Source organism: Trifolium pratense, linkage group LG7 (genome assembly GCF_020283565.1).
Source record: "Trifolium pratense cultivar HEN17-A07 linkage group LG7, ARS_RC_1.1, whole genome shotgun sequence".
Lineage (NCBI taxonomy): Eukaryota > Viridiplantae > Streptophyta > Magnoliopsida > Fabales > Fabaceae > Trifolium > Trifolium pratense.
The window spans coordinates 35,103,807-35,154,778 of record NC_060065.1 but is presented as its reverse complement, the minus strand read 5'-3'; the positions used below and the strand labels follow the sequence as shown (position 1 = coordinate 35,154,778).

The 50,972-nt window shown below is 33.2% G+C and overlaps 4 protein-coding genes and 1 pseudogene across 5 annotated transcripts; 2 read left to right on the top strand and 3 right to left on the bottom strand.

The window, feature by feature from the left end:
• The first annotated feature begins 1,902 nt into the window (after positions 1-1,902).
• Positions 1,903-14,178, top strand: LOC123896331 (annotated as a pseudogene).
• Positions 14,179-14,565: 387 nt separating this feature from the next.
• LOC123898150 (cytochrome P450 710A11-like) lies at positions 14,566-17,370 on the bottom strand. Its single transcript, XM_045949042.1, has one exon. The coding sequence runs from the start codon at positions 16,650-16,652 to the stop codon at positions 15,051-15,053; it is 1,602 nt and encodes a 533-aa protein (XP_045804998.1). The 5' UTR covers positions 16,653-17,370; the 3' UTR covers positions 14,566-15,050.
• A 9,426-nt stretch (positions 17,371-26,796) lies between these two features.
• LOC123896330 lies at positions 26,797-28,421 on the top strand. The gene is made up of 2 exons (XM_045946733.1): positions 26,797-27,004; positions 28,081-28,421. The coding sequence occupies exons 1-2, from the start codon at positions 26,797-26,799 to the stop codon at positions 28,419-28,421; spliced, it is 549 nt and encodes a 182-aa protein (XP_045802689.1).
• A 4,998-nt stretch (positions 28,422-33,419) lies between these two features.
• On the bottom strand, positions 33,420-49,173 carry LOC123897877 (40S ribosomal protein S14). 2 transcript variants are annotated; one of them, XM_045948674.1, is made up of 7 exons: positions 49,131-49,173; positions 35,111-35,146; positions 34,902-35,024; positions 34,734-34,779; positions 34,319-34,404; positions 33,980-34,109; positions 33,420-33,686 (listed from the first exon to the last, which is right to left on the bottom strand). In XM_045948674.1, exons 2-7 carry the CDS (start codon positions 35,111-35,113, stop codon positions 33,619-33,621), a joined length of 456 nt encoding a protein of 151 aa, XP_045804630.1. In that variant the 5' UTR covers positions 35,114-35,146; positions 49,131-49,173; the 3' UTR covers positions 33,420-33,618. The 2 variants fall into 2 exon arrangements, with proteins under 2 accessions (XP_045804630.1, XP_045804629.1); XM_045948673.1 differs by lacking the exon at positions 49,131-49,173 and having other exon boundaries at positions 35,111-35,253.
• LOC123897879 (40S ribosomal protein S14) lies at positions 41,930-49,203 on the bottom strand. The gene is made up of 6 exons (XM_045948675.1): positions 49,098-49,203; positions 48,895-49,017; positions 48,749-48,794; positions 43,052-43,137; positions 42,832-42,961; positions 41,930-42,131 (listed from the first exon to the last, which is right to left on the bottom strand). Exons 1-6 carry the CDS (start codon positions 49,098-49,100, stop codon positions 42,064-42,066), a joined length of 456 nt encoding a protein of 151 aa, XP_045804631.1. The 5' UTR covers positions 49,101-49,203; the 3' UTR covers positions 41,930-42,063.
• Between the last annotated feature and the right edge of the window lie 1,769 nt (positions 49,204-50,972).

Below are 50,972 nucleotides of genomic sequence, written 5' to 3'. Positions count from 1 at the left end.
ATAGCGTAATATGAATTGAATAGTATATAAGAGTTGACTTAGATTAAATATTCATATTTATAATGAGTTTAATTTATATGCACCGTCAGTGCAAAGTTATTTTGCACATTCGTCCAATAATATAACGACACATCATGTATGGTAATTAAAAACACATAATGTGTCACATTCATTAAGTGATGTGGCAACGTGTCATTGGATGTATGTGTAAAAAACTTTTACACCGACGGTGCACAACAATTAAACTCATTTATAATATCACAAGAATCTATTTCACAAGCTATAGTAGTTCAGTTGGTAGCTATTAGAGATAGTATTGTATGAGTTGAGGTTCAACCATCAAATTAGTTCTTGACTCTGTAAGACACTCTCAAATAGGTTCATGATTTTATGAATATTTTAAAAAAAAATTTAACACATATCAAAAATTTAACACATAAAAAAAAAATATTTTAAAAAATTTTATGAATATTTTAAAAAATTTTTTTACACATAGTAGTCCTTCAAATGTTCGTTAAGACACTTTCAAAATAGGTCTATAATTTTATAAATATTTTAAGAAAATCTTAAAGTTTGTTGAATTTTATGCATATTAGTCTTTCGAAAAAATATATTAATGATTAAATTGAGAATAAATGGATAAATTTAAGGACTAAATTGATGGTGGCTTCTAGGATGAGGGAGCCATTAAGTCCCTCACTGGTGAAGCACTAAAATAATATCATTAGATCTAACTAATGGTTTAGATTTGATAGAAATTAAAATAAGAACTCCTACCCATATTTACACACAATCCTAACTCTATCTCTTCCCACATATGCATCATCGTCCACTCACAAAATCTGCAAAAAATTGTTTTTCTCTACAAGCGACGCATACAACATCAATCAAAATTGTCTCCTTGTGTTGGGCAAGCTTCTTAGAAACAACCGCCCCCCTGTTGTTTTTTTTCTAATTATTCAAAAAAGAAACAAAAAACATGTTTGTTCTTTGCAAAGTTTTCATTGTTGTACCAAAGGTGCACTACCTAGATTCAAAAGTTCAAACTTAGTTCAAAAAAATTGATAGAATAAAAAGACATCAACTACACACTTAGAAAATTCAAAGTTATAATACAGTGATTCTTTTTTCCATGTTCTTTGTTATTGATTTTGTTAATAAGGTGTTTAAATGATGAAATTCAAAGACCATTATTCTTTGCATTAAAGTTAGTTTTTATCATAAAATCTAAACTGCCAATTGAGTCACACCATAGAAAATAGAAAGTAATTTTGTAACAAGTTCTTTTACGATATTTGTAACAAGTTGGTCACCATTTAATATAATTTTAAGCGTAGTTAGTAATCACTAATGTTCAGGCGGTGGTGGAGAGATAAAGGAACGGTGAACGAAAACGTGCAGGAAAGGGAGAAAATGAGATATGTGAGGATGAGAAATTAATCGTGTGTGGTGATGAATTGTTAGATCAAGTAGGCCTATTCAATCTAATGGTTAAAATAAGTGGTACAAGACTTAATAGATCCCCCGTTCTAGAATCCTCTCTAAATTGATAATAAATTTAAAAATATAAAGACTTAATAGTAAATGGTTAAACACATGGATCAATTTCACACTTTCATATTTGGCTTGTTAAAAAAATAAATAAATCACAGTTTCATAAAGTAATAGATCTTTTTAACCAAATAATTGAGCTCAAGTGATCAATGAACTTCATCAAAAGACGAATCATTCAGAAAAACCCGAAAAAGTAATAGTTTTTTTTTTTTTTTTTTTTTTTTTTTTACTAAATCTTTTTACATATTTCTAAAGTCTGTCTGAGATTCGTTCAAAAATAAAATGTGCGCCAACACTTCGTTCTAGCCGAGTGAACCAAAAGTGAAAAACACCAATGTCTCTTCTGAAATGCTACAACTCCTCCATGTTTTTCGCCACTCGTCTCGAACCGCCGTTTTCCCGGATTACCCGGCCACTGTCTTCAGAAAAAAGAAGTTCCCTCCCTTTCGCGCCGTCTCATCCTCCTCCCAGCCATTGACGCCGGAGAACAATTCCTTCTCCAGTGAGAGTTTCAGTTCAAAGAGTTCGCCTGAGATATTTCTGCACAATACAATGAGTAAAAAGAAACAACTTTTCAAACCCAAAGTGGAATCGAAAGTGGGAATGTACGTTTGTGGAGTCACTGCTTATGATCTTAGCCATATTGGTCATGCTCGTGTTTATGTCAATTTTGATCTTCTTTACAGGTCTCAACTTTCCCTAATCAAATTTTTTATTTATTTTTTAATTGTGATTTTTGAAACCAGTTTGATTAATAGTCTCTAATTGTGATTTTGAACAATTAGGCAGATATTTTAAGCATTTGGGATTTGAAGTTTGTTATGTTCGAAATTTTACTGATGTAGATGACAAGGTCAGTGTGTATTTATTTACTTTCTTCTTCTTGCTATGTATTTTTCCAATGACTTTGATTTTATATAACTTTGTGAGCTTATGTGAATTGCTATAATGGGGGCACTTTGCTTTGTAGTTTAGTAAAACATTTCCAGCTTATTACTTGGCCTCTATTTAAATGACTTCTTTTAACTATGATTAGGTTAAGCCTTTCACTTTTTGAAAATACAGTATTAAAGTTTAAATATGATATTAGTCCCTATAGATAAAACATTTTTTGGTTTTAGTCCCTGTAAGAATTTTTGTTTGGTTTTATTCCTATAAATAAAAAAATGATTTTTTTAGTCTCTAACACCGCCTTATTGGGCCATGTTGCGTGATTATATTGGGCCACATACGATGTTAGGGACTAAAAGCAATAATTTTTGAATTTGCACCGACTAAACCCAAACAAAAAACTTACAAGGACTAACATCCTATTTAAACCAAATATCAATTGTAACATAGTTGTAGAAACAAAAATCTAATATGCAATTTTTGGGGTTAGCTACTTAATGTTGCTTTACACTGAGTGGAAGAGGAGGGGAATGAGGTTCTAGGACAATCCTTGATGAGTTCAAGTTAATGGTTAATGATGTATCTTGAAGATGCCACTATTTTTCATGCTTAATGGCTCTTTATATTTTTTTTTTTTAAGAAACTCCATTATTTTTGTGAGTCTCTGTTATTCTCTTTTTTTTTTTCTTCTTAAGTTCTCTAGTACCCCTACCCCAAACTTAAGATGTTGCTAATTCCATAAGCAACCCCAAACTTAAAACGATGTCATGACAAGGAAATTTAAAGCTTCTACCTAACTCCAAAGAGGGCAAACAGATAAAAAAAATTCATGTCTAAAAGGCTTATAATTGGGTTAGTCACCGAAAGAAAAGGGAAATATTTTAGGCTCAAAGTGGTTTAGCAACGGATAAATAATAAACAGGGTAGCTTGAAAAGGCTCAGAGTACCAAATAAATGTGCCTCTATGTGTGAAAATGTAAAACCAATCAACAATAAAGAATAGTCGCAAGTTCTAGAAAATATACTAAGCATGGATACACTCATAAGATGTGAAAGAAAAAGGGTATACCGTGAAATTTATTTGGCTCAATATGCTCACCAGCTGAGGTATCTGAAAGTTGAACTAGTACACCGTGCAAAACTCCATCTTTCCTATTCGTCTCTTTGTCTCTTGAACCATCGCGCTTTCATGAGCATTCACACGTCAGTTATTCTTTTATGTGCAAGCCTAAGAGATTCTCATCATGCAAATTCAGGTGTTAACACACTGACAATTCTGAAAAGACATAAAAACATTCAACTTGATAATAAACAAAGTAACATAAGGATGAAACATAGGGGATTGTCACTAGACGACATTCATGACTGACTCTTTTTTTTTTTTTTTTAAAAAAAAAAATTAAAGACTGAAAAAAATAAAAACATATCTGATGGGTTGCCTCCCATTAAGCGCTTATTTACAGTCATTAGCTTGACTCATCACCAATCGTTAGGGTGGCATATATGACAAAAAGAACACATCATCCTTCTTCTTCCTCTTGTTTGGTAGGAATTCCATGAACTTGACATAAAGAGTCAAGTGCTCCCATCCTCTAACAGCCAAGCCTTGGTAATATGTGCTCTTCCACTTTAGAGAAGAATAATGCTCCTTTTTCAAGTGACATTTCTTTTTACTTTCCATTGGTGGAGACTCACATGTCGCATAGAGATCAACATTCTTCACTCTTGAATGCTCTTTCATGTCATTATTTTTGTTTTTCGAATTTTCTTCTTCTACCACAATGGCATGATGTTTCATCTCCATCTCAACCAACTTCTTCTCACACTCATTTGCTTTATCCATGAGATTATCACATTGCACTTCAAATCTATCACAGAGAACTTGATTGGACCTCCAGAATTCATCCAGAATACTTTCGAGTTGTGAATTGTAATTAATCATGATCACTTGTGGCTCTTCATCTTTACTACAAGGTTTCTTATTATATTCGCAATCATGATTTTGATCACAATAAACACACCTCTCCTTTAGCTTCTTTATATCTATCTCCCTATATTTTTCTTCAAGTCTTGCTCTCAATAATTGATAACGAAGAATGCCTATTTCTTCACTATCAATCAATACATTCTCATACCATATTCCTGTCATTACTACAAAACTCAAGGAAACTTTTCAGTAGCAAAGCACAATAAAATAAACATGAAGGGTAAAAGTTATTTTTTTTTTTATATACAAAATAAAATAAAAATAACAGAAAATAATAAATAAAAATCCTATATACAATAAATTGTTTAGTCAAAATTAATCAACAATCCCCGGCAACGGCGCCAAAAACTTGATGACAAAATTAGCAAGTGTACTAATTTATCGTTAAGTAATAAATTAAATTCGTATCCACAGGGATTGTTTCAATCTCGACAAGACAATTGTATCGTACTTAGGAATGTAAATGCAGGGGGATTTGCTAAACAAAGTTGGTTTATAAAACAATTAAAATTAAAAGTGATGATTGCAAACGATTAAAGAGATGATTAGAATTTTCGATTCACTTCCTCTTCATGATTTGGTAAATGCGGTCCTAAGCTACCTTTTCACTCTTATTGTCACGATGAATTAACTAAATAGTTCAGACCAGTGTTAATGACTAAGAACCCTTTTCCATAAAAATAATTTCCTAATGTCTTAGGTCAATTCAAATTCATAGAAAGATTTATGCTCGTTAATTCTCCTTATCATAGTACAATAATCCGATATCTCTAAAACGACTATTGACCAAATAGTTATTTCAGATTCAGGTTTCAAAAGTTATGGTTAGTAATCATTCGATCCCTAAATTCAATTCATAAATTCGTCAATTCATAAAAAGCATTAAGCGCAGAAATAACTGAATAACAATAATACTAAAAAGGTCCCAAGGATCCTCAACAATTTACATGATTCAAATCAATTCAAGGAAGATCATCTATTAATTCTAACCAATAGAGACTTAGTTACTCATAACTAAATTAATAAGCAACATGAGTAAAGAAGAAAAGAAATAAACCAGGAGGCTATGTGTTGTACCACTGCCGTCAATCACTTCCGCCCCTTTTCCTCAAGTCTGCGTTTTTTCAATCTATCCGCCTCCTCCTAGGTTAAGAGCTAAGATCCTATTTATATGCTTTTTGAAGAGAAAATCACGTGCCACTAAGAACATGTCAAGCAGCCCTATACCATGTTGACACGTCATTATTCAAGGAAGAACATAAAGTTGATGACGTCATCTTTCACACACGCTGATGTCACAATATGGAAAGTGGCAAATTGCGCCACTATTGAGTATCACTGGTGTCGCGAAAAATACAGGGACTCAGGCATATTTGCCTCATTGAATCTTTTCTAAGTGGTTTTCTCTTTTGCTCTTTTGTCTTCCAACTCTTTGATATATCAATTTCTTCATATAATCATCTCTTTGACCATGAAATTACTATTAAAAATTAACTAAACTACTATAAAATTGCAATTAAAATTAACAAATAACTGACTGTCATCATATCTGAATCCTGTCTGTGTAGAAATGAGCTTATTCCCTTTCACAGTCTATGCCATTTCTTGTCCCTTGACCCATCCAGTTTGTTATTCTATAAAGTATAAAATATAAATAGTACTTTTAATCATTTTAGAGTTTGGTTGGACTGTAAGAATTTTTGTGAATTTTGATTATATCCTTTTATTGAAAGTTCAAAGTACCCACTACTTTTTAATTGCTATTACAGGATCTTAGTATGCAATTTTCAAATTATGTAGATAATTGCTAGATCAAAGGAGTTGGGAGAAGATCCAATCAGTTGAGTCGACGCTATTGTGAATTGTTTGCCTCCAACCGTGGAACCAAAAGTGTATGAGCATATGCCCCAAATCATTCATATGATTTAGAAGGTACGATTGTCATTCGTTTTACTATGGCATTGTTAGAACTATGAACAATGAATGGATGAATGTAAATGAACAAATTGTGAGAGAGAATGAGAGAAAGGGGGTAACTTTATTAATGATCAATTGGAATTGTTTTTACAATGTGTAGGCATGGTTTTATATACAACCATTTAGTTAGAATCATCTAACTATAGTTACTTGTTAACTAAGTAACTAACTCAACCAACTAATCCTACTCATCTCTAACTAACTTTTGTTACTTGTTACACAAGTAACAACTTTTGCAACAACTAACTAACTACTTTCTTAACTAACTTTGAATTATTCTCAATACACCCCTTTAATTCAAAGTCTCAAGGCTTTGAACATTCATCATTCTTCTTAAATCCTTGAATCTATCAATCTTCAATGGATTAGTGAGCACATCTGCCATTTGTTTCTCTGTGTTGCAGTAGGTCATTTTGATCTTCCCCTTTGTAACTTGATCTCTCAAAAAATGAAACTTTGTTTCTATATGTTTGCTTCTTCCATGAGCTATAGGGTTTTTGGCCAGATTAATGGCTGATTTGTTGTCAACCATTAGCTCTACTTCCTGTTCAATATCAATCTTCATTTCCTGCAGTAATGCTAGCAACCAAATTCCTTGGCAAGCAGCATTGCAGGCAGAAATGTATTCTGCTTCACATGTGGATAAGGCAACTACACTTTGCTTTTTTGAGCTCCATGAGATTGGACAATTGAACAATGTGAAGATGTATCCCATTGTGCTTCTTCTTTCAACTTTATCACCTGACCAGTCAGAGTCACAATAACCAACAAGCTTCTTTTGGTTCTCATCTGTTTTGGTGTACAAAACACCATAGTCAATTGTGCCCTGTAGGTATCTTAGGATTCTCTTCACTGCTTGCATATGTGACAGTTTAGGTGATTGCATAAATCTGCTAACAATCCCTACACTATGACATATATCTGGCCTTGAATTGCAAGCATATCTAAGGCTTCCTACCATCTGTTTATAGTGAGTACTATTCACAGATTTGCCTTCATCATCAACATTCAAATTTGATGCAGTTTCCATTGGAGTGTTAGCTGGATTACAATCCATCATGTTGAATCTCTTTAGTATATCTGAAGCATACTTCCTCTGATGTATCAGCATACCACTACTTGTCTTAGTGAATTCCAGCCCAAGAAAATATTTCAAACCTCCTAAATTGGTCATGTCAAATTCTGAGCTTAGCAGACTTGTCAGCTTCTTAACTTCATCTTTACTACTGCCAGTTATTAGTAAGTCATCAACATATAGACACACTATACAAAGTATATTCTGTGATGTACCTTTGACATAGATTCCATGTTCACCAGTGCATTTTGAGTATCCATTTTTGCTAAGAAACTCATCTATTCTTATGTTCCAAGCTCTTGGTGCTTGTTTTAGGCCATACAATGCTTTGTTCAGCTTCAACACATGATCTTCCTTTCCTTTAACTATGAAACCCTGAGGTTGTTCAATATATACTTCCTCCTCAAGTTTGCCATTGAGAAATGCAGACTTGACATCCAATTGAACAAATTCCCAGTCAAAGTGATTTGCAATAGCAACAACTAGTCTCACAGTTTCAATCCTTGCCACAGGTGCATAGATTTCAGTAAAGTCAATACCTTGTTTCTGTAGGAATCCTTTGGCAACCAATCGTGCTTTGTACTTTGCTATAGTGCCATCAGGTAGGTATTTCAATTTGTATATCCATTTGACTGCTATAGGCCTCTTGTTTGCAGGCAGATGGACCAAGTTCCATGTGTTGTTCTTTTCAATTGAGGCTATTTCTTCCTCCATTGCTCCCCTCCATTCTTCATATTTTGTTGCTTGTTGATATGTCAAGGGCTCAATGTCTACATATAATGCAAAATGCACTATATCACCATCTGGTGTGATCATGTCATCTGGGATTGTTTCATACCCTTGCAAATTTCTGTTTGGAATACCTCCTCTTTCTGATCTTCTTAGCACAACTGGTTCATTTGCAGTTGTTGGAGGTGTTAGCATAGTGTTTTCTTCAATTGCTTCTTCATCAAGTAACTGAAATGGAACATACTTTTTATCTTGTGCTGTATTTCCATTCCAATCCCAGCTCTTATCTTCTTAAAAAGTGACATCTCTACTGCTGGTTACCTTTTTTGTGATTGGATTGTAGAGTTTATAGGCACCTGCAGTGTGATATCCTATCATGATCATCATTTCACTTTTACCATCAAGTTTCTTCCTCTTTTGATCTGGTATGTGTCTGTGACAAAGACATCCAAATACCCTAAGATGCTTCACTGATGGTGTGTGACCTGACCAAATTGCTTCTGGTACCTTATCCATTTGCTTTGTAGGACATCTATTCAGAACATAGCAGGCTGTAACTACAGCTTCACCCCAAAAGCTGTGAGGTAGATTCTTTTCTCTTAACATGCATCTGGTCATGTTCATGATAGTTCTATTCCTCCTTTCAGCCATTCCATTGTGTTGAGGAGTGTATGGAGCTATTATTTCATGTTGAATTCCATTTTCTGAACAAAATGTCTTGAATTCATTTGAGGTGTATTCACCACCACCATCACTTCTTAGAATTTTAATCTTCTTTTCTGATTGCTTTTCAACTAGAGGTGGGAATAGGCTAGGCCGAGCTAGGCTTTGCCAAGCCTGGGCCTGGCCTGTCGAAAAATCTAAGGCCTGAGCCTGGCCTGTGGCCTATCATAGGCCTAATTTTTAGGCCTGAGCCTGGTCTTTTGAAAGCCTGATGTGGCCCGTTGGCCTGTTTAAAAGCCTATTTCATATGAACATATTTAAATAAATAATTATATTTTTTTAAATATACTTATGAACGAATAAACCAATGTTCCTTTTGATATTTAACATGATATTTTAGAAATTTTGACTATATATGTCATCATATTTTAATTCTAGTTTATAATAATACATTTATATATGTTAAAAACGAATGTAGATTAATAAATTTAAACTACTTAAAAAGTTAATAGATTTATAATTTAACCAAAGTACAAATTTTAATATATAAATTATAATCTTAGTAAAAATATCATTCATATTAAGTTAAATAGGCCGGCCTAATAGGCCTCAAAGGCTTTTTTAATGGCCTGCGGCCTGGCCTTTTTAGCTAAATAGGCTTATAAAAAAGTCTTGGCCTGCTCTATTTAAAGAAATAGGCTGGCCTGGCCTGAGCCTGTGTAGGCTGGGCCTTAAGGCCCGGTAGGCCGGCCTGGCCTGTTCCCACCTCTATTTTCAACTAACATTTTTAATGCCTTAAAATTCTGAAGCACTTCATCTTTGCTCTTCATTAAGTGAATCCACATCATTCTGCTGAATTCATCAATGAATGATACAAAGTACTTGTTTCCTCCTAAAGATAGTGTGTCAAATGGACCACATACATCTGTATATACTACATTGAGTACCTGCTTAGCTCTCATTGCAATATCCTTGACAAAAGACTTTCTTGCTTGCTTGCCTATCAAGCAATGCTGACATATATCTCTAGGGATCTTAATTGCAGGTAATCCATTGACCAGTTCATTGTTTTGCAGATAACTCAAGCTTTTAAAGTTGAGATGACCATACCTCAGATGCCATAACCAAGCTTGGTCATTGATCTTTATTGTAGCCAGACATTGAGATTGATTTGCAGTCAAGGTGACTTGGAATGTTCTATTTTGAGATAGAGGGGCTCTCAGAATAGTGTTGTTCTGAGAATCATATACTTCCATGATGTTGTTCTCCATATGCATAATGAATCCCTTCTCTAGTAACTGTCCCGTACTTAGTAAATTTGTTTTCATGTCTGGTATATATAGAACACCAGTGATGATGGCTTGATTTCCTTTTTTGCCTTTGATCAACACATCACCTACTCCTTCAGCTGGAATTGTTCTATTGTCTGCAAACCTTATTTTAGTTTTTGATGAACTGTTGAAGTTGAATAGCCAATCTCTATGGCTTGTCATGTGATTGCTGCAGCCTGTGTCAAGATACCAATGTTCTTGATCATCTTCAATATCTGTAATGGTTGCCATGTACAGTGTTGGATCAACCTCTTAGTCACTATCTTCCTGAGCAATGTGTGCTTCAGCCTTATTCTTTCCTCCATACCTTGGAACCTTCTTGCCTCTGCAATCTTTTGCAAAGTGACCAAACTTCTGGCAATTATAGCACTGTATAGTCTTCAAATTGAACTTCCCTTTCTTATCTTGATTTGATGTAGTGCCTTGTGATGAAGATTCAGCTTGATCATTGTTTTTCTTTGAGTTATCTTGTGAATTATTGTTCTTCTTGGACTTATCTTTCCCCTTCCATTTGCCATTGCCTTTCTTTTCTGCATGAGCTTGCAATGCTTGATCAGTGGCCCTATCTTTTGTTCTTTCCATGATTCTTTGTTCATGAGATTCCAGTGTACATTGTAATTCATCCAATGTCAATGTTGACAAATCTTTGGTTTCCATTATTGCAACAGTGATATAATCAATCTTAGGAGATAAAGTTCTCATAACCTTACCAACAATGGTTTGATTGTCACAAGTATCACCACAACTCCTCATCTGATTTGTGATGTTTGTGATCTTGTTAAAGTAATCTGCAATGCTTTCATTGTTTTCCATCTGCAGCAGTTCAAATTTCCTTTTCCAAGTTTGTAATCTAACCTGCTTCAGCTTCTCATTCCCTGAGTGTGCTTTCTCAAGAATGTCCCAACATTCCTTAGCTGATGTTGCATTCTCAATCTTCTGGAAATTCACCAAATCAACACATTGATGAATGAAGAACATTGCTTTGAAATCTTTCTTCTTCAATGCACGATGTGCATTCCTCTGATTGTCTGTTGCATCTGCTGCTAATTCAGTGATAGCAGTTTCAACCACATCTTGTACTTCTTGAAACCCAAATATCACTTTCATTTGCTTATTCCATCGATCTCAATTGCTTGCATCAAGAATTGGCAATTTCCCACCAAAACTGTTGCTAAGTGTTTCTAGTTGGCTTGCCATCTTCTTCCTGAGTTAATTGATCAAATTGCAGTGAATCTTGATCAATTCTTTAATGCCACGAACCTTGAGGCTCTAGATACCAGTTTGTTAGAACTATGAACAATGAATGGATGAATGTAAATGAACAAATTGTGAGAGAGAATGAGAGAAAGGGGGTAACTTTATTAATGATCAATTGGAATTGTTTTTACAATGTGTAGGCATGGTTTTATATACAACCATTTAGTTAGAATCATCTAACTATAGTTACTTGTTAACTAAGTAACTAACTCAACCAACTAATCCTACTCATCTCTAACTAACTTTTGTTACTTGTTACACAAGTAACAACTTTTGTAACAACTAACTAACTACTTTCTTAACTAACTTTGAATTATTCTCAATAGGCATTAAAATGAATATCAGAAGATTGGCAAATTTTACATTGTTGTTTTGTATTCCATTTCTAAGAAAGCTTACATGCACATGCTATTGATTTGTGAAATCTCATCATAGTGTATGATCAAGCTCTTTTGTTAATCAGATTCAGAAAATACAGTATTCATTCATTGTTAATCAGCTAAATACTTGTTGACAGATTCTTAATAATGGGTATGCCTACAATGTTGATGCGGATATATACTTTAATGTAGAAAATTTTCCAGAATATTGGAAATTATCTAGTCGGGGTCTAGAAGATAATCGTGCTGGTGAGAGGGTTGCTGTTGACTCAAGGAAGAAAAATCCTGCTGATTTTGCTCTTTGGAAGGTATAGTAAAATTGTTGATAGATGATAGTAGTGCAGACATGTTACATATGTTGACCTCGTTATATATTTCAAAATAAATAGATGATAGTCCAATGGTCTCAGGGGTAGGGCGAGATCATGCAAAGTTATTAGACAACCCAGTAAGAGGAATTTAGAAGCAAATGTTCTATCTCTAAACTTGTTACATGACAGTAAATATGTTGGTGTCTAATCCATTCAGCCAAGATTTTAAATTGTGGTTGCAATCCTTGATATTGTAGAGAATTTCAGTTAAATGTGTCCACGGCCTCAATCGATGTTGTGTTGGAGAAACTGAAAAAAAACCTTGATGGCTTGATGTTGTGACCCAAATTGCTGCCGCGGATATTTTTAAAAATCTTGCATGTAGCCGAACCAATCCAGTGGTTAGCTAAAGGTTAGTTATTGTTGAAGGGAAATATTTGTACAAAATTTCCGCATAACCTTTGTATTGTGGAAGTTTCACATGACAATCCATTTGCCTATAAGTTGTATCTAATTATTGTTTTTGGATTGATTTTGAATGAGGTAAAGTTTAAAAAAGGATAATTTTCAGGAATGCACTATTTGGTAATAATAATGTTGGTATATTAAACTTCAAATTTTTATTATACTTACATATCTACCAATCCATCTTGGTTCATGTTGAAGTGATAGGGTTTTAGATAAAGAATGAGGGAAAAGGGAGAAATAAAGTTTTTGAGTTGTCATGGATTTGTGCTATTGATAAAAATGATACAAAGGACTAAGCACCACCTTTATTTATACTAATAATATACTAGGTTCCTAGTTATCCTTGCAGGGGAAAAAAACAACAATTTCAAGTAGAATCGCTCGCAGCTTTGAAGAAAAGCATTGGGGATGTCCTTACTGTTTTAGGTCTTATGCCTTCAAGTTACTATGAGGTACTATGTCTTAATTTTTGTGCACTTAACAAAGATCCCATCAAGGGCGGAAGTTATTTGCTGTAATTTTTAAGGTGTTTAATTGTTATTATTGAACTATAAATAATTTTTTTATGGGATACATTTTCTTCGCATAGGTTAATTTCTGCTTTTTCCTGTATGATGTTTCTGATCTATTTTCCAGATTTCCACTCCTGAGTTGAGGATTGACTCAGCTATTCGTCACCCTACCAATTTTTCCAAATTTCTATTTAATACTGGTGTTGCACTGTTGTGAGTTTAAATTGAGTTTTATATGTCATTTTTTGTGTACCCCTGCATTTTTTTTTTTTTACTTTTTACCATTGGATTCAACATCAAGATTCATCCAACATTTGGTATTACTGTCACCTGTCTGAAGTTCTTGGAAAGTGGTTATTTGTTTTAGAATTATATTAAAACACAACTAGCATGCAAAGTCTTTGTATAATATATGGACCGTTACGGAAATGTATTTTCATGTGGATAGTTGTCTCCCTAAATACTTTGTGCGTGTGACATAGCTCATACATATCGCTGTGCCAAATGCCTTATATTTATTGTAATATGTAAACAATGTCATACTGCAGGTTTTGCAGCAGCTTAAGGAGAAAGCTCTGAAGCATGCAAACGTGACAGAAGACGAAATCTTGCAAAAGATTGAAGAACGAGCTACGGTTAGAATACAGAAGAAGTATGCCAAATCCGACGCCATAAGGAAAGATTTGGCTGTTGTTGGCATTGCTCTTATGGATAGTCCAAATGAAACAACTTGGAGGCCTAGCATTACTCTTCCGCTTCAAGAGCAGCTCTAGTCAAAATAAGCATCAGTTGTCCAATGTTTTCAAAGCAAAATCAAAATGTGAAAGTTATAGTTCTGGTATAAGGAAATGACTCTTCCACCCTTATATCCTCGATGCCTTAAAAGATGTGAATTACAGTATAATTTTTGTTTTCATAAAAAATGTCAGCAGGTTAGTATTGTTGTCTTGGTGGTCACTATTAAATTAATTAATTTTTTTTTTTAACATATGAAGCCTTTTGTAGAATATTCATAATTAACTCCAATGAAATGACAAGTTAGTATTTGCACCATGTCATAATCGTTTTCTTCATGTATTATGTCAAAAATGCATTTAAATTTTGTTTTATCTTAACATTTATATTAAAAAGCCCCTCTATATATACATTATGATATCCATTATTTTCCACAATATTATATTCATCCATGGCTTTAGGTTTCGACACGTGAACTATTTTACCAATCATATTAATGATATTGTTAAAGATAGTACAAAGTATTACAATTGATGTCTTAATCAACAATCATATGTCCAAAATACTTCTTCCTCATGATAATCTATTTGGTTTACCCACTAACAAATTAAGTAATACTCCAAGACAATCACACATGGTTAAATTATCATTCTCATAAAGAAAAATCTTTTAGAATGATAAGCACCATCCAAAAGTTGAAAAGAGTCATCTCAATAAATTTGGACTCTCATTTTATTTAAATGTCAATAAAACACCCAAATCCAATCATCCACCCACCATTCAAATACACATAAATTACAAGAATAATAAATTTCAAATTCAAACCCCACCAAATAAAAAATAAAATAAAAAGGTCAACACATAATCCATCATTTGCGACGGCTACACAATAAAAATAATAAAAAAGAGTGAAAGTCGATTTTGAACCTTCACAAATTTCTTACAAGTCAATTCATTCTCTAACCAACAAAAAAAATTAAAATTAGCCTCGAATGTTTCCATATTAGAGACAGAATAGTCTCTCTGTTACAACGAATACGAGACTAGTTTGTCGCCTGAATGAATACATCATAAACTAATTTGAATTTTATTTTTATGATGATGATTAAATTGACTAGGCAGAAATGTGTGACGATCAAAATGGATCTTCAATAATCAACAAACAACAAGGACATTACAGTCATTTACCAAGCCCCTGAACACCAGGAAAGGAAGGGTACCTTGTGCAACGCTTAGACAGAAAAACCCTACAATCATCCTTAGGACAAATAGTGGGAACATAAACAATTTCATCACAGCCGTCCATTCTATCTCTCTTGAAATCAATCAACGATGTAAACATAGCAATGAACAGAACAAGGTGATTCAATGCATACCTCTGGCCCACACATTGGTGGGGCCCAGCTCCAAATGCTAGAAAATTTCTCTTAAATATTTGATCCTCTTGTCTTTCTTCTGAAAACCGGTCTGGATCGAACCGGTCCGGTTCAGTAAAACCTTGAAACGATGATTCAAAAGCCGACGGAAAAACGATCGCACCTTTCGGAATCGTGTAATTTTCCGTTAACGGAAAATTCTCCGCCGCAATATGCGGCACCAGAGTCGCCGGCGGTCTGTATCTAATAACCTCACGCGCCACCGCTTGCGTGTACTTCATTTCTCTTAACTGCTCAGCCGTTATAAGTTTGTCCGACTCCGGCAACCAGATTCCGGCGACTTCCTCCCTGACTTTGGCAAGAACCTCCGGATGTGAATCAAGCAGCGCCACCGCCCATAGCAGCGATGAAGTTGAAGCGTCCTGTGCTGCGAAGAGGAAATCAAAGAGATAACCGCCGATTTCAGCGTTGGTGGAAAACGGCGCCGCCGTGACTCCGTTGAGCTTTGATTCTTCAATCTCTCTTATCGTATCCTGCATCCAGAAATCAATGAGACACGACGGTTCTTCTTCACCTTTCTCCATCTTCGCCTTACTCATCGCCGTGCAATTAGCTAGGGTTCCGGCGAGACGGTCAACGGCGAGTCTCGCGTTACGAAACGCTGTTCCAGGAAAGTCAAAAGGAAGCTTCATCAAACCAACGTTGAATAGAAAGTAATCATGCTCAAATCTCTCTCGGGCTTTCAGGCCCAAATACGGGCCCACGAAAACTGTCTGAGAGGTTTCTAAATTCATGTCACGAGCCAAAACACGTATTGAAATAGACTCACGGGCCTGGGCTTGGGCTTTATCAACCCATGATTTAAGATGTTTGAGAATAATAATCTGCTGCAGCGAGGTGTAGGTGGAAAGCGCTTTAGGCGTAAAATTTGGAGCAATCCGACGGCGGAGATTCTTGTGTTCTTGGCCCATCATGTAAATAAGATTATGTTCACCAAAGAGTTTCTTACCAAATGGGTGGCCCACGAGATGAAAAGCGTTGGGCTTAACATTTGAGAAAATCTTATGTGAAAGTTCTGTGTCTCTAATAAAGACTATGAAGTTTCCAATGATGTAGTTAGCTGAAAAGCCCAAAGGAGTTGATTTGGCTAAAGTTGATTGAAGGTCCCAAAATTTTGTTGGGTCACGTACCAATGGGATTGCGTTTCCTATGAAAGGAAGAACAAAAGATGGGCCTGCTATGAAACTTTTTTTTGTGAGGTATGAGATCTGTTCAAGGAGGAGAAGGAAAAGGAAGAAGCATATTATGTATGGGATTAATTGGGTTATAGACAAAGATTTTGTTGTTATTGATGATAATATGGATTTGATGAGATTAGTAGTAGTAATAGTAGTAGTAGTATTCATGATATGAAATTATGAATATGATTTTGTGTTTAAGCTTTTTTGGGTTATGACTTAGGAGGGAAGGAGGGATAGTTTTGCAATGCAAGAAGAAGAGGTTGAATTTAAAAACCAAAAGCCAAGTGTTGTGATGTAATGTGAGGAGAGAATAAAATAGGTGGGAAAACTCAAAATGGGTTATGTAAGGTCAAAATTGGTGGTGAGTGTGATGAAGTTGAAATTGATTATTGACAAGTCAAAATTGAGTTTTGATTCAGGTGATAGAGTTGTAGGTGTGTAAGGTGGTAGAGTCAGAAGTAGTGACCAGAAAAAGAAATGTTGGGTTAGCCAAACAAGGTATTGAAGGAGTAAATTGAGAAGAGAGGACGGCGAGGATTGGGGAGAAGAGGTGGTGGGTGGGTGGGTCTATGGATTAAGGGGTAGGGTTGAATTCCAGCTAGGTAAAGACAGGCCATGACGTGGGAGACATCGTTTAGAGTTAGGACAACAACATAAGACATAAGACATTTTACATTTATCATTTCAATTTCACTTTTCCATTTCAATTGTGTCCCTCTTGTCTAACTTATTGTAGCATTAGTGTTTCAAATTTTTTTCATGGACCACATAGATGGTGGTAGTTGTATATTTTGGATAATTTTTTATTGGGTCTTGCTAACGAGTGTCCTCGAGACACTCTTTAAGCATTTCATTTAAAGAAATTTTTTATTCAAAAAGTTAAATATTACAATTTTCAATGCGTTGACTTTACGCATTCCGATAAAAATTCTATAAAAAACTTACTATTTAAGGGCTTGAGTGTCCCAGAGACACTATTTAGCATTTGCCTTTTTTATTTAACATAAAATTTAAGATTGAAATTTGATCATCGGGCGGTTTTAAGCATGTTGATTGCATGATTGTATAAGGTTTTAACTTTACTGAATTCAGATTCTAAATATGTGACCACGGATCAGGGTTGTGTATAGTCAAAACATCACTGCAATCATGCAGTCGGACATCATTAGTCGTCCAATCAAGATCGGACTGTCTTGATTTTTTTAAGCACAAATTTTTAGAATTCTTAAATAAAAATAAGATCAACTTTTCAAACTGTTCAATTAAGATTAGACGATTATAAATGTGGTGACCGCATGACTGCACAGAGAAAGCCACCGCAACTAATCCAATTCCATGTGACCACTTATTGCTTGAAAACTCTTGTCATTGCTGTATACTTTATGTTGTAGCTTGTCTCTCTCGGTTGGCTGTTGTTAGTTTTCTCGTTGGTCTTTTCTGTTATGTTACCTTGCTGCCTGCCACCTATTATAAAATTCACTTCCATACAAATCACTTATGCATTTTTATATTCTTATCTTTGGAAAATACATTTATATTTTTTTATCGTAAAGTGTTTCACATTGATATCTTCAAAGGAAAATGCTTTTATAAGTAAAGACAATTTTTATTGAGTAACATCAGTACATATTAAGGATTCTACAAATAGTAATTATAAGTTGTTTCGTAGAGTCGAGTTAGACGATCAACTCAAATTTCTAATACAATTTTTTTATCTTTAATACAAATTTTAGCTTTAATACAAATTTTTAGTAATTATAAGTTGTTACGCATAATTTTAATACAAATTTTTTATCTTTAATACAATAATATGTTAGCTTTTCCCATTTTTAATTTATTAGTTATTTTATAGAGTCGAGTAAAATTAGACGGTCTCAACTCAAATTTATGTAATTTTCTGTAAAAAAATAAAAATGAAAATTATCCACATAAAATTATGATAATATTCCAATAAGATTTGAGAAATTGTATCCATTCAATTGTGTCTTTTGCTTGTCACCTCACCTCCCCAAAATTGAGCAATAATAGCTATCTTCCTTTTGGAAAATTCCAATTACGAAACATACAAGTTATGAGATTGGGATCCTCTCCAATTTTCCCTCATATTTTTTCTCTTTTTGCTTAATCTGATGGTTGATATATGAAGGAAGAGAGAAAATCAATCAACATCAACCAATGGATTAAACAAAAGGAGAGAAAACATGAGAGAAAATTGGAGATGATCAAAATTGCAAGTTATGTTATTTTTTACGTAGGATTTGCTTCGGTCAAGTTAATCTAGAATTCCTCGTGGTTAGTTAAAATTCAAAATCTTATACGGTACAGATACGTTCATATTTGGTCAGAATTATAGTAAACCATGGTAATTCTAAAAAAAATATACTCATGAATTGTGATTCTAACTAACTTTTTTTTTGATCAAGTGATTCTAACTAACTTAATTACTAATCTATAATGATTAAAATTAGTGACCAGTGTGTAGAGCAACGAGCTACTAAGAATGAAATTAGTGAAGTACTGTATTTGCATATAGTTTGATGTTCAAGTTAATATAAGTACGTGGAGTGAGAGATTTTAGTGTAAAAATTGTGTACCTACCTTCTTAGGAATTAATATATAGGTCTGGCACATAGTCTTTTTTTTTTTCATTTTTTTTTTCACCACCAGTATCCGGTCCACTTGACTATCTAATCTAGTTCGGGACTAGTTCTGACATTAATGGTTTCGGCCCATCTCAATCGCAGTTACGGATAATTGAATCATAGTTCTTTATATCTAGAGCTGTCAAAGGGGCTGGCTTGATCTGGCCCGGGGGGCCCGAACATTTAAAGGGTCTAGCCTGGCCCGATCCGTCATGTCCGACCCGATAAGCAAAAGCCTAAATGGCCCGATGGGGCGGCCCGTTTTTTTTTGGTACAATTTTTTTAAAATGTATGAATCACACACAAATTAGTATCCATAAAAAAAAGTAGGTGTCACGATTTCACAAGATAATAAATACTACAAAATATCCACGCAAAAGTCAAGAAATAATAAATTTACAAAGTGCGCCCTCAAAGCTAATAAATTTCAAGCTTACATCACAAACTAAACTTTTAACCTAACAATTCAAAATACATAAAACAATAGAGGATTCGTTTGGGTTTAGTCAAAATTATATGATAAACTATAACTTGAATTAATTCTACGTATATTTGTCTTTAAATAGGCTTACAATAGAAAAATAAATGTTAAAAAGATAATAACTAACTTATTTTAAATTTATGATCTTTTAAATTTAAAAGATAATTATCTTAATAATAACAAACTTAAGGGGGCAAAATATCTTTTTGTTTCAAAATCAAAATTTCAGTTTGTTTTTTTTTTTTTAACTTTATTTTTTTAATTCTCTAAGGGGCTGGCCCAAAAGCCCATGGGTCGCCCATGAAAAGTATGGTTCAATAAGGCCCGACCCGATATTTTTGAAGCCCGATCCGTTTAAATATATAGGGTTAATGGGTCGGTCCGATAGCCCGACCCATTTTGATAGCTCTATTTATATCAAGTCAAACGTAAATCACCTATGAATCAACTAACAATTTGTGACGCATAGTCTTTTCTCATTGATGAGGAGACGGTTCTGAATTGCCTCATCAATAATTAGATTGAATCAAGGTCATTAATGGTGTATTTGATTTGAGGGAAAGAAGGAAGAAAGAAAAACACAAAAACCAATTAATAAACTTGAACTAAAATTTGCCCAAATTCATTCCCTTATTTTGACCTAACCGAATATTCAATTATTTTTTCTACTTTCAACATACTGTAGTCCTTTGAACAAAAGTATGAGCATGGAGTATTCTTCATGAAGTTTGAAGGAAAGTCCACCTTTTCCATTTGGAATATTTCATTCCTATCATAATCTTTTTTATTTCGTGTAGGAATATATTATTTATACTAATCGAATCAACTGTCAATGTAGTTTCAAATTGGATAAGACTTGAAATTTACCCCCCAACAAAAAAACTTGAAATTCTAAATCGTGTACGATTTATACTTTTTAAAGCGCACCATTTTTTCCCTTGTCTATGACTTTTATTTCTTTCGGCAAGAAATCTTTATCTTAAAAAAAAGGTCAAAGGTTCCTTCCATAATCAAACAACAAAACAAACCGATGCAAAAACAAAACACTTCATTTTATTAGGAAAAAACAACTTGTTGATGGGTATGATTTTTGAGAAATTTTTCAACACCACGTACAAAAGATGCATGGATATTTGTTTCTAATGTGAAACTACTATTTTTAGCTTCCTTTAGCAAGAAATATATTGCAATTTTAATAATTTGGCTTAATTGTACTTTTAATCCTCTATTTTATTAAATTTATGGAAATAGTCCTCTCATATTTTAAAATTGAAATTTTTGGTCTTTCTTTTCACATTTGTTGCAATTTTAGTCCTAATTAACTCGTGTTATTTTCCCTAAATTTAATGATTTTTTATGTCATAAAAACTGAATTTTGGTCTCAAATTTGATATTTTATCGTTACATTCAATGTTGGCGACATATATATATATGAGAGCTTCTATGGTGCAGTCCCTATTTGGACTGTTTTGGTGCAGTTCATTTTTTTACCAATAGAATTCAATTTAATTCTCACATCAGCGCAAGTCCATGGTGAGTCTTTATTTTAATAAACTTTTGTTTTTACATATGAATCCTCCATCAAGTGAAAAATACAAATCAAAAACAATTTTTATTTGAATTTAAAATCATTTACAAACATAAAAGATACAAATCCTATTTGAACAAATTAAAAATAAAAATGAAATTGAAGACCCCAAATCCCCACTTGTTCTTTGTCGTGTTTCTCGTCCTCCATGTTCTCTGTCCTCTATGTTCTTATTCTTCTTCTTCTTAATCTTCGTCATCCATAGTCTTATTCTGCCCTCTCTCATAAACAAATGTTGAGAAGCTCGAATTACCTGGTTTGCAACATCTATGTTATCCTTGTACCTCCCTCATTCCAAATTTTGTTTATTGTAATGAGATATATTCTACAGCATGCTTCACAAACTGTGTCAATGAAACTGTTTCTCATGATGGTGCACTCTCGTCAAAATATGACCAACAAAATAAGTGATGGAACCTGCCAAACAACACTAGTTGTGAACCAAATGAATTTCTATGCATAATTTAGTCTTAAAAAAACGATGATTTTGTGATGTTGTTTTTTTATTTAATTTTATAGCTGTAATTTTGTTTTAATTGATTTACAGTCACAATTAAAAATAATTTAAATATTGGGGTAATTTTGTAACTTTTAACATGTTTGAGACTTAGTTGAAATATTAATAGATGTAAAGATACATGATAAGTATCATATATGTTGTTTGTACCATATAATTCAAAGTTAGTCAACACTGCATTCTCATTGGCCAGATTAAAAATGTACCAAAACGGACCGACTAAGAAATGCACTATAGAATTCTCCTATATATATATATATATATATATATATATATATATATATATATATATATATATATATATATATATATATATATATATATATATATATATACCCTAATTATGGCAATACTTCCTAAAATATAACATCAAAATGCACATGGAAGGCAGATACCCTAATCAATTCAACGTGTAGTATAGGCCTAATTGAAAACAATAGATTTGATTTTCTTTTTGAAATTTCTTTACTTTTTAACAACAAATTATTAAATTTTGTCAACAAAAAAAAACAAATTATTAAATAATATTTTGTCTTATATTTATTATTTCCTAATATATATTAGTATATTACTTTAACTTTTTTAAGATGTCTAGATAAGTTTTTTTAGACCAGTTTGGCTTTTCATATTAATTTTTAACCCAAAATATATAGGGTGAACCAGTGGTCCATCAAAGACTTTATTAAAAAAATAATAATTTAAATTGTCCAATCATTTTGTTAAAAATATAACCGGTGAACTCTACGTGTCTACAAAATCTTATATTAAACTATTATCAACCGATTATTTAAACTTTTCTTCATCATCTTTCATCTCCTTCACTTTCTTTATCATATTTATAACAAACAAGCCTAGAAAAAAATAATATAAATAAGCTCAAATATTTTATCTTTTTTTTACAATTGAGTTGTAGATCGAACTCATGACATCTAATTCAAATCTCTTATTACTAGACCAAACTTAGTAGCTTAAACAAATCCAAATTCTAAATTCATTTAATTATATGTATATTCGTACACACAAACTTATTTAATGTCTAATCTGAACGACGCCGGATATCTTCGATAGCTTTTTTAAAAAAAACATACTTTATTGTGATGTTTCACTACAAATATGTTAAATTTACTTTATTAATTAAAGTCGCTTATACAGGACTGACAAAAGCTCTCGTATCCAAGACATACTAATTTACCATTAAATAGACCTTTTGAGTTTAGTCCTACATTTCAACCATGGTTGAATTAATTGAAGAAATTATCCAAAAGTCTTGTGAAATTTATATCTTATCAGTATTTTAAAAGACTGATCACGTAGCGTAGGTGGACATGATCATAGATATATCTATACAGATAGGGAGAACAACTCATCCAATTATATTCAAATAAGAGATATTGAACCGTAAGCAAGTTATTTTATTTATATAATAGAAATTATATTTAACTATTATTATTTTTAATTGCATGTGTATCATTTTTTTTTAAATATGATTTTAGTTCGTCTATGCATGTGAATACAAGTAAATTACAAGCATAATTATAAAAAAAAAAAAAAATTAGTTCTTCTAAATAGAGTTTTATTTTTATTTTTATTACAAGTAAAATTATTTTTGTTTTAACTTAGTCCTAACCTCAGGAGACGGCGGTTGTTTATTTGGGAGGAGAAATTGTTAGAAGAGTGTTGTGCTTTGTTTCATAACATTGATTTGTAGAATAATGCTTCTGACAGGTGGATTATGTGATTCATAATATTAAATTACAGGTGTGGTGGTGATTTAAAACAAGCTTCAAAATTTTTTATTGTTCTTTTTAAATGTGAGATATGAATCCCTTAATTTGTTTAGGGGGCAACATGGCGTGTTTCTCTTAAGGTACTGTCTCTTTTCTTTTGTTGGGTGTTCTCGTTGTAATTTGACTTTTGTCTAACATCTTCATTGTGCACACCTTATACTAATGAAGAGTGTCTTTTAATTTAATACATGTGGCTCTTTAGTTGATTAAAAAAAGCCAGCTTATTGAGCTACGTGGCACAATTATAATAAGCTATGTGGCACTGGCACAATTATAATATTGGGTCATGTATCATGTTATGAACTAAATAAATACAACAAATTTAAAATTAATAGAGATTAAACTCAAACTAAAATCATATTTAAATCTTTTTTCTCAAGGATATGAATATGTTTCACAAATATGAAAATTTTATCTGGACTATCAAGTAGCTTATGTTTTAGATATTAGATGGTTAATTTGTTTCACATTCTATGTAAGGGTAATGCCACAGTTGATTGTTTGATTAAGAAAGGGTGTCATCTATCCTCTTAGCGGATGTCATGAAAGTTGAATTTTTTCGACCAGTTAAGGTTTCTTCTTCATTTTTTTTTTTTTTTGGTTTTTTGTTTGTAACAAAAAAAAAAATTAGAATGAGACATATTGAGTAGACAAAAAAAAGAATTAGTTGGCGTCGATATGTATATACATCAATTTTTTAAAACCTAAATAAATAAAGGCAAACAATTATTTAACTAACCACCAAACCATCATTCTTGCAATTCAAATGACATACTCAAATTTTGGTCAAAAAATGACATACTCAAATTAATGAGTACTAATAAGAAATTTGAAGTCAAATTGAAATAATTGTAACAAATAATTTGTTATGACAACTTGGAATGGACTGTGAAATACAGAGCAATAGCTTGTGTAGTTGTGTTTGAACATCACAAAACTTGTCATGTGATTTATCTTATGTTCTCTACACAATTAACCCCACAATTTAGGTCATAAACATCGATATTATACATAAAAACTAATTATTGAAGCTTGGAGCAATAATAGATTTCTAAAAACACAAGTATCATCATCACATACCTCAAAAAAAGTATCATTGTTCTCTTATTTAGAATCGCCATCCATTGAAATGCTGAATATAGAGATTCCTTGCTTAGAACCGCTATTAATTGAAAGTGAGATTTTTGAAAGAAAATTGCTTATGGCATATGATACAATCAAGCTTTACGCCACTTAATTTAAATATTTGATAATAATTCAAAGATTAGGTTAGAATAAAACAAATAGATCATATTATTAATTGTAATATCATAAAAATATTGTCCTTTGTGAGCTTGACTCAGATGGTATAGACATCATATGCAAGGGTCGAGTTCAAACTTCAAACACTCTACTTATTCAATTTAAGGGTAAAATTCCTAGTCACTAACTACTTAACCAAAAAAAAATATCATAAAAATATTATACACAAGTAGCGGGATGATTATAGCGGAAAGGACTAGGCTCTTATATCATGGTGAGCCAAGTTTAGAATTTCAGTGAGATGTTCGTGTATCTAGTGTTTGACTAATTCTACACAAATGTATAGGAAACGAAAAAAAATATATGATGTTTTCTCTTCCGACCCCGTGTTTCTTTTATATCTCCTGAATTTTCAATTTTGTCCTTGCAAAAAACTTCGGTTTTTAAAAATGTCTTGAGATTTTGGATGGAAATGTGAGATCTCTCTTACATTGACAGTTGAAATCCAACGATTACTTACTTTGCAAGCAACCCACTTGATTATTATTTTATTCACATTCAAAGCAAAGTTGACAAATATTCATTGAGAGGGGCAAAGCAACTTTTGCTAAATTACGTTGAAATTCAAGATTTAAGGTAAGAATTTACTCCTTAATTTCCTTGGTCAGAGAAAGAAAAAAAACATAATCCTTTCCTGAACTGAAACCACCAATAGATAATTCATTCTTATATTCGGTCAAAGTGATGCAATAGAATCTTTGAGTTCAACCTTTAAAACTTCTTTAGGGGATGTATCATGTATGTAATCAAATATGTCATGTTAGTACCATGTACTAATAGAAACATCTAAATCCAAAGACATAAAACAAAAATCTTAATAGTATAAACACCAAAAGTGAAACTAATTTAGTAGCAAATTTTGCATTCTTTTATTTGGTCAATCTTCAAAGTTATGCAACATAATCTTCAAGGGGCTGTGTATACGCAATCCAATATGTTCTATTACCCATGTCAATTACCATACAATTCATTTAGTCACGGAAAAAAAAAATCAATTCCAATGGTACAAAATAAAAAATTGTTTAAACAACAATTACTAGAGTTTTAGTCACATAAAAAAAAGCTACTGGAGTTGATTTCGATTCGTCAAAAAATAAGAGTTGTTTCTTAACTTAACACCCAACTTTTTTTTTGGTTGCATGTAGAAAAGAGGAAGAAAAAAAAAAGCAAAAACACCACGAGAGACTATTTTCAAGTAAAAATTACACCACAAGCACCCTCAAATAGAGGCCTAGCAAGAGTTCTTGGAGGTGTAGAGGTCATCACCAAAAGGAGCATTCGCAACGGAACTAATTGAATTGATATAAAAACCATCATTCTAATAACAGTCTTAAGTAGGGATTACAATGGATATTAATAAATATGAATAAGATTAGTCAATTTCATCGCATTGGATGAATATGATAAGTATTTGTTGATCGATTTTAAATTCTACTTATTTGATTTACAAAAGATATTTGATAGAACAACACAAAACAGAATAATACTCGACAAACTTTCAAAGACAAATTAATTTTAAAATAATTTGTACTCGAGATAAAAAGTTATCATGTTGTGCGACGAAAAACGCCATCCCAAATCAATTTGTTTCTTTTATAGTGCTTAACTATCTTCTATATGCCAAATAAATCATTTATGTTGATGAAAATGTATAAGTACTCCTATATCATTAAATTTAAAATTTGAATATTAAACAAATTATACAAAATGAATTTTGTTTATTTTCATGTATTAAATACAACTGCAATACAAATTCTAGAGCTTTTTTTTCCAAAGGTGTGCCCCGCAGAAAAAGGGACAAGATAACTAATCTCTCCTCCATCCGCAATACAAATTCTTTAGGTAATTATCTTGGTTTCCCTATGGTTACCCGAAGAGTCAAGAAAGCTGATTTTGCCTTTATCATTGATAAATTAAATAGTTTATAGGTTGGCTTCATGGAAAAATAAGCTACTCTCTAAGTCTGGTCGGGTCATATTAGCGAAGTCGGTGATGAATTTGATTCCTACTTACTATATGCAAATTAGTTGGATCCCTTCATCTATTTGCTCTCAAATTGACATGATGACTAGAAAATTCATATGGAAGGGCAACTCCAACAAAGGGATTCATTTAGTTGGGTGGAATGTGGTCACTCAATCTAAGGAAGATGGCGGCCTTGGTGTACGTCTTGCAAGAGAAGCAAACACAACAATGTTGGGTAAATTGGTTTGGGATTTGCAATAACAATCTGATAAGCCTTGGGTTCACATGCTTCAAGACAAGTATCTACACAATAGGCCTCTTCTCAATAGCAAAAGGAAATTTGGATCCCCTGTTTGGAATTCAATATCTAAGGCTAAGTTAGCCCTCCTTGGCGGGTTTTATTACAGGATTGGTGATGGGAACTCCTCTTTTTGGTACACTCCTTGAATTTCTAGGGATCCTCTATGCAAATCATTAGATTATGTGGCAATTCAGGATAGTCAGTTACGCCTGAAGGATGTATTTTTTAATGATTCTTGGCACTTAAATCAGCTTTACACTCCTTTAACGACTGACATGAAGAATCTTATCTCAAATTTTCATCTTATCTTGAACGATGGTGTACCAGATTGTTTTACTTGGAATGGTAGTCTGGATGGTGTTTATACTGCATCTTCTAGTTAATAAGTCTTGGAAGTGGATTTGGAATCTTCGAGCACCGGAAAAAATTAAATTTTTTATATGGTGTATTTGTCATAATTCCATTCCTACTCTTGATATGTTGCATCACCAACATCTAGCCCAAGATAATATTTGTTCCAGATGTTTAGCAAATGTAGAAACTACTCTGCATTGCCTTAGAGATTGTCCAGATGCTGGTCGTATTTGGGATGCTATTGGCATTCGAAATGGTGATTTCTATAGTCAAATGAATCTTTGATCTTTGGCTGAATAGTAATGTGAAAGGTTCACGTGCTCATTTATTTGTATTAGCGTTGTGGTGGAATTGGAGAGCGAGGAATATTATCTGTGTTGGTAAAGAAAGCATCAATTTGTACAAAATTATGTTAGAAGTGCATAAACTTGCTGGTATTATTCATTCTTGTTTTCCTGGTTCAATTCAGACTAATGATTCCATGAGATAGATTTCATGGAACCCTTCTCGACAGGAGGGATATGTTTTAAATGTGGATGTTAGTTGTTTGGGTGCCTCAGGCAGAACCGATTTTGGAGGTATAATCTGTAGAAACAATGGTAGCTGAATCATTGGTTTTAGCGGCTACTTGGGTTTAAAGGACAATACTTTTGCAGAACTTATGGCAATTTACCATGACCTGAAGATTGCGAGAGACTTGGATTTTTCGAGCATCTTGTGTTACTCAGATTCCCAAATAGTCTTGGATCTTATTTTGAAGGGACATAACATCTATCACTGCTACGTTGCTGTTATTACTAACATTCAGGATATGCTGAAGTTGAATTGGGACGTTACTCTATCTCATTCTCTCCGGGAAGGAAACTGCAGTGCTGATTGGCTTGCTAAGTTGGGTTCGACGAATGATGCCAAGATAAAATTTTGGGAGCCCCCTCCAGAAGCTTTAAAAAGCATTCTTCTGTCTGATGCTTTAAGGATGCTTCACCCTAGAGTTTAGTTTTTTTTTTTTCTTATCTTTTTTCTTTTTAGCCAATGTACAAAAAAAAATACATTAGCAATAAAAAAAAATGTATTAAAGATGACTCTAGAAGTCATACATGCATATTGTATAATAAAATATTACTCCCTCCATCCCAAATTATAAGGAAAAAAACTTTTTTTTTGTCCCAAATTATAATGAAAAAACCATTTTCAAGAATTTTTTTCCTTAATCTCATAAAATTAAATGCAAATTGCATTTAATTTTATCTCTCTCCCCTTTTCTCAATAAACAACAACCAATAAGAATTATTTTTACATCTTCTCATACAACTTATTCTAAATAAAACTCACAAAAACATATTTGAAATTATCATATTTTACTTTTTTTTCTTAATAAGTGTGATTTTTGTTTTTTTTTCCTTACAATTTGGGACGGAGGGAATATATATGTCGGAAATACTAAATGACCGTAAATTCTAATATTTATTGCATTTATATACTATTATCTATATGTTATTTGGAAAGAAAATAATTCTCATATTTTTCAAAATAAAAAATTGTCTCAGATGCAACTATTGAATAAAATTAAAGTAAAGGTTGTTTTTTTTTGACGGAAAACTTAAGTAAAGGTTAAGAAACCATCTTATCTTAAACCACTAATAATCCTTTCCATTTTGAATTTTTTACATTCCCTACATTACTGTATAGTTTTGGAAATATAAGTGCAAAAATATAATATAAAATGAGTCAAAAAATAATTTATACCTCAAAATATTAAAAAAACTTTGATAATGAAAGAAATAAAAATCATAGAAAATGGAGAGATCCTTTCTTAACTTCTAGTAGTATAAAATTAAGCATTTTTATGTGATCAGACTTTTTTAACATCTTGTACTAAAAAACTAAAACTTAAAAGTGCAAAAAATTAAACAATAGTTATTTTTTTTATGACGCAATAGTTGTTATTTTATAAATCTTGTTTTTTGTTTACAACGGAGCAGATAATCGAATCTAGAACCTCATGCATACTATACTACCCAAACCCCTCATCACTGGACCAAACCTATGAATTATTTCGCTCTATTCATTATACTTTAGATAAAATTATATTATAATATATTAAATTTGGTTCTAGTTTCTTGTTTGTTGTCCTCATCAGTCAAATAAAACAAACCATTTCTATAGCAATAAACAATCAAAAGATTTAGTAGCTTTTTAAAAATCTTGTGATTTGTTATAATGTTACTATAATATTTATCTTTGATAATAGTAATGCAAACATGTTTACATATGTCGACCTCATTATATATTTAAAAATAAATAGACGATTATAAAATCCTTATAAATCATATTTTGGTTTGAATGCTAGTTGGATTTTCAATGATGTTCTGCAGTCTACAAAGCCAGGGGAGCCATTTTGGGAAAGTCCTTCTAGTACTATTTTTAGATTTTGAAAATAGAGGTTTCACAAAGAAATGATACAATCACCTTCAACTTTTTGGACAGAATCAATCAAAGAAAAAGATAGCAAGAATGAGAGTTTGCATAAAGAATTAATGTCTTCTTACAGCTTTTTCGACTATTGTAGATGATAATGGTATTCATATGGAGAAAATATAATTTCTCAAGAACACACTAAAAAAATAAGGAAGATATTTATGAATGTACCGTTGTTTGTTACGAGATTCAAAGAATTAGAGTTTAGGATACTGCCGCTGAAAAGCTTGCGAAAGAAGAGCAAAGCTTGGTTGTTTTCAATATATATTATATACTGAACCCTAAAATATATAATGGGTTTTGTTATTGTTTGGGCCAAACTGAATGGACTTTAGGATTAGTTTATAAGTATATTTGCACCCACCATTTTACTAACATAAACGCTCTGTTGATAAAAAAAATATTTAGTTAATTGGTTTAGAATTTTTTTTGGGGTCAAGTAGTCTAGTAGTTGGAAAATCCACCTTAAAGGTGAATAGGTGGAGTGTCCTGGGTTCGAACCCGGGCTCCTGCACATATAGTGCGATGTCCCTACCAATTGAGCTAAACTCACGGGACAATTGGTTTAGACTTCTGATCATAAGTAAAAAAGGAAAAGTATTTTGAAAAAAAATAAATGCATAGTTAGAGTATATAAAAGAGAAAATAAACAATATAAATCTTTTAAATAGCTTAGTGTAAGTTGAGTTTTGATATTTTTAGCAACCACTTATTTAAAACAGTGCAATTATGGTCAATAAACTACCTGGAAAAAATAATTACAGTAACAAACTTAACGTGGTTCATTAAATAAAATAGTCTCGATACAAGATGGATATAATTGTGACTAGAAAAAGAAAATGATGTTTTTTTTTTAAACAAACACAATCAACTCATTTCATTCATAATAAAAGGTTCAATACAACGAGGAATACTATTAAAATATGTGTGACTAGACCAAGACATGGCCGCCCTAGCTAAAGTGTGAGCCGCCATATTTGCTTTTCGCTGAACTTGATCTCAAAGTTCGCATTATAGTGTAACAACAGCTTAATTGATGAGATAATAGAGCTTAATTCTTATATGCCGTGACAATTAGAGTGTATGGCATCTACCACTATTTTGGAGTCGCTCTCAAATACAATATTGGACCACCCTCTAGAGTTGCCTTCACAGACAGCTTCCAAAATGGCCAAAGCTTCACTTTCCGCGACAATAAGTTTCTGAGGACTGCTGTTTGTGCCTGCAGCAACAAAAGATCCATTCGCGTCCTGATACACCAAGCCCAGCTCGTGTGATTTGATAGTTGTGACAAGCTCGCATCAATGTTACATTTCCACCATCCAGACTGAGGCCTCTGCCATCGAATCTGATCTGTGGAGCGCGACACCACCTGCCCTTCAGTTGTTACTGCTACTGGTATGCGTGTCTGTGCAGAAGCAGCCACTGTGCTGCTGTTATGCTGTTGCATCCTATTGACAGCTTGCCATTCTCTTGTCATGTGAACCGCTCTCAACGCAACGTCCTTCGCTGAGTCTTTGATTCCGTTCCACACCCAATTATTTCTATTTTGCCAAATACACCATGCAATCGTCACAATCGTACTGGCGACATCACCCGACTCATTACTGCATATGTCAAACAAAACAGTCTTTACATTATTAAACTCATGTAGTCTAGGTTCAATAATCCCTCTCATTCCGGCGTCGTTCCACACTTGACGACTGTCACTACAACCAAATAAGACATGCCAATCATCCTCTTCGTTATTAACGCATAAAGGGCATTCACTTGGGCACGGCATATACCTTTCCTTAAGCCGAATTCGAGTTGGCAAGCAACCACGACATATTCTCCACAGTAAGTGTTTTGTTTTTGGAGGTGCAGATATGCGCCAAAGGGAGCTCCACTCGCCATCTACCTGCATATGATCCACTGCCTTACTCTTGATGTAGTGTTTGTAACCGGATTTCACTGTGTACTTGCCATGGTTCTCATATATCCATACCAGCTTGTCTTCCTCAACTTCTGCAAAAAGAGGTGTTCTAATAATGCTAGCAGCCACTGTTTCATGAAAAAGTGAGTTAATTTTGTGAATATCCCACTCTTTCACTCCCTGTAGTAACAGATTGTGGACATATAAGTCATATATACATTGAACTAGGATAAAGCCCGTTCTTCGCACGGGTGGTCAATCTCAGGGCAACCATTATTCAAACAAAGTCATCCATTACTATCTGTGCATCACTTTCAAATATAACACGTTCCATGTTCATACTTATAGCAGCCTGCATTGCTTCTAACAAGGCTAGTGCTTCAGCTTCAATGATAGAATGAGTTCCATGATTCCATGCTGTACCTGCACGCACAAACATCCCGGCTTCATCTCTGATGCACCAGCCACGGGTTATTGTTCCGCTCTGATTGTGAAACCCGGCGTCCACACTGCAATTTAACCCCCCATCCCGGCTATCTCTATTTCATGCTATACCTGTAGGCATGAAATAGAGAACTGTAATTTGAACCCCGATCATACCGTTCGACCTAACAATTTTGACATGTATGTCAATTGAGCTAGAAATTTTTTTATTTTATTTTTAAAAATTACCCATTTTTAAAATAATAGTTTTTTTTTTGTTTACTCATAGAATTGAACCCATGACCTATAACATACTACCTAAACCCCTCACCAATAGATCAAACCTAGTGGCTTAATTGAGCTAGAAATAGGCTACAACCATTCTTTCCAAAAGGTGGAAACATCTCTGGCATTCAGTTACCACTCTGAGAATCGACTCGGAGATTGAAAATCTAAATTCCAATAATGACTTTACCAATTTCGTAAACTCCATTTCTTTCTCCCGACATCCTGCATTACCCATAAAAACTTTCCACCTTCTGATTAGCCATCATAACTATGTCAAAGAAGAGCTTGACTTTGACATAGTTATCACAATAAACACTTGTTTTTCATTTATCACAACATCCATGTCCTTTGTCATTTCTTGAAACAGCTTCTTTGCAATTTTTAAGTATTCCTAAGTTGCTCATAAAATTAATTGTTTTTTTTATAAGCAGCTCAAAAAACCAATTGGGATAATACATATCACACAATCCACAACGGAGCCAGGTGAGGAAAATGAGGATATTTTGGTGGGAGAGTAAAGAGTCTAAAACTATATTATTGAAGCAACCGGTCGAAGTTAATTTTAATTATTAATAATAATTTTTTTTTGAGTAAATTATTAATAATAAATTAAAATAAAAGATAAAGTAGAAAACTAGATAGAAATATCCATCTTTTTTGTTTGAGTACAAAGAACACTCTTGTTCTGCCATTCAGGCAGGCTCAGTCTGGTGCTTACAATCCTAAACTTCATTTTCCATGAAAACATTTTTCATTTCAATTAAAAAAAAAATTGCACAACACAATTTGAGGAACATCGTTATAAAAATGTAACGTTTTAACATCATGTTCGATACTATTCCATGTTAAAATAGACCAAATAACAATATAAAAATATTATGCGCAGCCCAGTTCCAAGAGAAACAACAAAGGAAACATTGATATGGCAGATGAAATGAGAAACATATCAAACCATGGAGCAACATTCAAAATCAGTAGTCTTTCTAAATCGATGTCCAAATCAACTAATTCTTGATGTTGAAATCAAAAAATGCCACAATTCTGTTTGGCATGGAAAGTAAAAGATACAACTCCATACAACATAAGGAATCTAGAGCCTTCTACCCCTTCTACCACTCTTTCTACGGGTGCTGTCGGAAGGAATAGGAGTGACATCCTCTGAAAAATCCAGACACAAATTAATTACATTAGAAAGTAACACAACAATGAAAAAAAACTACAATAATCCAACTTGGTGTCTGCAGTAAATAAGACGAAGATCAAGTCAAGGCTTTGTCAAAAAGGCAAACATCAGTTTACAAGTTACAACAAAGAGTCTCGAATTAGCAACCAAATATGATCACTTGCACATTGCATCATTCCTAACTTTTTCAATTATATTATAAAAGGTCTGTTGAAGCTAAAAAGATGTGCTGATTATGTACCAATAAGTATTAAGAGAATTCAAATACCTATACGGCCAATTTTCATTCCTGAACGAGCAAGGGCACGGAGAGCAGCTTGAGCACCAGGGCCAGGTGTTTTGGTCTTGTTTCCACCAGTAGCACGGAGCTTGATGTGAAGTGCAGTAATACCGAGCTCCTGTTCCAAAATGACTTGAATCAGTACAATCAACTTCACAGAAACAAAAATAATACTTACTAAACCAAAGTCAAAACATTAACATCCAAATCCCAACTCAGAAACAATTAAACAGTGTAAATAGGTTTCAAATCCCACCAAAAAAATTAAGCATTTTCAATATGAAAATATAATCAAAAAAACTATATGTCAAAGAGATATCCTATGACCTTGCATCTTGTAGCAACATCTTGGGCTGCAAGCATAGCAGCATAGGGTGATGACTCATCTCTGTCAGCTTTAACCTTCATTCCGCCTAAAAGAAAAAGAAAAAAAAAACAACATGAGAAACAACATCAACAAATTTACTACATACACTAAAACACAATTCCAAACCAAAAAACAATTCAAACAGGACAAAAAATCTTAATAATAATAACTAGTCAAAAATGAAGCATTCAAAGTTCCGATCAAGAATCTCTAATAAACATAAACATATACACATATACATATAAATATGCATTTACACATACATATACATATAATTAAATTCATTCAGTAAAATTCAATTCAATTCAATTAATAATAATAATCAGAAAATAATTAAACAGGTGATGAAATTCGACGAAAAAGATCAATACATACCAGTGATGCGAACAAGGGTTTCCCTTCCAGACAAATCAGTGACATGCTACAATATAAAAACAATCAAATCATCAAAATCTAAATTCTAACAAAAAACAATAATAATTCAAACAAAAAATTAATAATAATAATAATAATAATAATAATAATAATAATAATAATACTAACAATGAAGGTATCGTTGAAAGAAGCAAAAATGCGAGCAACACCGAAAACATGTTCACCATCCTTAACAGCTGGACCTAAAGTCACTGTCTCTTCCTTTGGCTCCCTAACCTTTCTCTTCGAAGACTGAAATAGAAAAAACAAATCATCATCATCATCATCATCGAATTACAAAGAACAACGAATATGAATGAATCTATCTATGAATTTACCATGATGAAAATGCAGTTCGAGATTCGAAGAAGAAGCTAGTTACGGTTTTGAATAGTGATGCTTGTGAAAAAGAAAGAGGCGCAAAGCTTGTTGTTTGTGTACACTGAAACCCTAAAATGAAATAGGGTTTTATGTGGGCCGAACTGAAATGACTTACTTGGGGCCTAAAGCCCTAGCATCACCTGCTTTGGGCTTGGGCCAGCCCTGGTTTACGATGGTACTATTGCTATTTGTACTCTTTAAAAATTATTTTTATTATTGTAATCTTTTTAGAATTTAATTTATTTATTTATTTGACACAGTGATTTAATTTTCATACACATTATACATATGCATTCAATAAAATCATGACAGGGATATTTTGAATCTATATTTTAGAAATTATGAACAACATTGTATATAACTAAGTCCCCATATAGGGCTGTTTGTTTTAAATTTAAAAAAAAATGGATTTTTTCTTTGTATTTTTTAAATAGATTTTCTAAAATCATTTTTTAAAATATTACAAGTTTTTTTATATTCGTTTTTTCTAAATTTAAACACTAATTTTGACATCGTATAACATAAACACACATTATTGAAAATCAAAACATAGTCAAAATCACAAATTTTTCAAAAAGTTGTATTTCAAAAATGATTTTTATGGAAAATATATTTGAAATAACTTTTAAGTGATTTTTTAAAATTTTGATATTCAAAAAAAAAAAATTAATGGAAAATTCACTATTTTGCAGCTACCAATTGAGTTGTATTTATATGACGTATTATATGAGTGTTTACTTCAATTAAAATAGGTTGTGTTTTTTTATAGACAAATATTTATATTTATTTTGTACAACTTGAACTTTAGACTCTTAATTTATGTTGTTATTGTCAATGTAAGCCACGATAATGTGGGTTGTCGAAGTATTAGCGATCCATTGCCATTGTATACTGATGCGATCCAAAATGGTCAAGATCAGAACTGTCGACCAATATTCAACTTGTGTTCTGGTGTTCACCACACACCGCATTAAAACGATGAAGGGGAAGTTAATAGAACTGAAGTTCAATACAATTCTCAAGAACCTTTATCCATAGTAGCTGAATCTAAGCATTCCAATGGACGGTCACAAAACTTGAAATTCCGTCTCCATAGTCACTAAGTGCATTGACTAGAAGAGGCAACAATGGTTTCTTTCACTTATAAAAATGCTATCAAATATTCTAAATATTGTCTGTTGTTTAAACAGTCACTGGTCCAAGGGTTCAGAGCTATCAAACTCTTGGCCTCTTCATACTGCAGCCGGGGCACTTGTATTTACCATGAAACCATTTCTCGCACATATCACAACAGATCCAAAATTCATTAGTGCCATAATTATCAGCATAAGCACCACAGGTTGCATCTTGTTCATCATCATCTTTGGGTGGTGCCGACATCTTCACACCCTTGGCCTGAGGCTTAGACTGGCGAGACTGTTAAAAGGAAGCATTCAATCCGGAAAACACAGGTGAATTTCTATGCACAGCAGTGATAGAAACATTAAATAAGAATATGAAATGGAAAACTATACCTTTCCACTTGATTTGTATTTGCTATTGCTACCATTGTTGTGACCAGTTGGCTGGTCCTTCGATTGCTTAGCATTTCATGTTGCAAGCTCAAAGATAGTTGGCAGATCATTTATCATCTGAAAAAGCCTTTTCCTGTAAATATCCATTGGAACTAAAATTAGAAAAACTCCTAAATATAATTGCACATTGTTGAGGACTCCCTAAGAAATATGGCTTTTTCATTTTTCTTTTCTGATCTGCCCTACCCCAATTATATTGCAAAATAAATATTATATGCCCCAATCCTTTAGTTTACACCAATGGGAGACACAAGTATGTATCTGAAAGATGACGGGTTCAAGCTGCGGAATTGATTTCTTGCAAATGCAAGATAAGGCTGCCAATAATAGACCTATAATGAGTCATTGAGTCCAATCTGAGTCCAATCCTTTCTTGGTAACATTCAAAATACTACATAATCCATACTAGATATGTTTCAGTTATACCACTAATTCAACATCTAAAAGCAGATATATACCAATAGAGAATGCATTATTTCTGTTAAACTATTCGAAGAAAAAAAGGAGGCTAGGGTTTTCCATTATAATGAACCAAAAAGTCATATAGAACAATAGATACAATAAAAATATATAAACTAGTAATTATGAAAGACTAAACTACTCATACAATAATAATATAATTATTATCTAACATCTCCCCTCAAACTCACGATGTGTTAACATGAAGCATCGAGAGTTTGTCAATTAAGAAACAAAAACGCTTAGTATAATGCGTCTTCGTGAACAAATCAGCAATCTGCAAGGAGGGAGAAATAAACGGCAGAGTAATGGTACCATGTTGAAGATGGTGACGTGTGAAATGACAATCAATCTCAATGTGTTTGGTACGTTCATGAAATACATAGTTGTGCGCAATTTGAATGACACTCTTGTTATCACAGTACATAGGGGTTGGTTCAGAAAGAGGCACACCCATATCACAAAGTAACCAACGCAACCAAACTATTTCAGTAGTGGTAGATGTCATAGCACGATACCCAGCTTCTGTAGAAGAGCGGGAAACGATGTCTTGTTTCTTACTCTTCCAAGAGATGAGAGAATCTCCAAGAAAAATACAAAAGCATGTGGTAGACTTACGGTCAGTAGGATTACCAGCCCAATCAGCATCAGAGTAAGCACGTAACTCTAAGGAAGAGGATGACGGAAACAAAAGACTCTGAAATTGAGTTCCCCGAAGATAACGGAGAATACGAAGCACGGCTGCCCAATGTATTGTAGTGGGAGAAACAACAAACTGACTAACGACATGCACTGCATAAGCAATATCAGGTCTAGTAATAGTAAGGTAGACCAAGCTTCCAACCAAAGTACGGTACAAAGTAGGATCCGGTAGAGGAATCCCATCAGAGTGAACATATTTCACATTCAACTCTAAAGGATCATCTACTGCTCGAGTATCAGAGAGACGAGCTTGCTCAAGAATGTTTGCAATGTACTTGGATTGAGATAAGAGATAACCCTTAGGAGAATAGACAACCTCAATCCCTAAGAAGTAGCGAAGAGGGCCTAAATCCTTCATCTCAAATCTTTTAGCTAACTCTAATTTCAACTCATTAATTCCATCAACATCATCGCATGTAATAATCATATCATCAACATATAAAGAGAGTATAATACGACCATGATAAATTGTCCTAACAAATAAAGCAGAATCGTGATCACTAGAGCAGAATCCAAGAGATCTAATCACAGTAGAGAACTTCTCATATCAAGCTCTTGGAGCTTGTTTCAAACCATATAGAGCTTTTTTTAACTTACATACTTCACCCTGATTATGAGAAACACCTGATGGAGGTACCATATAAACTTCCTCCTGAAGATCACCATTTAAAAATGCATTTTTAACATCCATTTGAGAAATATCCCACTGACGAAAATAGCAATAAGAGTGCGAATAGTGGTCATTTTGGCCACAGGAACAAATGTTTCGTCATAATGAAACTTGTATATTTCATAAAACCACACTCTTTTCACCTCATAAGCTATATTGCCTTACTTATATTAGTAACCAAAAAAAAAAGAGTATGTGTATGACTCCTAATCACTCTAAATTATCCTATTTTCAAGCCACATATTCCATAACTAACTGACAAACCTAAACCTTTGTCAAATCCTAACTAATAGAATAAGTGAAAGTTTGCCAAATCCTAACTAATCACTCTATTGCTTGAAAGGCTGTGATTGGAAAAAATTAACATAGATCTCACCATGCAAAGACATAAAATAGGAACATCAGTACAGAAAATAAGAAAACCAAGCTGAAATAGGTCCAATATTTGTTTAACATAATTTTATTGATCATGTTTATTAGTCAATTTTGCTGCAAAGCTTATAAAACCATGTTTGTAGCTATAAACACATTGAATCATGTACTCCTAAATTAGTGCATCAGGAATATTAATCCAATCTTAATTTGTTTATCTCTTTTTTTACAATCATATAACCTTCACTTGTTAGGCTCTTCCTTTAGAATGAAACATACCTTCATTACAAATTAGATTGAAAAGACTAAACAAGCATAATAATCATTGAATTAGAAAAACTGAAATAAAAGAATAAATAAGTTAAAGGACGACCTTCTTAGCCAAATTGAAAATTTTCTCAATCTTTTCATCAATAGATTGTTCTTTATATTTCAGTTCAATGTGAGGCTCCTAACATTGAACAAAAGAATTTGTTAAAAAAAAAAAAAAAAAACATTGAACAAAAGAACAAACAATCACACACTGACTTAGAATATTGATGATAACTAAATATTAGTAGAGAATAGCCCAATTCTCTTTAAAATTTGCAGGTTATAATAAGTAAATTAAATATTTGTGCATGGCAATTGTTGAATTCATTATACCACTTTTCATAGAACTTCAAATTATTAAAAGTGCAACCTCAATTCATTATATCCAAAAAGTGGTTACAGAATTATAATGAAATAGGAACTAAATTTTTCTCATGAACATTTTATCAAAACCTACGGTGAATTTTATCTTGCTTCTATCTCTCTTTTAGAATTAGGGAACAAAACCAACTCCAGGCATTTCTTGTCATATTCAAACAAAAAAAAAAAGAATAAAAATTATATGATCCTTTAAACATTGAAGATTAGGGAAGATGAAAAATTTACTGACTTGAAATTCTGCGGTTACGCTGTGACGGGAATTAAGTATCGATTAATAGTTTATCAGCACAGCTATTTGGTACGACAGAGTAAAAAACGAAAGGCAAGAAAGCATGCCCTGCACATGCGCTCTCCCACATAAATAATGGTTTTTAGGTTGTTACAAATAATAAATAAAATAAACAATTTCAACGTCGCAAACTGTTAATGAGGGAATCTTACGTCCGTCACAAATTGTGACGGAATAAGTCGCCGCAAGACATATATATCCGTCACTAATGACTGCACAAAAATGTAACATTTATTCTTAGAATTACGTCGCTAATTATTGACGGATTTGAGTTCCTTATCTAATTTATGAGAGATTTCAAATTCCCTCACTAAAACTTGTGACAGATTTGAAATTCCCTCACTAATGATGCAATTCAAATATCCTCAAAATTTTAATTTTCGTATAAACCCATTTTATACGAAACATTTTTTTAATTGAATTCATAAATATAATTCATTAAAATGAACAAAAATTGTATCAAACAAGACAAAATAAGTATAAATAAATCATGAATATAGCTAACAAAGAACAATGGAATATGTCATGTTAGTACCATGTACTAACAGAAACATCTAAATTCCAAAGACATAAAACAGAAATCTTAATAGTATAAACACCAAAAGTGAAACTATTTTAGTAGCTAATTTTGCATTCTTTTATTTGGTCAATCTTCAAAGTGATGCAACATAATCTTCGAGGGTCTGTGTAGACGTAATCCAATATGTCATATTACCAATGTCAAATACCATACAATTCATTTAGTCACGGGAAAAAATTCAATTCCAATGGTATAAAAATAAAAATAGTTTAAACAACAATTACTAGAGTTTTAGTCACAAAAAGTTACTAAGTTGGTTTCAATTTGTCAGAAAATAAGAGTCGGTTTCTTAACACCCAACTTTTTTTTGGTTGCATGTAGAGAAGAAGAAAAAAAAACAAGCAAAAATTACACCACAAGCATCCTCAAACAGAGGTCTATCAAGAGTTCTTAGAGATGTGGAAGTCATCACCAAAGGAGCATTCGCAATAGAACAAATTGAATTGGTATAAAAATCATTATTCCCATAATAGTCTTAATTAGGGATTACAATGAATATTAATAAATATGAATAAGAGTCGTCAATTCCATCCCATTGGATGAATATGATAAGTGTTTGTTGATCGATTTTAAATTCTATTTGATTTACAAAAGATATTTGATAAAACAACACAACAAAATAATATTCGACAAACTTTCAAAGACAAATTATTTTTGTACTTGAGATAAAAAATTATCACGTGACTTAGTGAGTTACAAGAAATATATAAGTCTTTGCTTGAATCACTCGGTATGAAAATAAATTTGGTTTAATGTTTAGAGATGCTATCATAGAAGAGAAGTTGTTAAGATTTAAATATGTTTGCATTGATTTGAGTTAATTATGCGAATCCTCCATATAAACATGGATCACTTTCCAGTCCTATAAAGATGGACATACCAGATTATCAAAAAATAGCCATGACAACTTTTTTTAAAAAAATAAACACAGGGACAAAATTTAAATAAAAAAAAATGAAAATTGAATAAGGCTGCAACAGCTTTTCTTTATTATCTAGAGTGTAAAGAGTCTAAATCTATATTATAGTAGCAAAATTGCCAGTCGAAGTTAATTTTTATTATAAATAACAAATTAAAATAAAAGATTAAGTAAAAAACTAGGTAGAAATATCCATCTTTTTTGTTTTTTGAGTACAAAGAACACTTCTAAACTTCATTTTCTATGAAAACATTTTTTTTCATTTCAATAAAAAAAAACTGCACAGCACAATTAGAGCAAGATCATTATAAGATTGTAACGTTTTAACATTTAACATCATGTTCTATGCTTAGTCAAAAAAAAAAATCATGTTCTATGCTGTTCATGTTAAAATAGACCAAATAACACAAAAAGAACAAAAAAATATCATGAGCAGACCAGTTCCAAGACAAACAACAGAGGATATGGGAAACATAAAAAGCCATGGAACAACATTCAAAATCATTAGTCTTTCTAAATTGATGTCAAAATAAACTCATTCTTAATCATTACTAAATACTTGATGTTTAGATGTTGAAAATCAAAATTCAAAATGCCGCAATTCTGTTTGGCATGGAAAGTAAAAGATACAACTCCATACAACATAAGGAATCTAGAGCCTTCTACCCCTTCTACCACTCTTTCTACGGGTGCTGTCGGAAGGAATAGGAGTGACATCCTCTGAAAAATCCAGACACAAATGAATTACATTAGAAAGTAATGATAAGAAACACAACAATGAAAAAAACAATAATCCAACTTAATGCCAAAACAGTAAATAAGAGAACATCAAGTCAAGGCTTTCTTAAAAAGGCAAACATCAGTTTACAAGTTGGAACAAAGAACATGAAAATGGCAACCAAACACAACAAAAGGAATGATTGCCATAATAGATCAGTGCCTTCACACTACAACTATAGCTAAAAGTAAAATACCTACAACAACCGCCAGACCTTTTCCCGCTATGTTAGGTCAAGCTACATGGAGCAATCAACGACAGAAAGCTCTAAATGAGCTACGCCTACATATAGACTATATACCACTAAATGGTTTGTGTGAAATGTTTTCTTTGATAGCATAGTTTCCCTAATTATTGGAACATCACACATGACTCCATTTGCTTACCTTTATTTACAGCAATTCTACCATCCTACAATAAACATGCATAAAAGTTGCAAAAGATTCTATCACCTCGTCTTGGTACAATACAGAGGCCATAGTAATATTCTTAAGTGATTGTATTTAATCTGATCTGATACATACTGTCAAATATGATCACTTGCACATTGAATCATTCCTAACTTTTTCAATTATATTATAAAAGGTCTGTTGAAGCTAAAATGATCTGCTGATTATGTACCAATTAAGTTAATTCAAATACCTATACGGCCAATTTTCATTCCTGAACGAGCAAGGGCACGGAGAGCAGCTTGAGCACCTGGGCCAGGTGTTTTGGTCTTGTTTCCACCAGTAGCACGGAGCTTGATGTGAAGTGCGGTAATACCGAGCTCCTGTTACATCCAAGTCCCAAAACATTAAACAGTGTAAATAGGTTTCAAATCCCACCAAAAAAACTATATGTCAAAGAGAAATCCTATGACCTTGCATCTTGTAGCAACATCTTGGGCTGCAAGCATAGCTGCATAGGGAGATGACTCATCTCTGTCAGCTTTAACCTTCATTCCACCTAAAAAAACATGAGAAAAAACATCAACATATTTACTACATACACTAAAACACACTTCCAAACCAAAAAACAATTCAAACAGGACAAAAAATCTTAACAATAACAAGTCAAAAATGAAGCATTCATAGTTCCGATCGAGAATCTCTAATAAACATATACACATATACATAAATATGTGTTTACACCTATTCTGTTGAGACTAATGAAAGTCAGTAACTTAACAAGTTACTGCAATACTATCCTTTAGTTAGTTAGTATTCAGTTAGTGATTAGTTTGTAGTTGGTTAGTAGTTTGTTACACATTCATAACTGAATGTTAGTTAGCTATTAGTTGGTTCATCTTGTATATATAGTTAACTCATTCTCATTGTAAAAACCAAGTGTGTAATAATAAAATTTTTCTGGTTCATGCTCACAATGAGCTTAACCGTTTCCTTCATCTTCTTGTTCAAGCTTCTTCTAGTGTTACAATGGTGTATCAATCACAGTTTTCACATGGTATCAGACCTCAAATTGAGGTATGCCATTGTTAATCATTGATTCAGGTTACACACTCCTTCAATTTCGTTTCTTTCGCTGCAATTTTTCCCAATTCTGCTTCTTGTTTCTGTTTTCCCCAAATTCAAGTTTGTACCCTTGAATTTCTCATTCTTTTTCCTCGATCTTGCATTGTTTTTCCATCATGTCTGTGGATAGCAATGTTGGTGCCTTCAATGGCGCAAGTTCATCCAATTCTCAGAATAAGGGTTATCAAAATGATACTCTTAACCCTTATTTCTTGCATCCGAATGAAAATCCTAATCTTGCTTTGGTTACACCTCTTCTCTCTGGCCCCAATTATCATTCCTGGTCTCGTGCTATGACTATGGCGCTTCGATCCAAGAACAAAATGCACTTCATCAATGGAACGCTTCCAAGACCAGATGATGATGATCGTGATTCTTTGGCATGGGATAGGTGCAACACTATGCTTTTATCTTGGCTCAATAATTCTGTTAGCCCAGAAATTTCTCAGAGTATTCTATGGTTGGATTCAGCTTCAGAGATATGGCAAGAACTCAAAGAAAGATTCTATCAAGGTGATGTTTTTCGTATCTCTGATTTACAAGATGAAATTTCATCCCTTAAGCAAGGTGATAGTACTATTTCTACTTACTATACCTCATTGAAAAAATTATGGCAAGAACTTGATAATTTTCGTCCAATTCCTGATTCACATTGTGTTCATAACTGTGTTCATGGATGTGTTCATTGTGTTCATAAATGAGCAATATCATGTTGTCCGTTCCCAAATTATGTTGATGGATCCACTTCCAACTATAAGTAAAGTTTACTCCTTGCTTGTTCAACAAGAGAGGCAGTTAGCTACCCCTGTAGATGAATCTAAGTTGCTAGCAGTTTCTGGTAATAATCACTATGCTGGTAGGGGTCATTCCACTCGTGGTAGAGGCACTAGGGGTGGTAGATCTTATGGTAATGGTGGACGTGGTAAAGGGAACAAACTCTGCTCACACTGTGGTCAAACTAATCACGTTGTTGACAATTGTTGGATAAAGTATGGATATCCACCTCATATGCAGCATCTCCAACATGATAGGGCTATCAACAACTGTGCTAATGTTGATGATGATGATGATGATGAAACTCCAACTGCCAATTGTGAAGATGGTAATAATGATCATAAAACTGGTAAATTCTCCTTTACTGCAGCTCAGCACAAGGCATTACTAGCACTTCTTCAAGGCTCCACTTCAATGCCTTCTCATAGCATAAACCATGTAACCACCAATACAGGTATCTTATGCACCATTCCCTTATCCAATAACTCTGATCAATTTATCTTAGATACTGGTGCAACAGACCACATTTGCTTTGATCTTAAATATTTTCAATGTTTGAAACAAATTCCTCCTATAAACCTCAAACTACCAAATGGAACCCTTGTGAATACTTGCCTTGCTGGTACAATCATGTTTGATCATCAGTTATACTTAACTGATGTGCTTTATTTTCCAAATTTTACTTTCAATCTTATATCTGTCCCAAAATTAACCAAAAATTTGCACTGTTCTTTGATGTTTAATGATAATAAATGTGTGATACAGGAGAGTTCATCAAGGAGGATGATTGGTGTAGCTGATTTGCTTAATGGCCTCTATATTCTCACAACACCCAAAGTTAGTCTAGGTCATATTCCAAATACTTCATGTATCAATAATATCAATAAAATCACTGATGTACATAGTTTAGAGTCACACAAGAATAGTGATTGTAATGTGTGGCACAAAAGGTTTGGTCATGCTTCAAATGACAAATTGATTGAATTGAATAAAAAATTTCCTTTTGTTAAAATTTCCAATTCTTCTGTTCCCTGTGATGCTTGTTTCTTTGCAAAACAAAAGAGGCTTCCCTTTACACTAAGCTCCACTAAATCTGCTTCTAACTTTGACCTAGTTCACATGGATATATGGGGACCATTAGCTATCCCTTCCATGCTTGGATTCAAATATTTTCTTACTGTTGTTGATGATAGAAGCAGATTTACATGGATTTATCTAATGAAAGTGAAATCAGAAGCCTCAACTCACATTAAATCTTTCTATGCTATGGTGAAAACTCAATTTAACTGCAATATCAAATGTATCAGAACAGACAATGGGACTGAATTTTTGCTTAAAGATTTTTACAATGAAAATGGAATCATTCATCAATGTTCTTGTGTTGCTACTCCACAGCAAAATGGCATTGTGGAGAGAAAACATCAACACATTTTAGGCACTGCTAGAGCCCTTTTGTTTCAATCTCATTTACCTAAAATTTTTTGGGCTCATGCAGTTGGTCACTCTGTACATATCATAAATAGATTACCTACTCCTTTTTTATCTCAGAAATCTCCTTATCAAATGCTTTATAACTGTTTACCTGATATTAATAATCTTAAAGTTTTTGGTTGTCTAGCTTATGCTACTACTCTTCAAACTAATAGACATAAACTAGATTCTAGATCAAGGAAATGTGTCTCTCTTGGCCTCAAAACCGGTGTCAAAGGACACATTCTCTTTGATTTACAATCTAGAGAGGTTTTCATTTCTAGGGATGTAGTGTTCTTTGAACACATCTTTCCTTTTTATACTAAAAATCAACACCAAATTGATCAAACTAATTCTGCTACACAGTCACCTATTCTTTATGATGACTTAGATATGCTATTCACTAATCATTCTACTCATCATTCATCTTCACCTTCACTTCCTCTCTTACAAACAGCTACTCCACATTCACCAACATCCATTCCATCTACTCATAGTCCAGATGATCATTCATCTCCACCTTCACCAACCCATGATCATCATTCACCCTGTGATCCTGTCATTGAGACAGATGTCATGATACCTACTTCTACAAATACTCCTCTCACTACCAGTTCCAATAGTTTACCCATCATAGCACCACCTTCCATTAACCCTATCAGAAAGTCAGATAGAGTCAAACACCCTCCATCATATCTTCAAGATTACCACACCAAAATCCTGGGGAATATAAGTCATTCTGCATCTGATTCTACACATCCATCATCTTCCCAATGTAAGTTTCCTATATCTTCATTTATATCATATGATCATCTATCTCCTGCACACAAACACTATGCACTTAACATATCCACCCTCACTGAACCATCATCATATGAGGAGGCAATGTGTGATGAGAATTGGAAAAGTGCTGTTAATGTTGAACTAACTGCTTTATTGAAGAATAATACCTGGGATATGGTCAAATTACCACCTCATAAGAAAGCTATTGGATGTAAGTGGGTGTTCAAATTGAAACTACATGCTGATGGAACTGTTGAGAGACATAAAGCTAGACTAGTAGCAAAAGGGTTCACTCAAACTGAAGGTATTGATTACATAGATACATTCAGCCCAGTTGTCAAAATGACCACTGTAAGAACCTTCATGGCTATAGCTGCTTCTCAAAATTGGCCTCTATTTCAACTTGATGTTAATACAGCTTTCTTACATGGAGATCTTAATGAGGAAGTTTACATGAAACCTCCTCCTGGGTTGCCCCTTGCTCATCCTGACTTAGTATGCAAGTTACAAAGATCTCTTTATGGATTAAAACAAGCAAGCAGACAGTGGAATGTTAAACTCACTGAGACATTGCTTTCATCAGGTTATATCCAATCCAAAGCTGACTATTCTCTCTTCACTAAGAACACATCAACTGGATTCACTGCTATACTTGTATATGTTGATGATTTGGTCTTAGGGGGAACAGACATCGATGAAATTCATCAGTTGAAAGCTCTTCTAGATACAAAATTCAGCATTAAGGATTTGGGTTCTCTCAAATACTTTTTAGGATTTGAAGTTGCAAGATCCAAAACAGGTATTTCACTATGTCAGAGAAAATATACCTTGGATCTTCTTCAAGATTCTGGCCTACTTGGTACCAAACCAACCCCCACTCCTATGCAACCTCACCTTCAATTGCAAAAATCTTCTGGTAATGCTATCTCTGATCCCACTACATACAGAAGATTAATTGGAAGATTGTTGTACCTGACACACTCTAGGCCTGAGATATCCTATGCTGTAAGCAAACTTAGTCAGTTCCTTGATTCACCTACAGATGCTCATATGCTAGCTGGTCTACATGTTCTCAAATATTTGAAGAACAACCCTGGTCAAGGTTTATTCTTCAGTTCATCATCATCACTTGCTCTCAAAGGTTATTCTGACTCTGATTGGGGTGCATGCCCTGATACAAGAAGATCAACTACTGGTTTTTGTTTCTTTCTTGGCACTTCTATCATTAGCTGGAAAAGCAAAAAGCAAACTGTTGTATCAAGGTCTAGCTCTGAAGCAGAGTATAGAGCATTAGCTCAAGCAGCTTGTGAAGGACAATGGCTTCTATATCTACTGCAGGACTTTCAAATACCTCATGATTCTCCAATTATACTATATTGTGACAACAAATCAGCTCTTCACATTGCTGCCAACCCAGTCTTTCATGAAAGGACTAAACATATAGAAATTGACTGTCATGTGGTTCGAGACAAAGTCCAAGCCAACATTATTCACTTGCTACCTGTATCATCAAAAGAGCAGATAGCAGACATTTTCACTAAATCACTACATCCAGGTCCATTCCACACACTTCTAAGCAAGCTTGGAACCATTGACATTCATTCCAGCTTGAGGGGGACTGTTGAGACTAATGAAAGTCAGTAACTTAACAAGTTACTGCAATACTATCCTTTAGTTAGTTAGTATTCAGTTAGTGATTAGTTTGTAGTTGGTTAGTAGTTTGTTACACATTCATAACTGAATGTTAGTTAGCTATTAGTTGGTTCATCTTGTATATATAGTTAACTCATTCTCATTGTAAAAACCAAGTGTGTAATAATAAAATTTTTCTGGTTCATGCTCACAATGAGCTTAACCGTTTCCTTCATCTTCTTGTTCAAGCTTCTTCTAGTGTTACAATGGTGTATCAATCACAGTTTTCACATATTCATTCAGTAAAATGAAATTCAATTCAATTAATAATAATCAGAAAATAATTAAACAGGTGATGAAATTTGACGAAAAACATCAATACATACCAGTGATTCGAACAAGGGTTTCCCTTCCAGACAAATCAGTGACATGCTACAATATAAAAACAATCAAATCATCAAAAACGAAATTCTAACAGAAAAAACAATAATAATTCAAACAAAAAATTAATAATAATAATAATAATACTAACAATGAAAGTATCGTTGAAAGAAGCAAAAATGCGAGCAACACCGAAAACATGTTCACCATCCTTAACAGCTGGACCTAAAGTCACTGTCTCTTCCTTTGGCTCCCTAACCTTTCTCTTCGACGACTAAAATAGAAAAAACAAATCATCATCATCATCGAATTACAAAGAACAACGAATATGAATGAATCTATCTATGAATTTACCATGATGAAAATACAGTTCGAGATTCGAAGAAGAAGAAACTAGTTACGGTTTTGAATAGTGATGCTTGTGAAAAAGAAAGAGGCACAAAGCTGGTTGTTTGGGTACACTGAAACCCTAAAGTGAAACGGGGTTTTATGTGGGCCGAACTGAAATGACTTGGGCCTAAAGCCCTAGCATCACTTTCTTTGGGCTTGGGCCAGCCCTGGTTTACAATGGTACTATTGCTATTTGTACCCTTTAAAAATTATTTTTATTATTGTAATCTTTTTAGAATTTAATTTATTTATTTATTTATTTGACACAGTGATTTAATTTTCATACACATTATACATATGCATTCAATAAAATCACAACAGGGATATTTTGAATCTATATTTTAGAAAATATGATGTTAACTTATGAACAACATTGTTGGTTTGTCGTCCCGATAAAATTTATAGTAAAGTTTGATAGAAAGTGTAAATAAATTTTACAAGCATAAATATTAGTTTCAAAGTTTGATTGAGAATTTGGCGCTCTAGCGAGAGCATCAACTACTAATTTACAATCTAGTTATATGAGAATATTAGAAATGTACATACTACTTAATCATGAGATTGTTTCAATTTTAGGTATAGGACTACCATGCCTCCACATTGTCGAGTTTTGATCAATTTTCCTCTCATATCTCTCAAGCATATCCCCACACCACACCATAGAAATTTTACTATTTGAAAATAGTGTCATCCATGTTACACTTCTCAATAATTTGAGCCAATACCCTTGCCCCTTTTGTCGTGTTGCCTACTTCACTACTTCTTTTTCTTTGGTTTACAATGAGTTGTAGATCGAACTCATGATCTATAACATATTATCCAAACTCATCACCACTAAACCAAATCTAATGGCTTTCCTCCTTCGCTGCTTAAAAATAATATTAATATGATTTATGAATGCACTAGAATGAATATGAATGTAACTATTATTTTGACGAACGTCATAAAAATATGAGGTTCGATGATTCTCCTATAACGAGAGTCGGATGGAGAGTATTGACAAATTAAAATGGAAAAAAAAAAATCAATAGAAAATTAACCTAATGGAAAATTCACTATCTTGCAGCTACCAACTGAGTTGTACTTATATGACGTATTATATGAATGTTTAATTCAATTAAAATAGGTTGTGTTTTTTTATAGACAAATATTTATATTTATTTCGTACAACTTGAACAGTAGACTCTTAGTTTATGTTGTTATTGTCAATGTAAGCCACGATAATGTGGGTTGTCGAAGCATTAGCGATCCATTGCCAGGGTATACTGATGCCAGAATGGTCAATATCAGAACTGTCGATCAATATTCAACTTGTGTTCTAGTTTTCACCACACACCGCATTAAAACGATGAAGGGGAAGTTAATAGAACTGAAGTTCAGTACAATTCTCAAGAACCTTTATCCATAATAGCTGAATCTAAGCATTCCAATGGACGGTCACAAAACTTGAAATTCCGTCTGCATAGTCACTAAGTGCATTGACTAGAACAGGCAACAATGGTTTCTTTCGCTTATAAAAATGCTATCGAATATTTTAAATATTGTCTGTTGTTTAAACAGTCACTGGTCCTTATCCTTTTTTACTGAAAATGACAATAATGATGAAAACAACGTCGCTACAATTATTGGGTTGTTTAAACTTTCCATATTCTCTCAATGAGATCAGTTTTTTGGTAAGAGAAAAACTGAAAAAATATAAAGATGTATACATCATTCCATTATAAAAATATTGAAGACTCGACTAACATGACGATTAAATAATTATGAAAAGAATTTATTCATAATCACCCTCAACAACGTGTTCTCTTCCCTCCACCTTTCTATGATTACTCCCACAAA

What these genes read in the sequence shown, in the direction of transcription:
- LOC123898150 (XM_045949042.1), bottom strand. Translation starts at nt 16,652, where the DNA reads ATGAATACTACTACTACTATTACTACTACTAATCTCATCAAATCCATA.
- LOC123896330 (XM_045946733.1), top strand. Translation starts at nt 26,797, where the DNA reads ATGAATTTGATTCCTACTTACTATATGCAAATTAGTTGGATCCCTTCA. An exon ending in AGCAAACACAACAATGTTGG is followed by an intron (nt 27,005 to 28,080) that starts GTAAATTGGTTT and finishes ATACTTTTGCAG; the next exon opens with AACTTATGGCAATTTACCAT.
- LOC123897877 (XM_045948674.1), bottom strand. An exon ending in CTTTCAACGATACCTTCATT is followed by an intron (nt 34,780 to 34,901) that starts GTTAGTATTATT and finishes TTTATATTGTAG; the next exon opens with CATGTCACTGATTTGTCTGG. An exon ending in ATGTTGCTACAAGATGCAAG is followed by an intron (nt 34,110 to 34,318) that starts GTCATAGGATAT and finishes ATTTTGGAACAG; the next exon opens with GAGCTCGGTATTACTGCACT.
- LOC123897879 (XM_045948675.1), bottom strand. An exon ending in CTTTCAACGATACTTTCATT is followed by an intron (nt 48,795 to 48,894) that starts GTTAGTATTATT and finishes TTTATATTGTAG; the next exon opens with CATGTCACTGATTTGTCTGG. An exon ending in AACCCTTGTTCGAATCACTG is followed by an intron (nt 43,138 to 48,748) that starts GTATGTATTGAT and finishes ATGTTTTTTTAG; the next exon opens with GTGGAATGAAGGTTAAAGCT.